The sequence below is a fragment of the Ranitomeya variabilis genome, chromosome 8 (assembly GCF_051348905.1).
Source record: "Ranitomeya variabilis isolate aRanVar5 chromosome 8, aRanVar5.hap1, whole genome shotgun sequence".
In the NCBI taxonomy this organism is placed as follows: domain Eukaryota; kingdom Metazoa; phylum Chordata; class Amphibia; order Anura; family Dendrobatidae; genus Ranitomeya; species Ranitomeya variabilis.
In genome coordinates this window covers 94,317,600-94,389,688 of record NC_135239.1, presented here as the reverse complement: position 1 = coordinate 94,389,688, position 72,089 = coordinate 94,317,600, and the positions used below count along the sequence as shown (strand labels likewise).

Genomic DNA, 72,089 nt, shown 5'->3' with positions numbered 1-72,089 from the left:
AACTCCGATGTAAGTGCTCAGCGTTGAGCACCGGATAAATGTAATCCAAAATGTTATGTAAAATGTTCCCCAAAAAAGCTTCAACTCAATCCACAAAAAAAGCAAACCCTCACTACTCAGGTCAATTATCTGTTAACGGCAATATAAGGGCTTCCACGTTACTGATAGCACAAAGGCTCTGGAAAAGCGAAATGGCTTCTCACCCCCAAAAGAAATTCAGCAAATTCTCCCAAATCCAAATGCCCCCCTCCCTTCTCAGTCCCAGTGTGCCTAAACCACATTTAGCACTCACATATTTGGCATTTATGCATTGATGAGAGCCCTCCTAATTTACAGGTGCGTGTCTCCAGAAGCATGAGCTGGGCATAATGTACTGGTCAATACAACGGCAGTTTGCAATTTTTACTCAGCAACATCTACTGCTGCTTGTTTTTGGAAAACGCCCATAGAGTCAAAATTGTCACTACATCTGTAGATAAATTCTCAAAGAGTTAATATTTCCAAATTGCGTTCCCTTTTGTGGACGAATTCTGCTTTTTTAACACTTAGGGACTCTTTTTGTATGGAATCCGGAAACTTCGAAAATCTGCGTTCCAGGACGAAAATAGCACTCCGTCCCTCCTGAGTCTCTCTGCATGGCTAAGTACTATTATACAGCAACATATGGGTTATTGCCATGTTCATTAGAAATTGTGGGACAAATATTGACGACGTTAATACCCATTTCGCAGTATGAAAATGTAAAACTTAAGGCTAAAACACAATCTTGGTGGTAAAAATGTAAATTATTTTATCTTCACTGCTTAATGGTATAAAAGTCTGTGGCACACCTGTGGTGTCAATATAATCATTGCACCCCTAGATGAATTCATTGAGAGGTTTACATTGTAAAATGGGGTCACTTATGGGGGGTTCTGCTGTGTTGGCACCTCAGCGGTACTGCCAAAGTAACATGACACCATCAAACAAGTGCAGCAAAGTCTGCACTTTTATATGGCGCTTCTTCTCTTCTGAGCTCTGCACTGTGCCTCAAAAGTAGTTTTTGATGACATATGGGCTATGTCTCAGGAGAAGTTGCACAAAATTTTGGGGTCCATTTTCTCCTTTTACCCTTGTGAAAATAAAAAAAAAATTGGAGCTAAAAAAGTTTTTTTTATTTTTGTGGCTTAACGTTATAAACATCTGTGAAGCACCTGGGGGTTCAACATGTTCAATACACATTTTGATAAGTTCCCAAAGAGGTCTAATTTCCATAATGGTGTCACATGTTGGGGTTTTCCACTGTTTAGGCACTTTAGGGGGTCTCCAAACTCGACATGGCATTTGCTAATTATTCCAGCAAATTTTTCATTTAAAAAGTCATATGCTTCTCTTTCCCTTCTAATCCCTACCATGCACCCAAACAGTTGTTTTTATCCACATTTTGGGTATCTGCACACTCAGCAGAAATTGCACAACAAGTTGCATGGAGCAATTTCTCTTGTTACCCTTATGGAAATGCAAAATTAGGAGCTTAAAAATGTATCTGGGAAAAATGTGATTTTTTTATTTTCACGGCTTAACGCTATAAACTTCTGTGAAGCACCTGTGGGTTCAAGGTGCTCAATACACATCTAGATAAGTTTCCTATGAGGTATAGTTTCCAAAATGAAGTCACTTGTTGAGGGTGTCCACTGTTTAGGTACATCAGGGGCTCTCCAAACATTACATGGCATTCGCTAATTATGCCAGCAAATTTTCCAATCAAAAAGCGAAATGGGGCTCCTTCTCTTCTGAGCCCTGCTGTGTGCCCAAACAGTAAATTTCCCTCACATATCAGGTATAGGTATGCTCAAGAGAAATTGCACAACAAATTGTATGGTCCAATTTCTCCTATTACCCTTGCGAAAATACAAACCTTGTAGCTTAAAAAGATTTTTGCTTGAAAAATGATTTTTTCTTATTGTCACCGCTTAACATTATAAACTTCTGTGAAGCAACTGGGGGTTCAATACACATCTAGATAGGTTCCCTAAGGGGTATAGTTTTCAAAATGGTGTCACTTGTTGGAGGTTTCCGCTGTGTTTAGGCACATCAGGGGCTCTCCATACAAGACATGGCATCCGCTAATATGCCAGCAAATTTTCCATTAAAAAAATGGAATGGCGCTTCTTCCCTTCCGAGCCCTGTCGTGTGCCCAAACAGTAGATTTTTACCACATATGGGGTATTGGCATGTTCAGGAGACATTGCACAAAAAATGGCATGGTCCATTTTCTCCTGTTACCCTTGCAAAACTAAAAAAAATGGTCTAAAGGACAATTTGTGTGAAAGAAAAGTAAAGGTCCCTAAAAATAATGGTTTTGCAAATTTTGTTGTAAAATGAGAAATCGCTGGTCAAATTTTAACCCTTATACCATCCTAACAAAAAAAAAAATATGCTTAAAAAATTGTTCTGATGTAAATTAAACATGTGGTAAATGTTATGTATTAACTATTTTGTGCGATATGACTCGCACAAAGGGCATAAAAACTAAAAGTTTGAAAATAGCAAAATGCTTTAAATTTTTGCCATGTCACATAAATTTTACCACTAACATGAATTACAATATGTCATGATTCAGTGGGATCAAGTGAAGCGTTCCAGAGTTATGACATCATAAAGTAACAGAGGTATGAATTGTAAAAATTGGCCTGGTCAGGAAGGTGAAAACAGGCTTTGGGTCAGAGTGGTTAAGCTGAAATTGGCAGATATTGAAGACAGATCACATAGTAATAGCATTCACCTAAGGGTCTGTTAAAACAAATAAGACGTATAATTTTCTTGTGGGCTTCTTCTCTAGCCTCTGCCATGATGTATCTCAATAAGACTTGGTAATCAATTGTGCTCACAGGTTACCAAAACCTAGGACTGTTCCATCCTCAACACCCAGGGATGTTATTGTGAAAATATACTTTTTTCATGTCAAGGAGAACATAATGGAAATAACTTGTATTCCTCCCTCTCCCAGATTGTTTCAACAACATGACACTGTTTACTGATCTGTCAGATCCTTTGCCAACAGCAAAAAGGGCTCAGGGAGCCATGTGTGAAGTATAAATGGGAATTCCTAGTAAAAATGCTAATAAATAACTAAAATTGGATCCAAACATGGTGGGTTAACTCAAGAAGAGGCAATCAAATATAGTAAAGACTAGAACTGGATCTGTCGTGTTAGGGCTGGCGGAATGCACCAAATAAATAAATTCCAAGAGGACCAATCAGAGCAGCTTGAGGACCTGGGCATGTGGCCTCTGACCACCAATGAGCGGTGCTCTCACCAGTATGCTCAGATGGAGAAAAGCAGGACTTAGTCCCAGGAATGTCTGCTCACCGCTGTCTAATGCTGGTTACTATAGCTGGACCAGAGATGGCAGCAACAACCAAATGCACAGTATTATCCTGAGCAAGATGCTGGGACCGATGTCTCTGCTGAGCAGGATCCTTTGCGGCTGAGGAAGAATGGGAGACCATAGAGGACATGGCTCGAGATTCTTCCTGTGCAGTGGTGGGAACTCGATGCCTACCATCTAGCACCCACAACAACCAGCCAAAAAGACCTCCTCAACGCAAGAATGGTCAATTGCTCCTAGACACAATACCTGATGCTGCTCATTTTTTGCTTTATTTTTTTCTCCTCTCAGGCATAAGAAGAAGCATAAAAACACATTGTTCATAGTATACCGCGGTTGCAGGGGTCGCAGCTGTGACTGGGCCCAGAGTGCTTAGGGGCCCGCCCAGTACAGCAAAGACTGGGTGGGCCCCTAAGCACTGAGCTACAAAATTGTCCACTGGCCCTTTAAATCAGGGGGTGGCTTTTCATGCAGCCCGCAGCCAGGTCCGCAATGCTCCGGCGGCAGCCTGCTGTATCGTGCCGGCTGCCGACCCGTTAACCCCCGAGTGCAGGGTAAGCAGTGTTCATTACAGAACGCTGCCTGTCCTGCACAGGAGTTATGTCATAGGGGTGAGCGGGGTTACCGGGTGGGCGGGGTTACCGCCCAATGCTTTCCTGTCCCGAAATAGGAGCTGCTGCCCGACACAGAGACTGCAGAGCGAACTCTGTGCTGGCAGCTTTGTGCCTCTCTGCAGGTGATCTGTGCCCCTCAGCTCTGTGCCACCCCCCACTGTTAGCCCCAATATGATCTCTGTGCCCCCCGCTGAGTGCCCCAATATGATCTCTGCCCCCCACGCTGTGTGCCCCAATATGATCTCTGCACCCCATGCTGTGTGCCCCAATAAGATCTCTGGCCCCCACTGAGTGCCCCAATATGATCTCTGCCTGCCACGCTGTGTGCCCCAGTATGATCTCTGCCCCCTACGCTTTATGCCCAATATGATCTCTGCCCCATGCTGTGTGCCCCAATATGATCTCCTTGTGCCAACTATAAGCCCCCTGTGATCTCTGTACCTCTCAGCTATGTGATCTCTGTGCCCCCCAGCTATGTGCCCCCTGTGATTTTTGTGCCCTTTGTGAGCACGGCCCTCGTTCGTGCTTGGGTGTGAGTCTGCAGCCCTGGTCAGTGTGGGCAAACAGGAGAGCATGTGCACACCAGGGCCTGTGCGGAAGTGTGAAAAGGCCACACATACGCCTGAGCCTCACTCTGAACAGCGCTATCCTCACCAATCCCCGGGCAGCATCCGCTCCAAGTCCTCAGCACCTCCGACGGTGGCTGGACAGTGGACCTTCCTCATCCTCCTCCATCTCAGGTGAGTACCAGGATGAAAGCTTTTTACGTATATGCAGCATTTGCAGTCTGAACTGTATACTGTGTATAGACTGCTGTATGTACAATATATAGGTGACACTGCTGTATATAATCACCATATCACCTATATAATGCATGTTCAGCAGTCTATATTCATTATATAGGTGACACTCTGACTAATGTGTACATATACGTGATACTGCTGTGTGTGTGTGTGTGTGTATATATATATATATATATATATATATATATACTGTGACTATACACTGCAATACAGTATCACCTATATAATGTATGTACAGTACAGCAGTCTATATACATTGTATAGGTGAAACTGCGACATGTACGTTATATAGGCTATACCACTGTGTGTAATATACTGTGCAACACACACACTGCGGTTGGCCTATATGAGCTATACACAGGGGGCACAGTATATTACACACAGTGGTATAACCTATATAACGTACATACCGCAGTCGCAGTTTCACCTATATAATGTATGTGTGTGTATGTGTCTATATATTACACACACAGTGCTCTGATTGATTGTGATAAAAGTGTCAGACTCTTTATTGGCCCATGTGGCAACATTTCGGATCAATAACTGAACAAGTCTCTGATATGAAACTGAAATGTTGCCACATGGGCTAATAAAGGCTCCACTGCTTAAAGGGATTGTCTCCCACTAGGACAACCTCTTCTTAAACTGAATGTTCGGCCCCAATAAATTAATAAAGCCTATACTCACCTCCTGTGCCGGTGCCGTTCCCACAGTGGCTGGGATGACCCCCCTCGGGGCTGTAATGTGCTGTTGTGATTCCCGGCACCAATCAGCGCTGGTGTCGCTGTCTCCATCTTCGGACAAACTGAACGTGAAGAGGAAGTCCAGGATGAGGGTGTGAGTTTGGATCACTATACCCTCCACGAGGCTGGAGGTTGTGGTCTGTATACAGACCATGAACTTCACTCTTGTGAACACAGCCTACAACTAATTCTGTAATGGTGCATGTATACTAACAGATCGTGTTCGTTCGTGCGTGTCGCCATTTCTAATTCACCTATATATTTTGGCATGGTGGGGGGGGGCCCCATTTGAAAGTTCGCACCGGGGCCCATAACTTTGTAGTTACGCCACTGATAGTATACATACTCTGCTTTAAGTTTAGGCTTATTTATACCATTTATACCTAGCCGACTCTGGCACGTTTTCTTTTGTTCCAGGTTTTTTTCCCACTTCAATTTAATTTACTTTTACAGCAGGAGCTCATCACTCCTTAGTCAACTCTAACTTCTTGGACACTCCCAGTAGAATGTTTGCACTTGTTACTGTTCTTATGTTCAGTTTTATTATACTCTGTAACAACGTGTCATCCTCATACTTAATCCATATGCAAGAGTCCATCTGGTTTCACATTTAACATTCATATATATGTCTATCCAAATCACAGCCACCCTGTAACAATCTATTTTTCTCACAGCCTTTATCTGGTTTATAATTATGGTATTTTAAATGATTTCTATCAATACTAAAGGTCTTAACTCGCCCTACAAAACATCATTGCTTTGCAGGCAATTCATATGAATTTATCATCACTTGCGTCCTGGCATTGACCACCAGAGAGACCATGCTGGAGCTGTAGGTGCTTCCACAGGTAGGTAACTCATATTTTTTCATAATTACTTTTCTCTAGCCACTTTTAAAAAGAATGGTTATCCCCTTAAAGGCATTTACTTCTTTTTGAATAATCTAAATGAATGTAACATTATACATACTTATACTATACACTTCATCAAATAAAGTAAGCACTTCAAGGCTTAAAGAAATCTTTTAATGAAGTTTATTTTATCCTAGAACCTCCTTAAATGAATAAAATTGCCTAATTGACCACAGTGTACAACTGTGCAGCAATTGAAAGTTTCCCCATTACACATGAATTTCGGGGTAATATTTATTCTAAGAATTAATGCATATGCACAGGATAGAATTACAGGCGCACACCTCTGAAGCTGTCTAGATTAGACCTGTTTGTAAGCTATAATGTCAGCATGCCACTATATAATAATTTAAACTTTTTTAAAGAAACTTTGAATTTCTAAAAAAATTAAGTATCAGAAAATTGGCAATTTAATTTTATTTTCTGCAAGATCTGTATACCTAAACACATATAGATGAAAAATATAAATAGGAAATAATGTAAATGACATTATTATATAAGCTTTTTGAAGATCACAATGAATCCAGTAATGTTTTATAGGGATCTTGTTGTGTTGGATGATGCTATTTACCTGCAGATATAGAGTTAAGTTTCAGGTAAACAGTGTTCCAAATTAACCTCCATAGGTGTGAGCTTGCAGTTTATACTTGCCAATATTAGGAAAAACATGTATTAGCATATATGTTTAATCACTAAACAAAACTTAAAAATAACTTAAAATATTTTATGGAATATGGTGTAATTCATTTATTAATTAATTGAAACCAGCAGTCACCTAATATCTATAATATAACGCAGGGAGCGTCACTCTGTCCAAAGCCTTTACAGACTGCGTAAGCGCAAGCACCTGTGCAGTCTGGACCACAAAGAGTGACGCATAAGGGGATAAGAATTGTGGCCCATGAGATCACGGTATGCGTAAGCACTGAACACATACCGCGATCTCCGACAGAGAAGCAGGGATGTGCCAGGAGGGTAAGTATGCAATATTCACATGTCCTCGTTCCACCTCCGCGCCCCACTCTGTCTTCTGGGTCCTGTAGCTGTGACTGTTTAGTCAGAGGGCGCGCACTAAGCATGTCATTGCGCCCTTTGACTGAACAGTCACAGCCAAAGGACCCGAAAGACAGAGCGGCGCGTGGCAGTGGAACGAGGACAGGTGAATATCGCAAGTGCCGGGGGCCTGAGCCAGTGGTGACTCTGGCACATGACCTCCATAGTGCGCCAGTGTCCCCGCCTGCTCAGTCCCCTGGCACTCGGCGCCCAGGAACGAGAGGTGAGTATGTCATTTTTTTATAATCACAGCAGCAGCATATGGGGCATATTATGCTATGGATCATCTTATATGCCATCAACCTTTATAGGGCAGCTTACAGGGCATATTATGCTATGGATCATCTTATGGGGCCATCAACCTTTATAGAGCAGCATACAGGGCATATTATGCTATGGAGCATCTTATGGGGGCCATCAACCTTTATCTAGCGGCATACGGGGCATATGGATGGAAGCAGCACATGACAGGATGGAGGCGCAGGATGAGGGCAGCACATGACAGGATTGGGTCGCAGGATGGGAGCAGCACATGTCAAGATGGGGGTGCAAGATGGGAGCAGCACATGACAGGATGGGCGCAGGATGGGAGCAACACATGATGGAATGGGTGCTCAGAATGGGAGCAGAACATGACAGGATGGGGCGTAGGATGAGAGCAGCACAGGACAGGATAGGGTGCAGGATGGGAGCAGCACATGTTAAGATGGGGTGCAGGATGGGAGCAGCACATGACAGGATGGAGGCGCAGGATGGATGCAGCACATGACAGAATGGGGGCGCAGGATGGGAGCAGCACATGACAGAATGGGGGCGCAGGATAGGAGCAGCACATGACAGCATGGGGGCGCAGGATGGGAGCACATGATAGGATTAGGTTACAAGAAGAGAATAGCGCATGAAAAGAAGGGGGCACAGGATGGCAGCAGTATATAACAGGATGGGAGCACAAGATAGTAGCAGCACATAACAAGATTAGGGCGCAGGATGGAAGCAGCACATACCAGGATGGAGACTGTGACAACCCAGGGTTGTGGTTGTCACAGTGGCAATGCTTTCCTCACGGGGAGAGTGATGTCATGCTTGGAAGCGAATAAAGATCTCTTTCATCAGGTAAACACAAGCATACAACATGTTCACACTCCAGGCCAGAAGGGGGAGTTCTGATCCAGCTTTTGGGTGCCTCCCCTAGATATATATTCTTTTTTGGAGGTAAAGTCAGTCAGAGAGTGGGGGATGGCTAGAGAGGAGCTTGTCAAGGAACATCAGCTCAGGCAGAGCTGGTAAGGAAGGAGTATAGCTGAGCAGATGTCGGGGTCTGCAGCTCTTGGCAGAAAGAGAGATAAAGGACTGAGGGGCCGTGCAGCTACGAGAAAGAGCTGCAGGTCCTGGACAGAAATAACACAGACAAACAGATTTGTAGTGAGTGTGCAGGAGAGTGAAGCACAGGCGAGCAACAACTGGGGAGGACAGCTGCGATTAGCCTATCTTCCTGTGAAGCGCAGATACCGGTAGCCGAAAGACCGAGGTTGTGAGGGACTTCAAGACTTACAGCAGAAACTGACAGGACAGCTGAACTACATGTAACGTGTCCCCAGTTAGTGTCCCACCTTTATGGAGGACAGAGAGAACTGTGAGGACCATGCCAGAAGCCATAGGCAGTAAGGGACTACAACCCCACCACGCTAGTAGGAAGGCTTCTAACTCCACTTGGTAAAGGGGACTCTGAACTCGCTTCCAAGCCGGTCGGACCCTGCCTGTGATCTGATGCCCTGGACTGTGGCTGCCTGAAGTCTTCAGTAAACCAGGTAAAGAGACTGCAAAATAAAAGGGGAGAAGCCAGCGCTGCTTGTGGTCAGAACGCAATACAAAAGTGCACAGGCACATATTAATTTCTAGCTGTATATCAAAATGAGACATTTAGCAAACAATTGATCAATTCTTTGAGCCACCCCGCCATGCCAAGGCATTCTCATAATGGGGCAGTCCTACTCTGTGATTTTTATATTTGCTGTGCTATTATGGCCTCCTAAATGTGTTGGAAGCAAGACCAGCTGCCATAACATCACCTTAGCGGACCCCTTTATGCAGCATCGGTCCCCCACTGACCAAATACCACAGGTGGCGCTTCGAACACAAACTTTATCTCAAACCCCTTTAATGACTTTCCCTTTTACATTGGCACCCAGGGCCACGGACCTGGTCGCCGCCACCGTGACACATCCCCTTAAGTACCGGACCCAGTACGGAGTACCCCACGGCCTTGGCGGGTGACTCATTCTCATATACCAATATAAATGCTCGCCACCCGGGCGTAGAACGGGTTCAATAGCCAGTATATATATAATGTATATAGAGCACAACATATGTGCCCCTGCACATTTATTCAATATTATCAGCTTGCTGGCCTTGTCCTTGTAGATTTTCGCATTGTGCATTGGGTGGTGTTTGTGTCCCCTGGACTGTGTACCCTTATCTTCCCATCATTCCCAGACAGGCTTTATTTAGAGCTAAGCCAGATCTTATTTATTTCCCTTATTTATTTGAAAACTTGTTGGGCACATAAAAGATGGATACTAATCACAGTTGGGGGTCCATTCATTTGCGGTCACCTTGTCGCTGGTGCATGGCTGATATGTCGTTTATACAGAAAATGCTACTTAAGTTGCTTTTCATGTTTTGAGTGTGCAACAGTGGTGGAATTCATGCACATTGAAAACAATGTTTTGATATAGTGTATGCATATATGTTATATTTTGGCTGTGGTATTGCATCTGCACGTTAATTTAATATTAAATGAGTGCTGGCCTTGTCCTTATATCATTTTATAGTAGTATATTAGTCCTAGTCTAGCAAAATATTAGCAATGACAAAGAGAGAGAGTGTTTGGGGGAAATAGAGGCTGGGACCTGTGTTAGGACACAGAATCTGCACAGTGACGTGGAAAATAATGGTCTTTGCATATTAAGTGGATGTTTTTTCTTAAATTGGGTGTGTGCATTTTATATCAGCTTAAGTAGGATACATAATCTTATGTGCAGGGTTAGACATTTCTCTATGTGCAGTCTACATTCTTTACATTTTCTATTTATTTTCACTAAGCGCATTTTGTCAATCTGGTGAATTATGTTGACAAGTTAATCTGTGGACAATCCCTAATATATCTGATATAGAAGGGTGTATTCATGCACAATTAGATGACATCACATTACACTTGCTTGTAGTAAGGAATATATTGTGAAAATAGCTTCACTGTAGTTTCTCAGGTTCTCCTCCCATGCCTTCAGTTTCAGAAACGTTTTGGGTTTGTCATGGATCTCTTTAGAGGGGTGATTTTATCAGTAAATTGTATAGTAAAGAAACAAATGAGTCTGTATATCACTCTCCTATGGGTCTACTAAGAGAGCAGAGACGAACATTAGTCACATGCACACTTCAGCATCAACATAACAGTGACTGTGAGGGTCTCAGCAACCGGACCCCATAGATAAGAACCTTACATATGTCACACTGACTTGTGAAAAGTTTTCAGAAACTGGAAATACGCATCAAGAAAAATTATTGGTGCTGAATTGACCATGAAAGATGAAAAGGCTAATATATGTTCATATAAAATTTTGCTCTTCCATAGAGTATGATGTCCCCAACATACCCCTCACATAGCATAATACCTTACACAAAGAATTCCTCAATACACTTTCCCTATCACGTACTGTATGATGATTGTACACTACCCCAAGCAAAGAAAGATGCATCATTGTATCCTGAATACAGTGACCTCTGCAGCTTGGTTGCAACCTAAAGTTCTAACTTAGAGTGAACATGCTGGGAGATGCAGATTGCGATGGGTAAGAAAAACATTGGTCAATGTCCACTTGAATAATTTTCCTCATCTCATACTGTAGTTGTGAACCTCTTTATTTTCCAACATCTTATTAACCCTGCCCCAACTCTTTTTTTTAAATGTGTTTGTGACCTAAATTTTTTAAACGATTTAATGTACTGTACTTAAATGAAATGGAAAAATGTCTAACTTTCAATTTGTGATCTGTGTTCAATATTCTATTTTGAATCAAACCTGGCTATAAGAGATTTCCAAAATATTGCATTCTTGTTTTCTTTACATTTTACAGTGTCCCAATTTTTTTTTTCAAATTTGAGCTGTGTTATTTTTATTGCAATTTTCATATGTACAGTTGTGCTCAAAAGTTTACATACCCCGGCAGAATGTTTGCTTTGTTGGCCTTTTTAAGAGAATATGAATGATCACACCAAAACTTTTTCTCCATTCATGGTTAGTGGTTGGGTGACATTTCCACACAATTAGCGATGGTTTTGGTAGCCATGTCATCTCCTGGTGTAGGTCCATTGTGTGTGTGTGTGTATATATATATATATATATATAACCAAAAACAAAGAGGGAAAAAAAGAACGGCACTAGATCCAACAGCAGAAAATATATAATGCCAAGTCCAATTTCCAATAAAAGGGTGGTGCTTTGCACGCTCATTGTGGTGTTCAGCATCATGTAGCAGTCTATTAGCAGCATATATAAAGAAAGAAGGAGAGATGTGGCACTCACCGAATTGTGTTGTAATAAAAGTCCTTTATTACTCCGTCACAAAGATAAAGCCATCACAAGGATTTCTTAAAGTAATGATGGCTACTCGTTATTCTTTACTTAGCTGCTTTTTTCTTGCCATAATACAAATTCTAACAGTCTATTCAGTAGGACTATCAGCTGTGTATCCACCAGACTTCTGCACAACACAACTGATGGTCCCAACCCCATTTATAAGGCAAGAAATCCCTCTTATTAAACCTGACAGGGCACACCTGTGAAGTGACTAACTCTTGAAGCTCATCAAGAGAATGCCAAGAGTATGCAAAGCAGTCATCCAAGCTAAAGGTGGCTACTTTGAAGAACCTAGAATATAAGACATAATTTCAGTTGTTTCACACTTTTTTGTTAAGTATATAATTCCACATGTGTTAATTCATAGTTCTGATGCCTTCAGTGTGAATTTACAATTTTCGTAGTCATGAAAATACAGAAAAATCTTTAAATGAGAAGGTGTGTCCAAACTTTTGGTCTGTACTGTATATGATGTCACAAAATTAAATATAGGTTATAACTCAAAAAGCATATTATATACACAAGAATACCCTATCAAAGGTATTAAATCAATGAGAGAGTGAGAGAGTATATTCAACAATAAAATATTTTTTTTATTAGAGTCCATTAAAAATAACAACATTGATAAACAAAGTAACATAACCAAAAAGAAAAGCATGATATTATATGGGGTAATAAGATAGGAATATAGCCAAAAAATCTAGTTTAATCTCTAACAGCAGCATAATGACAAAGTGCAAGTGCATAATAGGAAAAACATATGAAAAAGTCCATTGTGCACATAAGACCATACTGAAAGAATCAAAGAAAAATGACATTGCCAATGTAAACAAAGGAAATCCAATGTGGACTCCAAATCTCCAAAGTAGCAAAGTACATAATCATGTGAGGTGGAGATTATTGATGATATGCAGCATTTAAAAAATAAAGTGCCCGCTGTGCAAACAGAGAATTAAACATATAATAAAGTGGGCTATTACCTACATGATATGGAGAGTGGATGGACCCCAGCCCTATGCCGGTTTTGCCATGTCTTCATCAGGAGGCATGGTCTGGAGTCATTTCAGGGCCAGTATATGTATAGTAGGAGGACCAATCTGGTCCTCTGTTGATAAGCGAAGCAAAGTCAGTCATCGGCGCATCACGTAAGCGAACTTCCTCTTGCGCCCGTGAGACACAAGCAATCCACCGCTGCTAGGCAACAGAGATCGCTTGCGAACACACCGTGGCACATCGGGAAGTCCCATGTGAAGCCAGATCCAGGTATGCGCACAGGCAAGTGGGTGAGTTATACAGAGCAGGAGCCAATTACCTAATGGAGCCATAAAACAGGATGGATACGCTCCAAATCAGAATGAAATTGTGCTTGGGTTGAAGTCTCGATGTATATGCATAAAATACATATACATATTTAAAGGGAATTAAGTGTGAAGGAAAAATTCACAATAAGTGATATCAAGTGAATGAGTGAAAACAAATAAGTGTGAAAATAATGCACCTGAGTAATATAACCCAAGTGATGAAGGGAAGGGAAAGTAGTGGGCCTACTCAAAGAGGTTTTCTATAAGAGGACCATGTTGCAAACATGATATAATGAAAAACAATGAAAGGAAAAATAATATGATAAAAGAATAGAAGATTGTACAGTGAGTACAGTGAATAGGTACATATTAATTAATGCACTGATATGAAAAAACAAGATATTGAAAAATTGAATATGTAGAACAATATAACAATAATTTACAGATTACATCACAGCACTTAGATATAATCAAATGACAATAGAAATAATATTCCCCCCAAAATACATAAAATAAAAATGGCAGCCTTGAGAGAGTAAAGTCCAGATGAATATCATCAGGAAGGCAAATGGGCAGAAATTACACCAAATCCTGGACTTCGCAGATCCATATACTGATCCTAGCTCAGTAGTCCCAAGATAAAGGAATGGATAGAAATACAAATATCTATCAAAAATAAAAAAGAACATAATTAAAAAAAAATAAAAACGTATACTAACATAAAAACTTGTACACATAGGATAGAAGAAAATTTATAAGAAGGACCCAAAACCATGATTTTCATTTAACCCCTCAGGTATCAAGGTTTTGAGCCTGAAGATCTATTGGCTCTCAACCTGAGACAACATCTTGAACAGATTCCCACCCCTCACTCCCAAGGATACCTGGTCAATGGCCATGAAACGGAGCCTACTTGCATCAGAGACATGCACTTCCTTGAATATATATATATATATATATATATATATATATATATATATATATATATATACATATATATATATATATATATATATATATATATATATATATATATATATATATATATATATACTGTATTGCCCAAGTTGGTAGCAGGTATAAGGAGCAGGCTCACAGGTTGAGTCTGACACAAAGCCAGAACCTGCTACTAAGAGCCATGGGTGGACAAACACTCCACTAAGAGCTAACCTGTTAAATGCTGCTATCAAACTCTGTTAGCAGCATTAACAGCGCACTGCCATGAGGGCCCATCATTCTATCATGGGCTGCTATGACTGCTGGTGGTCTGCTGAAGATGTCAGTGCCTGCCATTATGGAGCTCCACCAAAATCCAGCTTGTGGCTGAGCTTTAAAGGATTTCATGATTCTCTGGCCGGTGACTCTCTACTAGGGACTTCATCGGAACCTTGACCTCACCTTATGCTACAGGCGCACACCTTAATCTTCTTTAACACATTTTTCAAGTAATGGGTGGTAGTTGTTTACCAATTCAGGCAGTGGGTAGTTTTTCATAATGTGCAGCGCTAGTTCTTATTAACTCTGGGAAAATAAAGAAAATGCATAAGTTTGAATAAAGCCCTTTCCCCTTCCCTTGCAAGCTAAATATAACAAAAAATTTAAAAATTCCAAAGAAGTTTAAAGTTCGATCTATCAAAATATAAAAATAATTGACCTGATTTTAAACAGAAAAAAAATCCATGTGCCGCAATACCGCAAAAAAAAATGTAAATAATATAAGAAATCCCAAAATAATATTATTGGTCTGGGGCAACACACGTGTGTTGTCTACAACCAGACCCATCAATTAGCTCCAAATGGCATAGGAAAGAATATGAGAAACCGGAGCATGATTATATAGAAAAGATACTTTATTATAACAAAATCATTAATTAAAACTAGCAATAACATTTAGAGGTGTACAGTAAATACCATGATATACACATGGGGGGGCACCCACCTCTCTCAATGCTCCTATAACAGTTTCAAAGGGAAAACCCTTCCATATCATAAAACCAGGGCAAGTGGCTAATGGGTAATCAGATATTGGTTACAGGAATAGAGTATGTAATAAATAAGATCAAGTCCGCTTACCAGGATACTAAAAGAGGAGGATAGAGAGGTAGGGTCCCGCCAGAGTACCGGCTCCCGACACGTGTTTCGCGGCTACAGGACGCCGCTTTTTCCTTGAAAAAGCGGCGTCCTGTAGCCGCGAAACATGTGTCGGGAGCCGGTACTCTGGCGGGACCCTACCTCTCTATCCTCCTCTTTTAGTATCCTGGTAAGCGGACTTGATCTTATTTATTACATACTCTATTCCTGTAACCAATATCTGATTACCCATTAGCCACTTGCCCTGGTTTTATGATATGGAAGGGTTTTCCCTCTGAAACTGTTATAGGAGCATTGAGAGAGGTGGGTGCCCCCCATGTGTATATCATGGTATTTACTGTACACCTCTAAATGTTATTGCTAGTTTTAATTAATGATTTTGTTATAATAAAGTATCTTTTCTATATAATCATGCTCCGGTTTCTCATATTCTTTCCTAAAAAAAAATGTAAGTAGCAAAATGTCATATCTATTCAAAAATGGTATAAGGAAAAATTATATAAATATAAATAAGCTCTCATACAGCTTTATTGAGCAAAAAATGAAAACGTTGCAGGTTTCAAAAGATAGTGGTATAATAAAAACATTTATTTTATTTTTTTTACACATTTCTGATTTTTTAAAATTACTAAAGTAATATAAAAAAAACTGTTTGGTATTGCTGTATTTGTACTAATGAGGATAATCATATTGTCAGGTAATTTTTCCCACACAATATATGCCGTAAAAAGAATTGAAAAAAAAGTCAGAATTACGTTTTTTTTCACAATTTCACCACACTTGGCTTTTACACTGTACGATGTGTGGTAAAGGTAAAATGAATGGTGTCATTCAAAAGAGCAATTCATCTCGCAAAAAAGAAGCCCTCATATGTCATTGTGGACAGAAAAGTAAAAATAAGTTATGGCTCCTGGAAGAAAGGAGAGGAAAAAACAATAATAGAAATGGATATTGACAATGTCAGGAAGAGGTTTAAGAACATAATTATTTTAAACAAAAGGAAAGCTATAAAATCACAGATGAAAACACTTTCAGTACCACAACAATAGTACAATAGTAAGAAACCTAAAAGTTTACAGTTCTTACTGTAGTTCTTTGACAGAGAATCCCGAACTACCAGAAAGTAACTTTACACGTTTTGCAATGTTCTACTTTAGACTGCTGACCAGGAAAGGTGTGGTGAACACATATTGTATTGTATTCTTATTCACCTGCAAGCTTTGAGGGAAGCTGGTCACATCCTTGCTGCTCTCTTCTAATGCACATCAGACAGGTATGGGATATGAGCTATATGTACAAGTGACTGGTAAACCACCTGAAATCCTGTGTAGAGTATAGATCGCTGTATGATTTATTAATGTTATATACTGTTCATGTTCTTTGTTTTATTTTACAAATGAACAAAGAAAGCAGTTTATACAGGATGGATAGATTATTAGATTATTGGACCTTTCTGAATTCTAATGTCAGGGTTCAGTTTGCTTTTGGTTCATTACTTAATTTATGATGTCACCATTAACATGGTATTTATTGAGTCAGTAGTGTATCGTACAGGGACGTAGAGCTCTTTGCAATTATTTAATGCAGACATATATCTATAAGGATAGTCAGATATACATTAACAATCCACCTGTCAAGCTCTTCTTTTATCATTTAATAGTAGTTTTAAAGCTTGAGCTGAAAGCAATCCCTGATCTTAGCTGATTCAGAATCATTGAGGGTGTTCACATATTACTCACATTCGATGTACTTCAGATTTCACAAAAACTTGAAAACAGCTGTAGTGACCTTGATCCCTTTTCCATCCACATGCTCACATTTATTCAGTTAAATGGGTTATCCAGGACTTTATCTACTATGGAACTAAAGACTTATTGGCAGGTAGTTGCCAACTAGCTGCTTGTTCTGCCAAGTGCCAATCTCTCCAGGCAAAGATCGGTCACTGACTGGTTCTGGCGGTTAGTTGCCTTTGAGGTTTTAACATGGCCAGGAGTAGATGCCATGCGCTAGGTTCTCATTTTCCACACCCCACCCCAATACATTACATGAAAATGAGGGTTCTGGCTAGGTGCATGTGCTGTCAATCCCTGGGTGATACACTTCTGCAGACTGTATGCTGATATTGAGTTGGGAAGCCAGGACCAAATGGTATGAAGATGAAGAAAGGAGAACAAAGTCCAAACATAAACTTTTATTTACTGCTCATGAACTTGATAAAGATCACATACATCAAATAGAAGGCAAAACACTTTATTAAAGCTTCATTTGAAGTATACAGAGATAGGCACTTCATGGTTACAGTTGGTGGTGCTTTACTTTCTTCACAGCACTCAACCGTTCAGCCCACTAAAATGGAATGCACCATCTTCCCTTGTGAGGGCCCCATGGGTCGAGGTGTAACTCTACTGCCCCTCACAGCTACTCCCAGTTTACAACCGACTAATGAGGACCCCACTTGCTGAGGTACGTTGGTACAACTTCTTAATAATACTTTGAAAGTCCACTGCTCTTCATAGGAGAATTCATGCCCCATTAAGGTGACCATAGCTTCCTTCCAATACAGACAACTGTCAACTTATGTTTGAGTACTTCCACTCTCATTCCACCTTTAGTGGGTCATCTGATTCCCATGGGCAAAGTTCTGTACCTTTTAGATAGCCTTCCTAACCTGACCCAAGGCTCTCATACTGCCTCTCTCCTGAGCTCTGTTCTTTCTCTTTAAGAAGCCCTCCATGGCTTGGACTTCAAACTCATGGTACCTTAAATAGCCTCCTTTCTATTGTCTCACCACTGCTGGATGAAGCATTTCCCTGTGAAATGTGCATCGGTTGTGGTAGGCCCCTGGATATTTGTCTATCAGGTAATTATGTGCAATATCAATGAAGTTTGCTTACTTGGTTTATTTTGTATATTCTGTATATGTCTTTGATAATTTATGTCTGATATCAAAGCATGATGCTTTGTTTGATCCACCTGCCTACCTGGCTGCGATATTGGCGAATCTATACTTTATATGCATATAAGTCTAAGCTTTCTCTTACAGTTGTTCTCAAAAGTTTACATACCCAGGCAGAATTTTTGTTCTCGTGTCCTTTTTCAGAGAATATGAATGATAACACCAACATTTTTTCTCCACTCATGCTTAGTGGTTGGGTGAAGCCATTTATTGTCAAACTACTGTGTTTTCTTTTTTAAATCATAATGACAACCAAAACATCCAAATGACCCTGATCAAAAGTTCACATACCCTGGTGATTTTGGCCTGAGAACATGCACCGAAGTTGACACAAATCGATTATAGATAAGTATATTCTGTGTGCATCCTTAAGTTTCCAGAAATAATAATGTTTAAAAGAAGTGATAACATTTTTATGCAATATCTACTCAATTTACTTAGTAGTAAAATGAATGATCTGTGTCAAAGAAGCAAAAGCCAGATGACACCTTGTCTGGCAGTGATAATCTGTTGCTGATGAAATACTGAGTGCAATGAAACCACAGTAAACAGAACAAGTGACACATCCCTGGAATTAGGCTTTCTGTCCCTAAACTATGCTGCTCTCAATTTAATTTAAAAAAAACAGCTAAGAGATTCCCTTCAAATCTCAAAACAATGATTAAGTATTAAATGGTAGTTTGATTATTTTCCCTTTTTTATATTGTCAGGCATTTTACTTTCATAGCATTCAATTATAACTTTAACCCCTTTCCGACACTGGGCGTGCATTTATGCAGATGTCGGACTCCCTCCCTTTGATGTGGGCTCTGGCAGTAATCCAACCTCTTTCCCTGCACATGTCAGCTGTTTTGATCAGCTGACATGTGCCCAGAACATACGCTGGTGGAATTTTGCACCATTCAAAATAAAACAATAAAAAAATCAAGCCTACACATATTTGGTATCGCTGTTATGATCCCAGTGGCTGGGGATCACAGGAAATACTAGCTAAGTAACTAAACATAGACACGAGCTCTAGGGAGATGGTAACTGGACTGACCGCAAAACCTGATCCTATCCAAACACACTAAAGGTAGCCGGTGAACGTGCCTAAAATCCTGGACGTCTCGACGCAGCCTGAGAAACTGACTACCCCTAAAGAGAAAGCAAGACCTCACTTGCCTCAAGAGAAATAACCCCAAAGATATAGGAAGCCCCCAACAAATAATAACGGTGAGGTAAGGAGAAAAGACACACGTAGGAATGAAAACAGATTCAGCAAATGAGGCCCGCTAATACTAGATAGCAGAAGACAGATAGCGAACTGTGCGGTCAGCAAAAAACCCTACCAAAATATCCACGCTGAGAATTCAAGAACCCCCACACCAACTAACGGTGTGGGGGGAGAAACTCAGCCCCCTGGAGCTACCAGCAAGCTGGGAAATCACATATTAGCAAGCTGGACAAGAAACAAATAGAACACTGATGATCAAAAAATGAACAAAACGGAAACTTAGCTTCTCTTGAAGAGACTGGGAGAAAGGTAGTCAGAAGGAATCAGAATAGCACTGAATAAATTGACAGTAGGCATAGACTGAGAGTCCAAGTGAGCTTAAATAGAAAACCAGCCCACAGATAACGAGACAGCTGATGCCAGTCACAAACCTGCAGAAAGACAGCACTCACACAGTACCACTTGTGACCACAAGAGGGAGCCCAGAAATAGAGTTCACAACATATCGCCATGTTCAGAATCGCTCAATCTATCAAAATAAATGGAGTAACCTTATCGCTAAACGTCGTAGCGAGAAAAAAGTCAAAATGCCAGAATTGGCGATCCAAAGAACATATGTGCACCAAAATTGTATCATTAAAAAGGTAAGCTTGGTACGCAAAAAGTAAGCCCTCACCCAACCAGAGATGACGAAAAATGGAGACTTTAGGGGTATCAGAAAATGGTGCAATTTTTTTTTCACAAAATTTGGAATTCCTTTTCACCACTTAGATAAAAAATAACCTAGACATGTTTGGTGTCGATGAACTCATAATGACCTGTAGAATCATAATGGCCGGTCAGTTTAAGCATTTAGTGAACCTAGTAATAAAGCCAAACAAAAACAACTGTGGGATTGCACTTTTTTTTTGCAGTTTCTCCGCACTTGGAATTTTTTTCCCGTTTTCTAGTACGTGACATGGTAAAATCAATAGTGTTGTTCAAAAGCACAACTTGTCCCACAAAAAACAAGCCCTAACATGAACATATTGATGAAAAAAAATAAAAAAGTTATGGCTCTGGGAAGAAGGGGAGTGAAAAATGAAAACGCAAAACCGAAAAAAGCTCCGGGGATAAGGGGTTAATATACAAAAGAGTCATGTGTCATGAATTGTTAGAAAAAGAGAGAATTTATTATATTATTCCATTACAGCATTTTCCATACAGTTTCACAAGTATATTTATACTGTTATGAAAATTATCAAATAAATCGTAACGAAAGGTTTGTGAAAATTTGTCAAATATAATATAGCGTAAAAATCTGTATCTGTAAATTTCTGCTATTACATTGCACTTTTTTTATAATTGGAATTTTTATTGAAGAATTTTCATATTTCACAGAATACAATTTAAAAAAATAAAAAGGCAAATGTGTGAACATATAACAAGGTTTCAATGAAAACAGATTAAGCCAGATACAGAATAGAGATATGCAGTGGATTATGGTGGTAATCAAAAATTATAATTTTTAACAGTCTGAAAAGCGGGGAAGACATACAGGACTTACAATGGATGGAAGTGAGAAAGAATAAAAACATGCATTAGGGAGTAAAGATGAGGAGAGGAATAAGTGTGTCCAAACTCAATTATTCATGGGAATCCAGAAAGTGTCCCATGGCGAACATATTGCATTACTTTTCTCAACCCTATTTTCATTCATAGCAGTGCAATATTCATGATTTCCAAAGTCTTTGATCCTAGTATATAGGTCTAGTAAAGACACGGGAGTTACATTGCACTTAAATCACATACATTGTTGTCCTTCTGAATTTCATGAAAAGGGGTTTTCACTGGTGAATAAATAACCCAGTCAATACAAAATAAAACATTGAAAGGTCATTAAATAGACATGAGCAGATCGATCTGTGGAGATGAGTTTCCTGAATTTCACTGTTCTATGCAAATTCAGAAATTTTTAGAATTGTTTAACAAAAAAACCTTGCAAGCTAATGTAATTTTGCGTGGCTGTACTAGCTTCCCCATAACTCTCTGCAGCTGTGATATCTATCAAATTATCACACTTTGTACATTGATTGTCAGTTAGACATCCGTGTTCCCAGTGGAGCAAGGTCGGCCACCAGCCTGTCACTTTCAAATGGCAGAGTAGGTTGCCATCTCCAGATTACGCTAGATATACATGTCATATTAAATGTCATCAGATGTCCCTCATTCTCTACTTCTCTCATTATCTGCTTCTCACCACTCTTTTTCTTCTCTTTCTTTCTTCTACTTTCACCCTATATTAAGATTCGTTCAGTGACATATTTTGAGAAAATTTGGTGAAGCCAGAGAATTTAAATTTTTGTTGATCCCCATATCTCTCCCATTAAGGATTCTTAATTCCTGGGATCTCCAGCTACTGAGGTGTCCCAAATACTTTTAATTTTTTCACAGCAGACATGCTTTGCCTTTACCCACTCTTTATCTGCAAGCTCCTCTATTCAGATTCATTCTCTCCATAAATGATGGTTCTATTTTTTTTATAGAGGACCTGTCACCAATCTTGCTTTAGAAAATACTAATATGAAATAACAATATTGGAAAAGCTTTTTTCATACCCAAGTCACTATGAAAGAAGCTTTACAATGGACCATGATTGCACGCTGTGGGAATATAATATGACCATTTTATAGGCAACACATAATAGATAGAGTTTAAGAAACTATTTTTCCTGAAAAAAGGTTGTCTGATAAGAAAGTGTTCTGTATAAATATCTATTTTTAAACCCTTGCCATTTTTGCAGTTTGCTTTATTTGAAAATGCCTTACTTTTCTCTCTAAACAGCTATTCTGTATATCTGTTTTCTAACTTTACTTCCTTTGATGTTTCTTTCAAGTCCAAGCATTTACTGGAGGTTCACAAATGGGACATCATCAGGAAGATGGCCCTGCAGTCACTCCTCCATAGCCAGGGAGCAGTGATGATAGAAGCAAGGGGAGTGAACGCAGCACTGTTGTCTGATGACGATCCATTTATGGGCGGTGACAGAAGCTGTGGGGCAATGCTGTGGTCACTTCTTCCTGCTTCTTTCACTGCAATTTAGAATATCATCATCAAGAGCTGTGTGAAAGAAGCTATGGTAAGTTACAAATACCTGCCTCTTTCACTGTGATTGATTTGGGATGTCATTAGGAGGCGTGATGAAAGTAGTTATGGTAAGTCACAAGTGCTTGCTTTCACTGTAATTTATTTGTGATGTCTTCAGGGGCTGGTGATGAAAGAAGCTGTTGTAAGTAGGGTTGAGCGAAACGGGTCGATCATTTTCAAAAGTCGCCGACTTTTGGCTAAGTCGGCGTCTCATGAAACCCGATCCGACCCCTGTGCTTGTCGGCCATGCGGTACGCGACTTTCGCGCCAAAGTCGCGTTTCAATGACGCGAAAAGCGCCATTTCTCAGCCAATGAAGGTGAACGCAGAGTGTGGGCAGCGTGATGACATAGATCCTGGTCCCCACCATCTTAGAGAAGGGCATTGCAGTGATTGGCTTGCTGTCTGCGGCGTCACAGGGGCTATAAAGGGGCGTTCCCGCCGACCGCCATCTTACTGCTGCTGATCTGAGCTTAGGGACAGGTTGCTGCCGCTTCATCAGAAGCAGGGAGAGCGTTAGGCAGGGTCCACTAACCACCAAACCGCTTGTGCTGCAGCGATTTCCACTGTCCAACACCACCTTCGGTGTGCAGGAACAGTGGAAGCTATTTTTTTTTTTTTTTCCCCTCAGCGCTGTAGCTCATTGGGCTGCCCTAGAAGGCTCCGTGATAGCTGTATTGCTGTGTGTACGCCACTGTGGAAACCAACTGCTTTTTTCAAAGCACATATCCTCTTGTTCCTTCCTTTCTGCACAGCTATCTTTTTTGTTTGTCCACACTTTTTATTTAATTTGTGCATCAGTCCACTCCTATTGCTGCCTGCCATACCTGGCTTACATTACTGCAGGGAGATAGTAATTGTAGGACAGTTTTTTTTTTTTTTTTGTTTTTTTTTTGTGGGAGATTAAGATTGGCATTTCTGCTACAGTGCCATCCCTGTGTGTGCCATCTCTCACTGAGTGGGCCATAGAAAGCCTATTTATTTTTTCCGTGATTTGTGTTCTAAAATCTACCTCAACACAGAAACACTACATCAATCAGTGGGAGAAAAATATTGGCCTCAGTCAGGGCTTGTGTGCCACTGCTGTGTGTGCGCTATCTCTCATTCAGTGGGCTATAGCAAGCCTATATTTTTTTTTTTTTTTTTTTTTAATATTATTTGGTTTCAAAAGTCTCCCTGAAAAAAAAAAAAAACCTAAAAAAACAGTGGGAGAGTAATATTGCCCTTTCAGCTTGTGTGCCAGTCTTGACTCCTGGGTGTGCCACCTCTCTCCCTCTCATTCAGTGGGCCATAGAAAGCCTATTTATTTTTTTTTTTAAATATTATTGGGTTTCTAAAGTCTCCCTGAAAAAACAAAAAATACATAAAAAAACAGTGGGAGAGTAATATTGCCCTTTCAGCTTGTGTGCCAGTCTTGACTCCTGGGTGTGCCACCTCTCTCCCTTTCATTCAGTGGGCCATAGAAAGCCTATTTTTTTTTTTTTTAATATTATTTGGTTTCTAATTCTCCCTGAAAAAAAAAAAAAAACCTAAAAAAACAGTGGGAGAGTAATATTGCCCTTTCAGCTTGTGTGCCAGTCTTGACTCCTGGGTGTGCCACCTCTCTCCCTCTCATTCAGTGGGCCATAGAAAGCCTATTTATTTTTTTTTTTAAATATTATTGGGTTTCTAAAGTCTCCCTGAAAAAAACAAAAAATACATAAAAAAACAGTGGGAGAGTAATATTGCCCTTTCAGCTTGTGTGCCAGTCTTGACTCCTGGGTGTGCCACCTCTCTCCCTTTCATTCAGTGGGCCATAGAAAGCCTATTTATTTTTTTTTTTAAATATTATTGGGTTTCTAAAGTCTCCCTGAAAAAACAAAAAAAACCTAAAAAAACAGTGGGAGAGTAATATTGCCCTTTCAGCTTGTGTGCCAGTCTTGACTCCTGGGTGTGCCACCTCTCTCCCTCTCATTCAGTGGGCCATAGAAAGCCTATTTATTTTTTTTTTTAAATATTATTGGGTTTCTAAAGTCTCCCTGAAAAAACAAAAAATACATAAAAAAACAGTGGGAGAGTAATATTGCCCTTTCAGCTTGTGTGCCAGTCTTGACTCCTGGGTGTGCCACCTCTCTCCCTTTCATTCAGTGGGCCATAGAAAGCCTATTTTTTTTTTTTTTAATATTATTTGGTTTCTAATTCTCCCTGAAAAAAAAAAAAAAACCTAAAAAAACAGTGGGAGAGTAATATTGCCCTTTCAGCTTGTGTGCCAGTCTTGACTCCTGGGTGTGCCACCTCTCTCCCTCTCATTCAGTGGGCCATAGAAAGCCTATTTATTTTTTTTTTAAAATATTATTGGGTTTCTAAAGTCTCCCTGAAAAAAAAAAAAAAAACTAAAAAAACAGTGGGAGAGTAATATTGCCCTTTCAGCTTGTGTGCCAGTCTTGACTCCTGGGTGTGCCACCTCTCTCCCTCTCATTCAGTGGGCCATAGAAAGCCTATTTATTTTTTTTTTAAAATATTATTGGGTTTCTAAAGTCTCCCTGAAAAAAACAAAAAATACATAAAAAAACAGTGGGAGAGTAATATTGCCCTTTCAGCTTGTGTGCCAGTCTTGACTCCTGGGTGTGCCACCTCTCTCCCTTTCATTCAGTGGGCCATAGAAAGCCTATTTATTTTTTTTTTTAAATATTATTGGGTTTCTAAAGTCTCCCTGAAAAAACAAAAAAAACCTAAAAAAACAGTGGGAGAGTAATATTGCCCTTTCAGCTTGTGTGCCAGTCTTGACTCCTGGGTGTGCCACCTCTCTCCCTCTCATTCAGTGGGCCATAGAAAGCCTATTTATTTTTTTTTTTAAATATTATTGGGTTTCTAAAGTCTCCCTGAAAAAAACAAAAAATACATAAAAAACAGTGGGAGAGTAATATTGCCCTTTCAGCTTGTGTGCCAGTCTTGACTCCTGGGTGTGCCACCTCTCTCCCTCTCATTCAGTGGGCCATAGAAAGCCTTTTTTTTTTTTGGTTTTTTTAATATTATTTGGTTTCTAAAGTCTCCCTGAAAAAAACAAAAAAAACATAAAAAACAGTGGGAGAGTAATATTGCCCTTTCAGCTTGTGCGCCAGTCTTGACTCCTGGTTGTGCCACCTCTCTCTCTCTAATTGTGGGCCATAGAAAGCCTTTTTTTTTTTTTAAAATATTATTGGGTTTCTAAAGTCTCCCTGAAAAAACAAAAAATACATAAAAAAACAGTGGGAGAGTAATATTGCCCTTTCAGCTTGTGTGCCAGTCTTGACTCCTGGGTGTGCCACCTCTCTCCCTCTCATTCAGTGGGCCATAGAAAGCCTTTTTTTTTTTTGGTTTTTTTAATATTATTTGGTTTCTAAAGTCTCCCTGAAAAAAACAAAAAAAACATAAAAAACAGTGGGAGAGTAATATTGCCCTTTCAGCTTGTGCGCCAGTCTTGACTCCTGGTTGTGCCACCTCTCTCTCTCTAATTGTGGGCCATAGAAAGCCTTTTTTTTTTTTTTTTTTAATATTATTTGGTTTCTAAAGTCTCCCTGAGAAAAAAAAATAAATAAATTAGGTGGGAGATTAATATTGACATTAGTGCTTGAGTGACAGTCCTGCGTGTGTGTCATCTCTGTGATTTTGTGCCACAGAAAACAGAGTGTGTAACATTGTGCCTGATTTTCCTTGTGGTCTCACCAACCTGTTAAGGGATATTGAAATCATACTGAAGTTATAGCTCACCGTGTAAGTTGTTTGATAGCAACAAATAAAGTTACTTTGGTTAAGATTTTAAAACAATGAGGAAGTCTGGTGCAAGAGGTCGTCGTGGGCGTTCATTGTCAGCTGGTAATGATGGTAGTGGTAGTGGAGCATCAGGTGGTCGTGGGGATAAAAATATTCCACCTAAGTCTGGAGCTGTGGAGCCAGTTTCGTCGTCAGGCTACACAAGGCCTCGAACGCTCTCTTTTCTGGGAGTAGGAAAACCGCTTTTAAAGGCGGAGCAGCAACAGCAAGTTTTGGCTTACATTGCAGACTCAGCCTCTAGCTCTTTTGCCTCCTCTTCCGAAACTGGTAAATGTAAAAGCAGCGCGTCGCTTGTGGATGTTCACGGTCAGGGACAAGTCGCTTCCTTGTCCTCCTCAGCAAAAACTACAACAAGAGAGAAGGATGCAGCAGGCGACACAACGGGTCACTCCATGGAGCTCTTTACACATACCGTCCCTGGCTTAGAAAGTGAAACATTTAACAGGCCATGCCCATTACAAGTATATTCTGACATGGAGTGCACTGATGCACAGCCACAGCCAGAGTACTATGCTGCTCCTTTGACTCAGACCACCACATTGCCCTCTCAGGGTACAGATCCACAATCAGACCCTGATGAGACTATGTTGCCCCGCCACGAACGCTATACCACCGACCGACACAGTGACACAGACGAAGTTGCACACGAGCTCGAAGAGGAGGTAATAGATGACCCAGTTATTGACCCCGATTGGCAGCCATTGGGGGAACAGGGTGCAGGCGGCAGTAGTTCAGAAGCGGAGGTGGAGGAGGGGCCGCAGCAGGCATCAACATCGCAACAGGTTCCATCTGCCGGGCCCGTATCTGGACCAAAACGCGTGTCAAAGCCAAAACCTGTTGGAGCACAGCGTTGCCATCCGGTTAAAGCTCAGTCTGCAATCCCTGAAAAGGGATCAGAGTCTAGGAAGAGTGCAGTCTGGCATTTTTTTAAACAACATCCAACTGATCAGCGCAAAGTCATCTGTCAAAAATGTTCAACTAGCTTAAGCAGAGGTCAGAATCTGAAAAGTCTAAATACTAGTTGCATGCATAGACACTTAACCACCATGCATTCTCAAGCCTGGACTAACTACCAAACGTCCCTCAAGGTTGTAGCACCCTCGGCCAATGAAGCTAGTCAGCAACGCAACATCCCTTCCGTCACTGTAAGGCCACCATTTTCCGCACCACCGGCAGTATCTGTGCAGGTTTCTTTGCCAGCCAAAAGCAGTCAGGGTCAGGGAATCACCAGTTTTGTAGGAGGAAATATTGCATGTAGGGCACCGGCGGAAACAATACCGTCTCCAACCGTCTCTCAGTCTGCCATGTCCACCGGCACACCCGAAAGTTCCACGATCTACAGCTCTCCAGTCCAGCTCACCCTACATGAGACTCTGGTTAGAAAAAGGAAGTACTTATCCTCGCATCCGCGTACACAGGGTTTTAACGCCCACATAGCTAGACTAATCTCGTTAGAGATGATGCCCTACCGGTTAGTTGAAAGCGAAGCTTTCAAAGCCCTGATGGAGTACGCTGAACCACGATACGAGCTACCCAGTCGACACTTTTTTTCCAGAAAAGCCATCCCAGCCCTGCACCAGCATGTTAAACAGCGCATCGTCCATGCACTCAGGCAATCTGTGAGTACAAAGGTGCACCTGACTACAGATGCATGGACCAGTAGGCATGGCCAGGGACGTTATGTGTCCATCACGGCACACTGGGTGAATGTGGTGGATGCAGGGTCCACAGGCGACATCAATTTAGGGACAGTTGTGCCTAGCCCACGGTCTAGGAAACAGTTGGCTGTAGGCGTTCGCACCCCCTCCTCCTCCTCCTCGTCCTCCTGCAGAAGCTACAGCTCTTCCACAGAACGCAGTCGGCCAACCACTCCATCGGCAGATGACACTGTTGCACACCAGTTGTCCCATTATGGGCCAGCTACTGCCAAGCGTCAGCAGGCTGTATTGGCTATGAAGTGTTTGGGCGACAACAGACACACCGCGGAAGTTCTGTCCGAGTTCTTGCAACAAGAAACGCAGTCGTGGCTGGGCACAGTAGATCTTGAGGCAGGCAAGGTAGTGAGTGATAACGGAAGGAATTTCATGGCTGCCATCTCCCTTTCCCAACTGAAACACATTCCTTGCCTGGCTCACACCTTAAACCTGGTGGTGCAGTGCTTATTGAAAACTTATCCTGGGTTCTCCGACCTGCTCCTCAAAGTGCGTGCACTTTGCTCACATATCCGACGTTCGCCTGTACACGCCAGCCGTATGCAAACCTATCAGCGGTCTTTGAACCTTCCCCAGCATCGCCTAATCATAGACGTTGCAACAAGGTGGAACTCAACACTGCACATGCTTCAGAGACTGTGCGAACAGAGGCGTGCTGTTATTTATTTGTGGGAGGATACACGGGCAGGCAGTAGGATGGCAGACATGGAGTTGTCAGGTGTGCAGTGGTCGAAGATACAAGACATGTGTCAAGTCCTTCAGTGTTTTGAGGAATGCACACGGCTGGTTAGTGCAGACAACGCCGTAATAAGCATGAGCATCCCCCTAATGCGTCTGCTGATGCAAAGTTTGACGCACATAAAGGAGCAGGCGTCTGCACCAGAGGAAGAGGGAAGCCTTGATGACAGTCAGCCATTGTCTGGTCAGGGCAGTGTACAGGACGAGGTAGCGGGCGAAGAGGAGGTGGAGGACGAGGAGGATGATGGGGATGAGTATATTTTTAATGCGGAAACTTTCACGGGGGCACAGGAAATTGGTTGCGTGTCACGGCCGGGTTCTGGTTTTTTGAGGGACACAAGTGACGTAGATTTGCCTGCAACTGCCCCTCAACCAATCACAACCGGAGATTTGACAACTGGAACTTTGGCCCACATGGCGGATTATGCCTTACGTATCCTAAAAAGGGACACACGCATTACGAAAATGATGAACGATGACGATTACTGGTTGGCCTGCCTCCTTGATCCACGCTATAAAGGCAAATTGCAAAATATTATGCCACATGAGAACTTGGAACTAATATTAGCAACCAAACAATCAACTCTTGTTGACCGTTTGCTTCAGGCATTCCCAGCACACAGCGCACGTGATCGTTCTCACACGAGCTCCAGGGGGCAGCAGACTAGGAGTGTTAGGGGTGCACACATCAGAAGTGGCGTTGGACAGAGGGGTTTTCTGACCAGGTTGTGGAGTGATTTTGCTATGACCGCAGACAGGACAGGTACTGCTGCATCAATTGAAAGTGACAGGAGACAACATTTGTCCAGTATGGTTACTAACTATTTTTCATCCCTTATCGATGTTCTCCCTCAACCGTCATTCCCATTTGATTACTGGGCCTCCAAATTAGACACCTGGCCAGAATTGGCAGAATATGCATTGCAGGAGCTTGCTTGCCCGGCAGCAAGTGTCCTATCAGAAAGAGTATTCAGTGCTGCAGGGTCAATATTAACCGAAAAAAGGACTCGTCTGGCTACCCAAAATGTTGACGATCTAACATTCATTAAAATGAACCACAACTGGATTTCAAAATCTTTTGCCCCACCTTGCCCGGCCGACACCTAGCTTTCCTATGAAAAGCTCTTGCCTGTGAATTACTTTTCTAATGTCTAATTTGCTGCTGCAGATTGTACAGCATACGACATGTTTACACCTCCCTAAATGGCCAAACTCCCCACACGGGGCCGTGGTATCGCGACTTGGCGCAAGCACCCGTGAGACTGCTGTTTGTCTGAAGAGGTGGGTGTGCTCGCTTTTGGTTGACGGCATTGCTACTGGGTCCCTCATAGTACAATGTAGTGTCTCTGGCGGTGGTGGTGCGCACCCAACGTCAGACACACCGTTGTAACATGAGTGGCCCTGGGGCGGTCCCGCCGGCCTCAAGAGAGTTCCCCCCTACCCCAGCTCAAACTGGGCTCTACTACGTGCAAAATTATGTCGCACAGCTCCACCAATCTTTAGTCTATTCGCTGACATCATTCAATGTCTGGCACTGACAATACAAATTTGTAGACATCTATGATGCAACTTAAAGTAGTCTGTGTCTGTGTCCTATATTGGCACCATTAAATAGTTACTGCCAAATTACTATGTCAGAAACACAGCAGATGAGCCCACCCCTGTACCTAAGTATGCCATCTTTTTTTTTGTTTTGGTTGTTTTGCGAGACATTAACATCTATTTATATTTTGGGAGTACTGGGACAGACACTCCTTGCACTACTCCTCCACTCAGCACCAAGCTGCCTGCCCGTGTATCCATGTAACCGCTGTAAAACTGCCATGAGCCTATTGTTTGTTATTTTAGGCCTTTGATAGCCTGTCTGCGGTCCCTACTCCTCCACTGACCACCAAGCTGCCTGCCCGTGTATCCATGTAACCGCTGTAAAACTGCCATGAGCCTATTGTTTGTTATTTTAGGCCTTTGAAGCCTTTCTGCGCTCCCTCCTTCCACTAGTCCTCCACTGACCAGACCACTGCTGCCCGTGTACCCCTGGAACCAATTTTAAAGTGCCTACAGCCAGCCCATTTTATTGTGTTAGGCCTTCGAAGCCTGTCTGCGGTCCATACTTCCACTAGTCCTCCACTGACCAGACCACTGCTGCCCGTGTACCCCTGGAACCAATTTTAAAGTGCCTACAGCCAGCCCATTTTATTGTGTTAGGCCTTCGAAGCCTGTCTGCGGTCCATACTTTAAATACTCCTCCACTCACCACCAAGCTGCCTGCCCGTGTATCCATGTAACCGCTGTAAAACTGCCATGAGCCTATTGTTTGTTATGTTAGGCCTTTGATAGCCTGTCTGCGGTCCCTACTTTAAATACTCCTCCACTCACCACCAAGCTGCCTGTGTATCCATGTAACCGCTGTAAAACTGCCATGAGCCTATTGTTTGTTATTTTAGGCCTTTGATAGCCTGTCTGCGGTCCCTACTTTAAATACTCCTCCACTCACCACCAAGCTGCCTGTGTATCCATGTAACCGCTGTAAAACTGCCATGAGCCTATTGTTTGTTATTTTAGGCCTTTGATAGCCTGTCTGCGGTCCCTACTTTAAATACTCCTCCACTCATCACCAGCTGCCTGCCCGTGTATCCATGTAACCGCTGTAAAACTGCCATGAGCCTATTGTTTGTTATGTTAGGCCTTTGATAGCCTGTCTGCGGTCCCTACTTTAAATACTCCTCCACTCACCACCACCAAGCTGCCTGCCCGTGTATCCATGTAACCGCTGTGAAACTGCCATGAGCCTATTGTTTTTTTATGTTAGGCCTTTGATAGCCTGTCTGCGGTCCCTACTTTAAATACTCCTCCACTCACCACCACCAAGCTGCCTGCCCGTGTATCCATGTAACCGCTGTAAAACTGCCATGAGCCTATTGTTTGTTATTTTAGGCCTTTGATAGCCTGTCTGCGGTCCCTACTTTAAATACTCCTCCACTCACCACCAAGCTGCCTGTGTATCCATGTAACCGCTGTAAAACTGCCATGAGCCTACTGTTTGTTATTTTAGGCCTTTGATAGCCTGTCTGCGGTCCCTACTTTAAATACTCCTCCACTCATCACCAGCTGCCTGCCCGTGTATCCATGTAACCGCTGTAAAACTGCCATGAGCCTATTGTTTGTTATTTTAGGCCTTTGATAGCCTGTCTGTGGTCCCTACTTTAAATACTCCTCCACTCACCACCAAGCTGCCTGTGTATCCATGTAACCGCTGTAAAACTGCCATGAGCCTATTGTTTGTTATTTTAGGCCTTTGATAGCCTGTCTGCGGTCCCTACTTTAAATACTCCTCCACTCACCACCAAGCTGCCTGTGTATCCATGTAACCGCTGTAAAACTGCCATGAGCCTATTGTTTGTTATTTTAGGCCTTTGATAGCCTGTCTGCGGTCCCTACTTTAAATACTCCTCCACTCACCACCAAGCTGCCTGTGTATCCATGTAACCGCTGTAAAACTGCCATGAGCCTATTGTTTGTTATTTTAGGCCTTTGATAGCCTGTCTGCGGTCCCTACTTTAAATACTCCTCCACTCATCACCAGCTGCCTGCCCGTGTATCCATGTAACCGCTGTAAAACTGCCATGAGCCTATTGTTTGTTATTTTAGGCCTTTGAAGCCTTTCTGCGCTCCCTCCTTCCACTAGTCCTCCACTGACCAGACCACTGCTGCCCGTGTACCCCTGGAACCAATTTTAAAGTGCCTACAGCCAGCCCATTTTATTGTGTTAGGCCTTCGAAGCCTGTCTGCGGTCCATACTTCCACTAGGCCTCCACTGACCAGACCACTGCTGCCCGTGTACCCCTGGAACCAATTTTAAAGTGCCTACAGCCAGCCCATTTTATTGTGTTAGGCCTTCGAAGCCTGTCTGCGGTCCATACTTCCACTAGGCCTCCACTGACCAGACCACTGCTGCCCGTGTACCCCTGGAACCAATTTTAAAGTGCCTACAGCCAGCCCATTTTATTGTGTTAGGCCTTCGAAGCCTGTCTGCGGTCCCTCCTTCCACTAGGCCTCCACTGACCAGACCACTGCTGCCCGTGTACCCCTGGAACCAATTTTAAAGTGCCTACAGCCAGCCCATTTTATTGTGTTAGGCCTTCGAAGCCTGTCTGCGGTCCATACTTTAAATACTCCTCCACTCACCACCAAGCTGCCTGCCCGTGTATCCATGTAACCGCTGTAAAACTGCCATGAGCCTATTGTTTGTTATGTTAGGCCTTTGATAGCCTGTCTGCGGTCCCTACTTTAAATACTCCTCCACTCACCACCACCAAGCTGCCTGCCCGTGTATCCATGTAACCGCTGTAAAACTGCCATGAGCCTATTGTTTGTTATGTTAGGCCTTTGATAGCCTGTCTGCGGTCCTTACTTTAAATACTCCTCCACTCACCACCTAGCTGCCTGTGTATCCATGTAACCGATGTAAAACTGCCATGACTGCCTACTGTTTGTTATTTTAGGCCTTTGATAGCCTGTCTGCGGCCCCTACTTGCAATACTCCTCCACTGACCACAATGCTGCCTGGAGTGCCTGCCTGTGTATCCATGTAACCGATGTAAAACTGCCATGACTGCCTACTGTTTGTTATTTTAGGCCTTTGATAGCCTGTCTGCGGCCCCTACTTGCAATACTCCTCCACTGAGCACAATGCTGCCTGGAGTGCCTGCCTGTGTATCCATGTAACCGATGTAAAACTGCCATGACTGCCTACTGTTTGTTATTTTAGGCCTTTGATAGCCTGTCTGCAGCCCCTACTTGCAATACTCCTCCACTGACCACACCAATGCTGCCCGTGTACCCCTGGAACCTATTTAAAAGTTCATAGAGCCTAGTTATATATTTTATTTACTATTAATAAGGCCATGATGGACTACGCTGTACCACGCTACAAGCTAACCAGTCGACACTTCTTTTGCGAGAAAAGCCATCCCAACCCTCCACCAGCATGTAGAAGACCGCATTGTCCATGCACTCTGGCAATCTGTGAGTACAAAGGTGCACCTGACAACAGACGCATGGACCTGTAGGCATGGCCACGGAAGATTACGTGTCCATTACGGCGCAATGGGTTAATGTGGTGGATGCATGGTCCACAGGGGACAGCCTACTAAGTCTGTCTGCAGTCCCTAATTCAAATTGTCCTCCACTGTCTAAATCGGAACTTCCACCTTCTGGCTTTCGGCCTATAGTATCAGAAATTAAACTGCATTTGGCCTTCAACTTTGGTTAGGGCCTACTAACGGCTTCTGCCCCTCCCTGGTGTTGTCCTCAACTAAATAAAGCTGAGCTTCAACCTTCCGGCTCTCATTATGTGGTTTAAAAAAAAAAAATGGTGGTTAGGGCCTACTAACGGCTTCTGCCCCTCCCTGGTGTTGTCCTCAACTAAATAAAGCTGAGCTTCAACCTTCCGGCTCTCATTAAGTGGTTTTAAAAAAAAAATGGTGGTTAGGGCCTACTAACGGCTTCTGCCCCTCCCTGGTGTTGTCCTCAACTAAATAAAGCTGAGCTTCAACCTTCCGGCTCTCATTAAGTGGTTTTAAAAAAAAAAAAAATGGTGGTTAGGGCCTACTAACGGCTTCTGCCCCTCCCTGGTGTTGTCCTCAACTAAATAAAGCTGAGCTTCAACCTTCCGGCTCTCATTAAGTGGTTTTAAAAAAAAAAAAAATGGTGGTTAGGGCCTACTAACGGCTTCTGCCCCTCCCTGGTGTTGTCCTCAACTAAATAAAGCTGAGCTTCAACCTTCCGGCTCTCATTATGTGGTTTAAAAAAAAAAAATGGTGGTTAGGGCCTACTAACGGCTTCTGCCCCTCCCTGGTGTTGTCCTCAACTAAATAAAGCTGAGCTTCAACCTTCCGGCTCTCATTAAGTGGTTTTAAAAAAAAAATGGTGGTTAGGGCCTACTAACGGCTTCTGCCCCTCCCTGGTGTTGTCCTCAACTAAATAAAGCTGAGCTTCAACCTTCCGGCTCTCATTAAGTGGTTTTAAAAAAAAAAAAAATGGTGGTTAGGGCCTACTAACGGCTTCTGCCCCTCCCTGGTGTTGTCCTCAACTAAATAAAGCTGAGCTTCAACCTTCCGGCTCTCATTAAGTGGTTTTAAAAAAAAAATGGTGGTTAGGGCCTACTAACGGCTTCTGCCCCTCCCTGGTGTTGTCCTCAACTAAATAAAGCTGAGCTTCAACCTTCCGGCTCTCATTAAGTGGTTTTTAAAAAAAAATGGTGGTTAGGGCCTACTAACGGCTTCTGCCCCTCCCTGGTGTTGTCCTCAACTAAATAAAGCTGAGCTTCAACCTTCCGGCTCTCATTAAGTGGTTTTAAAAAAAAAAAAAATGGTGGTTAGGGCCTACTAACGGCTTCTGCCCCTCCCTGGTGTTGTCCTCAACTAAATAAAGCTGAGCTTCAACCTTCCGGCTCTCATTATGTGGTTTAAAAAAAAAAAATGGTGGTTAGGGCCTACTAACGGCTTCTGCCCCTCCCTGGTGTTGTCCTCAACTAAATAAAGCTGAGCTTCAACCTTCCGGCTCTCATTAAGTGGTTTTAAAAAAAAAAAAAATGGTGGTTAGGGCCTACTAACGGCTTCTGCCCCTCCCTGGTGTTGCCCTCAACTAAATAAAGCTGAGCTTCAACCTTCTGCTCCAAATTACCATTTTAAAAAATGCAATAGGCTTTTCCGGCCTACTAAAGGTGTCTGCCCCTCCCTGGTGTTGTCCTCAACTGAACAAAGCTGAGCTTCCACATTCTGGCTTTCGCCCTATACTATCAGATATTAAACTGCATTTGGCCTACTAGTGTGGTTAGGCCCTTGAAACAGTGTCTGCTGCTCTTGGGTTTGCTACTCCACTGAACAAAGCAATGCCGCCTGTTTAGTCCTGTTACCAATTTTGAACTGCATGTAGCCTACTTTATTCTTTGGCCCTATATCTGTTTCCTCCTCATCCTGCCCATTGCCCAGCCACTGCTAAATGAGTCTGCTGGTACATTGACCTAGACCACTACATTCCCCTTGTACTCTACACAGCCAGAATCTGTCCCTGCTGAAAGTAAGGTTCCCCTTCCCGCATGTTATACCACCTTACACAGGGACAAAGAGGAAGGTGCAGATGAAAGTGCAGGTTCCTTCATCAGGTGGGGGGGCATACTCGTTGGCGACGTCACTGGCACAGGGCCCCTCAGAGTACGCAAAAGTGTCGCTGCTGGTGGGAGGCGCCCCCGCCATGCAAACACACCGCCGTACTTTGAGGGGCCCTGTGCCAGTGGCAATGCGAACGAGTGGGCCCCCCCTGCTTGCTCAGGATCACAGCACTTGCAACTTTTAAATACTTACCTTTCCCTGCAACACCGCCGTGACGTAGTCCGCATTTCCTGGGCCCACGAAAAACTTGAGCCAGCCCTACTCCCCCCACAACTTTCCCCCAATTCCCTATGCCCAACTATTATTATACAGTTAATTAAGATTGGCAAGCTTCAGAAACAAGAATGGATGTTTTTGGCATTAAAATGGGCACTGTAGGTGTTTTCCTGGCCTCCACTCACTGCCGACTATGCTTCCCCATTGACTTGCATTGGGTTTCGTGTTTCGGTCGATCCCCGACTTTTAGCGATAATCGGCCGACTGCACTCGACTCGACTCTGGACAAAATCGGGTTTCCCAAAACCCTACTCGATCTTAAAAAAATGAAAGTCGCTCAACCCTAGTTGTAAGTGATCATGGTTCCACCCCTTGATGACATCCTTTTTCTGGGTGTGTGATTAAAGCTGTGGGAAAGTAACTGCAGTGCCCTCCTCCTGATGATCTATCATTTGACAATCCCCAGTGACTGCCACAATAACTGAATACTTGACTGTGCATAACTATTCATGCACCCTAAAGTAAGTTATTTGCAATGCCTCTTTTTTGTGGCAAATAAAGCTTCAAGTCACTTTAAATAAGTCTCTATGAGTTTTCCCCATCTTGCCACTAGATTTGTGCCTACTCCTGAAGGTAAAACTGCTCCAGCTTCAAGTTAGATGATTTCCTTTGGAGAACAGCAAACTTCACGTTTGACCACAGATTCTCAATTGGATTAAGGTCTGGGCTTTGACTGGGCCACTCCAAAACATTTACACATTTCCCTCAAACCACTTGAGTCTTGCTTTAGCAGTATGCTTTGGGTCATTGTCTTGTTGAACGGTAAACCTCCATCCAAGTCTCAAATCACTGACAGACTGAAACAGGTTTTGCTAAAGAATATTTATGTATTTCACACTATCCATCTTCCCCTCAACTCGCACTATTTTCCCTGGCTCTGCTGCCGAAAACATCCTCATAGCATGATGTTGCCTCCACTATGTTTCACTATGGGAATGGTGTTCTTGGCTTGATGAGCTGTGTTGGTTTAGCGCCAGACACAGAATTTACCTTGGTGGCCAGAAGTTCAGTTTTGATCTCATCTGGCCATAGCACCTTAATCCATACATTTGGGGTGTCTCATACATGTCTTTTGGCAAATTCAAAATGTGCCTTACAATTTTCATCTGTAAATAAAGGATTTTTTTCTGCCCACTCTTCCATAAAGGCTATCTTTATGGATATAGCTTATTGTGGTTATATGGAGAGATACTCCAGTTTCTGTTTGAACACTCTGCAGCACCTTCAGGTTTAGCTTTAGACTCTGTACTAACTCTCTGATTAATGCCCTTCTTGCTCTGGCCTGAGAGTTTTGGTGGGTGGCCTCTTTCTTGGCAGGTTTGTTTTGGTACCATGTTTGTTCCATTATATAATAATGGATTTGATGGTGCTTCGGGGGATCATCAGAGATTGAGATTTTTTTTATGACCCAACCCTGACTAGTACTTCTCAATAATTTGTTCCCTGACTTGTTTGGAGATCTCCTTCATCATGGTGATGTGTGATTTGTGGTGGTGCTTCTTGATTAATGATGCTACAGCCTCTGTGGTCATTCAGAATAGTTGTATATATACTGACAGACCATGTGACACTTAGATTGCCCACAGGTGGACTTGCTTTTACTAAGCACGTGACTTATGAAGGTAATTACTTGCACGAGAAATTTTTAGAGGCTTCATTGCAAAAAGGGTGAATACATATATGCACATGTTAGGGCTGGCGGAACGCACCAAGTAAATATAGAGATGTTATTTGGTGCGTTCACAGCCCGGGGTCCACCGTGCAGGAAAAGAACCTACTGCTGGCAAACAGCAGCACTATATGGCGGTAGAAGCGATCTCTGTTGCTTCACAGAGTCGCTACAAAGAAAGAGCTGTGTCCTGTTAAACTCCACAGGAATACACAGTAACTGCTGAGCAGAAAGCAGCTTGTGGTCACGCAGTCAAGGAGGTAAACATACAATCTCCTCACCAGAGGAGCCGGTATTCTAGGTGGCTTATTTCAGCCGTGGCCCTGAAACCGTACACACAATCTCCTCACCGGAGGAGCCGGTATACTAGGTGGCTTATTTCAGCCGGGTCCCTGAATCCACACATGCGTGACCAAATTGGTGCAAAACACATAACTTGCATTGATACTAGCGCATGGCCGTGCGGCTATGCGAACCTTATATGGCTGCAGCAAGTACAAGACCTTCCTAGAAGGACCAATAAGAGGCTGCCACAGAGCCTGAGCACCTTCAGGACCTTCCTGGTGAACCAATGGGCTTTGCTGCAGTATCCAAGCATGTGACCCTCGATCTCCAATGAGAGATCTTACCCTGGGCATGCTCAGAAGGAGAAAAGCAGGACTTAGTCCCAAAAGCGTCTGCTTGCCACTACCCAGCACTGGCTTCAATGGCAGAAGCTGGAAAAGCAGCAGTAACCCTTTGTCAGACTGAGCGAGATGCTGGGACCGATGTCTCCACTGAGCAGGCTCCACTGCGGCAGGAGAATGGGAGACTGCAGCGGAGATGGCCCGAGATTCCCCCTGTGCAGAGGCAGGAACTCGACCCCTAACATTACCCCCCTCCTAGGGCCCCCCTCCCTTGACCTCGCTACACTCAAAGGCAGTAATGAGCTGCGGAGCCCGAATGTGCACTGCAGGCTCCCAGGACCTGTCCTCAGGACCATAACCCTTCCAGTCCACCAAATAATTTTTTTTGCCACGTACCGCCTTGCACCCCAAAATAGCATTCACCTCGTAATCATCCGTAGACAAACCCGATGTCCCGGCAAATGACTCGGAAAACCGAGACATGTTTACGGGTTTCAAGAGGGACACATAAAAGGTGTCGGTGATACCCAGGCGTGGTGGAAGGGCTAAACGGTAGACCACAGGGTTAACCTGTTCGAGAACCTTGAAAGGGCCCAAGTAGTGAGGTGCAAACTTAGTGGACTCATCTCGCAGCCTGATGTTACGGGCAGAGAGCCACACTAAATCGCCAGGAGCAAAGGTCGGAGCGGGGCGCCGATGTGCATCGGCGGAGGACCTCATTCTCTCCTTGGAGGCCCGAATGGCATCCTGAGTGCGGTCCCAAATATCCCATGTCTCCACAGCCCAGTCTGCCACCCTGGAGTCAGCGGAAGACACGGGCATAGGCACAGGTACCCACGGATGCTGACCATAGTTAAGAAGGAATGGGGTTTGTCCAGTGCAGTCGGCTATGGCATTGTTCAGTGCAAACTCCACCCACGGTAGCAGGGAAGCCCAGTCATCCTGCCTGGCTGAGACAAAATATCGCAGATATGTGACCAAGGTCTGGTTGGCCCTCTCTACCAACCCATTCGTCTCGGGATGATATGCGGAAGAGAGATTCAACTCAATGCTGAGAAGACGACAAAGCTCTCTCCAGAACCGAGACACAAACTGGGGACCCCGGTCACTGACAATTTTGTCCGGCATACCGTGTAGGCGGAAGATGTGTTTTATGAACAACGCTGCCAAGGCCCGTGCAGAAGGTAGTCGTGGAAGCGGCACCAAATGCACCTTTTTAGAAAAATGATCGGTGATAACTAGTGTTGAGCATTCCGATACCGCAAGTATCGGGTATCGACCGATACTTGCGGGTATCGGAATTCCGATTCCGAGATCCGATACTTTTGTGGTATCGGGTATCGGTATCGAAACAACATTAATGTGTAAAATAAAGAATTAAAATAAAAAATATTGCTATACTCACCTCTCTGACGCAGCTTGGACCTCACCGAGGGAACCGGCAGCGTTGTTTACTTAAAATGCGCGCTTTTACTTCCTTCCGTGACGTCACGGCTTGTGATTGGTCACGTGCCGCCCATGTGGCCGCGACGCGACCAATCACACCAAGCCGTGACGTAATTTTCAGGTCCTCAATGCCTAATTCTAGGCATTCATGATTTTAAAATTACGTTCCGGCTTGTGATTGGTCGCGTCGCGGTCACATGGGCGACGCGACCAATCACAAGCCGTGACGTCACGGGAGGCAGGAGACGCACGCATTTTTAAAATTACGTCACGGCTTGTGATTGGTTGCGTGCCGCCCATGTGACCGCGACGCGACCAATCACAGCAAGCCGTGACGTAATTTCAGGTCCTGATGCCTATTTCTGCATTCAGGACCTGAAATTACGTCACGGCTTGCTGTGATTGGTCGCGTCGCGGTCACATGGGCGGCACGCAACCAATCACAAGCCGTGACGTATTTTAAAAAATGCGTGCGTCTCCTGCCTCCCATGACGTCACGGCTTGTGATTGGTCGCGTCGCCCATGTGACCGCGACGCGACCAATCACAAGCTGGAACGTAATTTTAAAATCATGAATGCCTAGAATTAGGCATTGAGGACCTGAAAATTACGTCACGGCTTGCTGTGATTGGTCGCGTCGCGGCCACATGGGCGGCACGCGACCAATCATAAGCCGTGACGTCACGGAAGGCAGTAAACGCGCGCATTTTAAGCAAACAACGCTGCCGGTTCCCTCGGTGAGGTCCAGGCTGCGTCGGAGAGGTGAGTATAGCAATATTTTTTATTTTAATTCTTTATTTTACACATTAATATGGATCCCAGGGCCTGAAGGAGAGTTTCCTCTCCTTCAGACCCTGGGAACCATCAGGAATACCGTCCGATACTTGAGTCCGATTGACTTGTATTGGTATCGGGTATCGGTATCGGATTAGATCCGATACTTTGCCGGTATCGGCCGATACTTTCCGATACCGATACTTTCAAGTATCGGACGGTATCGCTCAACACTAGTGATAACCCAAATAATGGTACAGCCACGAGACTTGGGCAAACCCACCACAAAGTCCATCCTGACCATTTTCCAGGGCCTGTCTGCCACTGGCAAGGGATAGAGTAACCCAGCTGGCCGTTGTCGAGGAGACTTATTTTTGGCGCAGGAGACACATGCCCGAATATAATCTCCGATGTCACAGACCATATGTGGCCACCAGTACGTCCTCGCCAGCAGTTCAGATGTCCTCTTTGTCCCAAAGTGTCCACCCACTCTGGACAAATGAGCCCAAGAGAGAACCTCCGTTCGCAAATTAATGGGTACAAAAGTCTTGCCCGGAGGCACAGACTCTAGCAAAACCGGAGCTACGGTTCTCAAGCTCTCAGAAGGGACAATAAGCCGAGGCTCCCCTTCCTCTTCCTCAGATGACACAACAGAGCGAGAGAGGGCATCAGCACGAATGTTCTCCCCAGCGAGATAATGGAGGGTGAAGTGGAACCGGGAGAAGAACAAGGACCATCTGGCCTGATGAGAATTTATCCGCTGGGCTGTTAGTAAATTAACCAAATTTTTGTGGTCCGTGAAGACCTGGGAGGGAAAGCGAGCCCCCTCCAAAAGATGTCTCCACTCCGAGAAGGCTAACTTCATTGCTAGCAACTCCCTGTCCCCGATGGAATAATTCCTCTCCGCTGGTGTGAAGGTCTTGGAGAAGAAGAAGCAAGGATGCTTCCAACCTTGAGCATCCTTTTGGAAGAGGACTGCTCCTGCACCAATGGATGAGGCATCATCTCCATTATAAATGGCTTATCAACATCGGGACAATGTAGGATGGGAGCGCTAGCAAAATGAGACTTAATAGAAGAAAAAGCCTTGGAGACCTCTTCAGACCACAATTTGGGATTTGCTCCCTTCTTGGTGAGGGCTACCAAGGGAGCTACCAAAGTTGAGAAGTGGGGAATGAACTGACGATACTAATTTGTGAACCCCATAAAGCGCTGCACCGCTTTAAGAGAATGGGGTTCTTGCCAGTCCATCACAGCCTGTAGTTTGGAGTATCCATAGCCAATCCCTGGGCAGAGATGATATAGCCCAGGAAAGGTAAAGACTCCTGCTCAAACATACACTTCTCCAACTTTGCATAGAGGGAGTTTGCCCATAAGAGGTCTAAGACTCTGCCAACATCTCTCCGGTGGGAGTCAATATCTGGAGAGAAGATGAGAATATCATCCAGATAGACTACGACCGAGGTGGGAAGCATATCCCGGAAGATAACATTGACAAAGTCTTGGAAAATGGCTGGGGCATTACAGAGCCCGAAGGGCATCACCAGATACTCATAGTGCCCATCCCTGGTATTAAACGCCGTCTTCCATTCGTCCCCCTCACGGATGCGAATCAGGTTATAAGCACCCCGCAGATCTAATTTGGTAAATACCCTTGCTCCCCGTAGCCTATCAAAGAGCTCAGAAATCAGGGGCAACGGGTATTTATTCTTAATGGTGATGGCGTTAAGACCCCTGTAATCTATGCAAGGACGTAATTCTCCATTCTTCTTCTGCACGAAGAAGAACCCCGCCCCTGCAGGTGACACTGACTTCCAAATGAACCCTTTTGCCAAATTCTCCTGGATGTATTTGGACATAGCCTCCGTTTCTGGGAGAGAGAGGGGGTAGACCCGTCCCCGAGGAGGTTCTGCTCCAGGCAAGAGATCAATAAGACAGTCATAGGGACGGTGAGCTGGAAGGGTCTCTGCAGCCTTTTTGGAGAAGACGTCTGCATAGGACCAATAGCACTTGGGAAGGGAAGAGAGATCTGCGGGTATCTCAGTTGAGGAAACCTGAACGCACTCCCTCACACATCTGCCCTTACATGAATCACTCCAACCCAATATCCTCCCAGAGGTCCACTCAATATGTGGGGAGTGGAAACGGAGCCAGGGTATTCCCAGCAGAATCTTGTCCATTCCCTCGGGAAGAACAAGAAGGGAAATAATCTCCTGGTGGGAAGGGGACATAGATAACGTGAACGGGACAGTCTGGTGTGTGATTTGTGAGGGAAGTGTTGACCCATTCACTACTCTAACAGTCACCGGTTTGGCGAGCATCACCAGAGGTATTGCATGGCACAGAGCAAAAGCAGAGGACTTGAAATTCCCCTCTGCTCCAGAGTCCACACAAAGCTCAACTGTTAGAGAGGATGAGCCTAACATGATTGTCCCTTTGAAGGACAGCTTAGAGGAAAACGCCGCTGTGTCTAGTGAACCTCCTCCAATGGTTACTAGATGCGATCGTTTACCCGACCGCTGTGGACATTTATTTGCATAATGTCCTTGTTGTTGGCAATTTCTACAAACCATGGGTACTCGAGCGGTCCGAGACTTAGGTTCCGCTCGAGAAACCTCCATGGCCTCATGGGAGTCGGATGCCTGAACGGAAGATTCTAGAGTCTGGCGAAGGTGGGAGCCAGCCGAAACCTCTGCCTACACTGGGTCCGCTCTAACCTCCGCTCATTAAATCAGAGGTCGATGCAGGTAGATATAGAAATGAGCTCCTCCAGTGTGGCGGGAATCTCCCTGGTGGCCAAGGCGTCCTTCACATGGTCTGCCAGTCCTTTCCAGAACACCAGAATAAGAACTTTATCCAGCCATTCTAACTTTGAGGCTAGAGTCCGGAATTTGACGGCAAACTAGCTGACCATGGACGAACCCTGTGCTATTGCCAACAATTGGAGCGCGGTATCGTGGGTGACACGAGGTCCCAAAAAGACCTGTTTCAGAGCGTCCAGGAAGAGAGGAGCACTCTGCACCACACGATCATTACGCTTCCATAGCAGCGTTGCCCACTCCAACACCCTGCCCGACAAAAGGATAAAATAAATCCCACTTTCGCCCCTGTTCCATAGGAAAACATGCAGTCAGGAGCTCAAGATGTATGGAGCACTGACTCACGAATCCTGACATAGCTTACTGTCACCAGCAAACTTGTCTGGAAGCGGGAGACAGGATAAAGTCGGAGCAGGGGTGGCAGAGGACAAACTGGCTGCAGCTACACTGGCAGCCTGAGCAGTGACTGCGGTAACATCCACAGCTGAGGTTGTGCGCTCAAGAGCCGCCAACCTACCCTCCAGTTGCTGGATGTACCGCTGTAGACGCTGATCGTCCACTGTTTACCAGCCAGACCCTGGCGCTAGTATACTGTTAGGTCTGGTGGAATGCACCGAGTAAATATAGAGATGTTATTTGGTGCGTTCACAGCCCGGGGTCCACCGTGCAGGAAAAGAACCTGCTGCTGGCAAACGGTGGCACTATATGGCGGTAGAAGCGATCTCTGTTGCTTCACAGAGTCGCCACAAAGAAAGAGCTGTGTCCTGTTAAACTCCACAGGAATACACAGTAACTGCTGAGCGGAAAGCAGCTTGCGGTCACGCAGTCAAGGAGGCAAAAAAACAATCTCCTCACCGGAGGAGCCGGTATTCTAGGTGGCTTATTTCAGCCGTGGCCCTGAAACCATACACACAATCTCCTCACCGGAGGAGCCGGTATTCTAGGTAGCTTATTTCAGCCGGGTCCCTGAATCCACACAAGCGTGACCACATTGGTGCAAAACACATAACTTGCATTGATACTAGCGCATGGCCGTGCGGCCATGCGAACCTTATATAGCTGCAGCAAGTACAAGACCTTCCTAGAAGGACCAATAAGAGGCTGCCACAGAGCCTGAGCACCTTCAGGACCTTCCTAATGAACCAATGGGCTTTGCTGCAGTATCCAAGCATGTGACCCTCGATCTCCAATGAGAGGTCTTACCCTGGGCATGCTCAGAAGGAGAAAAGCAGGACTTAGTCCCAAAAGCATCTGCTCGCCGCTGCCCAGCACTGGCTTCAATGGCAGAAGCTGGAAAAGCAGCAGTAACCCTTTGCACAGAGTCAGACTGAGCGAGACGCTGGGACCGACGTGTCCTCTGAACAGGCTCCACTGCGGCAGGAGAAGAATGGGAGACCGCAGCGGAGATGGCCCAAGATTCCCCCTGTGAAGAGGCGGGAACTCGACCCCTAAGATGCACATGCCAATTTTTATTTATTTGATCCAATTAATTTAATCTGTGCCAATATTTTTATCACTTCACTTCACCAACTTATACTATTTAGTGCTGATGCATCACGCACAAATCAGATTACAAACATATTTAAATACTGGTTGCAATGTAACAAAATAGTTAAAAAGCCGAGAGTGAATATTTTCACAAGCCACTGTATGCATTGGGCAACCCCTTTGACAATATATAGATTTTTCGTTATATTTTATCCACTTAATATGATACACTTTTATAGGCCTAAGGGTCATATTTTTTTATCAAATTTACTATGATTTTGACAAATAGTTATGATCTTTTCTTTTAAGGCTTTGAGATGCTAAGTAATAAAGGAAGGTTTTCGACCTAACATTTTTTAGATTTAGCTGCAAAAGAGTAGAAGAAAAAGCGGGCACTCACCATCCAGGTAAAATCCAAACTTTATTCTGACAACATGTCAAATGCAGGACAGGCAGGGAAAAACGGGCTTCCACAAGACGACGGCCGTTTCTCGCAAATGCGCTTCCATGGGTCAAGACCCGTGGAAGAGCATTTGCGAGAAACGGCCGCCGTCTTGTGGAAGCCCATTTTTCCCTGCCTGTCCTGCATTTGACATGTTGTCAGAATAAAGTTTGGATTTTACCTGGATGGTGAGTGCCCGCTTTTTCTTCTACTCATTTGCAGCGGTGTTTTGGACTCATTTCAAGCGTGAGCACCGGCCATCCGTTTTTTGCTTCTTGGTATCAGAGTCACACGCAGATAGCTCAGGTGATAGAACCAGCAGGTAGTGCGGTTTCTTTTTTCTGTTTTTTGGATTTTTTAGATTTAGCTTAAGATATCACAAAAGTTTGTGGAGAGAATATGTACTAACTCTTGTGCTGTGAGCACATAGCAGACCCTATCAGAACTGACATACAGGTCCTTCTCAAAAAATTAGCATATAGTGTTAAATTTCATTATTTACCATAATGTAATGATTACAATTAAACTTTCATATATTATAGATTCATTATCCACCAACTGAAATTTGTCAGGTCTTTTATTGTTTTAATACTGATGATTTTGGCCTACAACTCCTGATAACCCAAAAAACCTGTCTCAATAAATTAGCATATCAAGAAAAGGTTCTCTAAATGACCTATTACCCTAATCTTCTGAATCAACTAATTAACTCTAAACACATGCAAAAGATACCTGAGGCTTTTAAAAACTCCCTGCCTGGTTCATTACTCAAAACCCCCATCATGGGTAAGACTAGCGACCTGACAGATGTCAAGAAGGCCATCATTGACACCCTCAAGCAAGAGGGTAAGACCCAGAAAGAAATTTCTCAACAAATAGGCTGTTCCCAGAGTGCTGTATCAAGGCACCTCAATGGTAAGTCTGTTGGAAGGAAACAATGTGGCAGAAAACGCTGTACAACGAGAAGAGGTGACCGGACCCTGAGGAAGATTGTGGAGAAGGACCGATTCCAGACCTTGGGGAACCTGAGGAAGCAGTGGACTGAGTCTGGTGTGGAAAGGCGTGTGCAGGAAATGGGCTACAGGTGCCGCATTCCCCAGGTAAAGCCACTTTTGAACCATAAACAGCGGCAGAAGCGCCTGACCTGGGCTACAGAGAAGCAGCACTGGACTGTTGCTAAGTGGTCCCAAGTACTTTTTTCTGATGAAAGCAAATTTTGCATGTCATTCGGAAATCAAGGTGCCAGAGTCTGGAGGAAGACTGGGGAGAAGGAAATGCCAAAATGCCTGAAGTCCAGTGTCAAGTACCCACAGTCAGTGATGGTGTGGGGTGCCATGTCAGCTGCTGGTGTTGGTCCACTGTGTTTCATCAAGGGCAGGGTCAATGCAGCTAGCTATCAGGAGATTTTGGAGCACTTCATGCTTCCATCGGCTGAAATGCTTTATGGAGATGAAGATTTCATTTTTCAGCACGACCTGGCACCTGCTCACAGTGCCAAAACCACTGGTAAATGGTTTACTGACCATGGTATTACTGTGCTCAATTGGCCAGCCAACTCTCCTGACCTGAACCCCATAGAGAATCTCTGGGATATTGTGAAGAGAAAGTTGAGAGACGCAAGACCCAACACTCTGGATGAGCTTAAGGCCGCTATTGAAGCATCCTGGGCCTCCATAACATCTCAGCAGTGTCACAGGCTGATTGCCTCCATGCCACGCCGCATTGAAGCATTCATTTCTGCCAAAGGATTCCCGACAAAGTATTGAGTGCATAACTGAACATTATTATTTGATGGTTTTTTTGTTTGTTATTAAAAAACACTTTTATTTGATTGGACGGGTGAAATATGCTAATTTATTGAGACAGGTTTTTTGGGTTATCAGGAGTTGTAGGCCAAAATCATCAGTATTAAAACAATAAAAGACCTGACAAATTTCAGTTGGTGGATAATGAATCTATAATATATGAAAGTTTAATTGTAATCATTACATTATGGTAAATAATGAAATTTAACACTATATGCTATTTTTTTGAGAAGGACCTGTAACTCCTTTAAGTATCTTGGTTGCTGGTAGTGAACGGTCACTACTACTAAAACTAATGATACTTAATAATCTGTTTCTATTATATTGGGATCACATGTAATTCTCTGCTATAATTTGCAATGTCCAATTATATAAAGATCTGAACACCAGTTCATTGAGAAAAACTTGCAAATATCAGACCTATTAAACAGATGGAAAGATTAGATAATAAAGGGTGAAGATGCTGTAGGACATTCTATAGGCTGCTTTCACAGCTGGTATCATTAGGAGGTATGAGGGAAGTGATGTGTAGTTGTGCCGTACTGTTAGATTGCTGAGGGAAATTTCAGATCATTTACCAGACTGTTTAAACACTTAACTAATGTGCATATGTCTTTTTTGCGCCATAGTTATGCATTTTAATTTCCAGAGATCTCATGAAAGGGAATTAGAGTATATTACCAAATGTATCGTGAGACAGTATTGATGAAGTAATGCTATGTTAAGATTAAGAACTAATTATTTATGATTAGGTAAATGAAGCTAATAATTGCAATGGTGGTGGAGGAATTGACATAAAAAAGTTTTAAAATTAATTTTTATTATACTCAATATGCTGCAATTCATACAAACAGAATAATTGCCTTAGATGTTCTTAAGGATTTAAACTACATTACAGCACTGGGATCTTTCGGATGTTCTGTTTTCTTCTGTACGCGTAACAGTAATCTCCATCCACCATAGCAGAAAGGGTTCAAAAGTCTTATCATACACTGAGGTCTACTCATTGTAAGTCAATGAAAAAGATTGTTCCACTAATTTTCCTTCTATACAAACACGTGAATCTCCTTTCTCTTGTCTGATGTTGACATTTTACAAGGTGTCTTCAATCCAGTTTGCAATGATCTTTGTTTCATAGGTGAGATGTTCAAGCTTTGATACTTGTGCCTAAAAACACAAATGACCTGAATGACATGGCTCAGGCAGCATGTATGTGTGTCAGGTTCCCTTTAAAGCTTGGAAACTGCTTTACTGGTCCCAAGATAACAAACAAATGCTCCAGAACTTACTTTATGTGTATGTATCTAGCAATTTCTGCATATTATTTAGCACTGAGGAATTTTTGTAAAGGGAGAAAGGGGAAATTAAAAAAATATATCTATAAAACAAAAGCCCCAGATGGTTAATTTTTGTATAACTTTTTTACTAATACAATATAACAAGTGTATGTGCCACAAAAATGCTGCAATCATTGCCTCAAGTTCCTTTCACTTGCCAAACTAGCATTCTAGATTGCAGTGTTTAGTTGATGGGGGGGTAATGTTTCAAAAAATAATTATTTGCAGACATTATAAACATATTTTATTTGTTACATAAATGTTTTAATTTTTCAATTTGACACCTGTATCCCTCCCCTACAAATATAATGTAGGCTATTGCAGAATTTTTAGGCTGTGCTCATACCTACTGGCAGGGGTGGACACAGACAGCTTGGGGCCCCTGTGCAGGAAATGTGTCTGGGCCCCCCTCCTTTTAAGGTGACAAGGCTATATATATATATATATATATATATATATATATATATATATATATATATATATATATATATATATATATATATATATATATATATATATATATATATATATATATATATATATATATCCACACACACATACATATATTATGTATATTGCCATCTCTTATTATACAGTGCCTGCCCTCTCTTGTTATATACAGCACCGTCCCTGACATATTGGATTTTATAGAGCCCTGTTTTTCATTACATACCATCCTGTCTTGTTAGCTGTATAATTGAATGATGGCTTATCGAGCATGAGAAGGCTTCTTTTATAAAGGAGGAGCTGATGGACTGGTCGTCTGGTCACCGGCTCCTCCACCTATCTAACAAGAGAGGGGACTATGTAATAAAAGATGGCACTGTGAATAACAAAAATAACAAGAATACACTGTGTAAGAGACATCACTGTACATAACAGCAGAGGAAGCTATATAATAAAGGAGGGCATCATATATAACAAGAGAGGATGATACATAATAAGGGACTGTGTTATACATAACAAAAGAGGAAACCATGTAACTAAGGATGGTGTTATACATAATAAGTGAGTGCACTATAATCTAAGGGACTGTGCTATACATAATAAGTGATTACACTATATACTAAGGGACTGTGCTCTACATAATAAGTGAGTACACTTTATACTAAGGGACTGTGTTACACATAATAATGGACAATAATGTCTTCTTCCACCTCCTCTTGTTCCTAAATCCATTATAAATTCCCTTTCCCCATCCCAATCCCTCACACCCCTCATTGCCCTCTCTCCCACCCCCGTGATTGCCCTGTTCACCACCTCCATCATTGCTTTCTCCCCACCACCCATCATTGCCTCCTCCCCACCACCCCATCATTGTCCTTTCCACAGCCACCATCATTGCCTTCTCCCCACCACCGCATCATTACCCATTCCACCACCTCCATCATGTCCTCCTCCCCATCATCCCCATCATTGCCCTTTCCACCACCACCATCATTGTCTTTTCCCCACCACCCGATCATTACCCATTCCACCACCTCCATCATTACCCATTCCACCACCTCCATCATTGCCTCCTCCCCATCACCCCTTCATTGTCCTTTCCACTGCCATCATCGTCTTCTCCCCCACCACCCCATCATTTCCCATTCCACAACCTCCATCATTTCTTCCTCCCCACCACCCCCATTATTGCCCTTTCCTCCACCCCATCATTGCTTTCTCCCCCCACCCCTATCATTGCCCTCTCCATCAACCCAATCATTGCCTTCTGCCCCATCACCCCATCATTGCCTTCTGCCCCATCATTGCCCTCTCCTCCACCTACACACACACACAGACAGACACAGCACCATTCACCTTTCTGGATACACACACACACCTTACCTCACCTCTGTGCATGGTATCCTAAAGCCACACCATCGCTGGCAGCATCTTGTCTCACACAGCCATGGTGCTGAATGATGTCATTCAGCTGCTGCTGTATCAGAAAGGAAGCATGGGCAAGAAGCAGGATCCCTGCAGCTCCGCTCCACTGCCATTTTCTCTTGCAGGCAGCGGAGCTGCAGGGATTGCTCCCTGCCTGCCGCACATGAGGGCAATTTGGCCAGGGGCCCCCCAGAGCCTCAAGGCCAGATAAACTGGCCAGATTTCCCTCATTATGAGCCACCCTGCAGGGTCCCCTGGAGCCTCTGGGCCCTGGTGCAGTCTCACCGGTTGAACAGGTTTTATGTCCGCCCATGCCTACTGGCATTTATCTTTATGTGTTCCTTTTTTTGCAAGGACAATTTATCTGCTTTAACAAAAAATTATAAAACAAATTATTACAGTAAATTGAGACATTTAGCTCTACAGGTCTGCTTTGGCGCTCTTTTATAAATTGTCAAATTGCAAATTGGAGATACATATACTGCACACCAATATTACGAGCATTGTATTGTTGCTTTAGCCTTTTTGGACATTAAATGGAGGTTGCCAGTCCCTAGTATTTCTAATTGACTCCAAATTTTCCTAGGGTTGTCTAAGTGGTCAAATACTTCTGTAAACTTAAATGTTGTATTTATGTCCATAATGTATGTTAAAGAAAATAGTGGCTCTGGCAACAGATGTGGTAGCAAGCAAGAAAAAAAATAGAGACGACATAAAAATGTGGAATCTGTTAACAGCAGCAACACCACCGGCACTGTTGGCAGCTGCTGTCCAGTAGTAGTAGTAGAGAAATAAAGGTATTATATAGCAACATTGTCAACGTTTTACATAGATATTAACATTGCCTCTACTGGATATGTCAACACCCAGCCGTACAACCTTGAATACAAATGGGAATGTGGAAAACCACATGAAAAACGACCAAAATGGGTATAAATGTAACCAAATCTTTATTAAATATAACCACAAATAAGTAACACACTTAATAGGGCTCAGGACAAAAGATAGAACAAGGTGCTAAAAAATGGTGGCTGTGCACCTATAGAATGGCCACCATGTAATAGAAACCGTGCGGATACAAGCCCAACAGCTACCTACTCCAATAAACATCAAATGAATATAATATATATTGTAAACCCCTTGATCATTTTAGACCATGCGATACCGAAGATATCATGCCTGGAAACCAGGACTAATCACCGCCTAAGCGGTCGGAAGTGTACCTGTGAGCAGGGGGAGATGAAGGAGGAAGCCAGGACCGGTCACCGCACGGGCACCCACGGGTGCCCGTGCGGTGACCGGTCCTGGCTTCCTCCTTCATCTCCCCCTGCTCACAGGTACACTTCCGACCGCTTAGGCGGTGATTAGTCCTGGTTTCCAGGCATGATATCTTCGGTATCGCATGGTCTAAAATGATCAAGGGGGTTACAATATATATTATATTCATTTGATGTTTATTGGAGTAGGTAGCTGTTGGGCTTGTATCCGCACGGTTTCTATTACATGGTGGCCATTCTATAGGTGCACAGCCACCATTTTTTAGCACCTTGTTCTATCTTTTGTCCTGAGCCCTATTAAGTGTGTTACTTATTTGTGGTTATATTTAATAAAGATTTGGTTACATTTATACCCATTTTGGTCGTTTTTCATGTGGTTTTCCACATTCCCATTTGTATTCAGTAGTAGTAGTAGTATGAAACATGGGTCACACTTGTCCTTCTTTGCATCTTTCAAGAGTTAAAGTGGAGGACATCATGGAATTTTTGTCACATTACTGTATGTTTAATAGAAGGGAGAAAATGAGATGGTAATGGAGTACATTCCCCATCATAAATACCAATCACAGCAGGATGATATAGCGTCTTACAGAAATCAGCTCAGTATTCTACTCAATCCACCTCCTCTCCCGCCATAACATTTAACGTTATACATCAAAGAATTTCCTTTCCATCAATGACACCTCTTTTTACCCTATAGTCTTCTTACCTACAGGACCCCATTGGCTAAGGCACATACAACACCACAGGATATTTTTTCAAGTTGATTTATTGAAAAACCTGAACAATCTGCTATTGTGCTTGCATAATATGTGGGTAGAGATGTAGGGCATTATTCTAAGGGCAAGCTGTTTTGCTGTCTCTGCGAGCCATGGTGGTAGAAGCAGTGGCAGTGGTACTAGCACTCTAGTGCCAAAGTAAATGTTGATGTAGGAATTAAGATTTTATTCTATTTCTACACAGAGGGAACTGTTAACCAAATGAAGAGTGATGATGATTCTGTGATGGACAATACCTGGAAACCAGACCGGGGTGACAAGGATGTGATGTCATTAGAGGAGGAGGGTATTGGCTTTGGCAATACATGAGGGAAAATCTGCTCTTCTGATGTGAGCTCTGTAGAGGGTGAAGAAAAAGGTGATGCCACAAATGTTGTTGATGTACTAGGACCTGAAAGGTTTGTTCACAGTGGTGGTTTTATGTCTTGAAATCTCATGTGTAGAAGTATCTTTGCTAGTTTTTGACAGATGATTTGTTTACAGACTACAGGCTCTGCATGAGGAATATAATATTTGTGCATGCCGTCTCTTATAGACTATGAACTACAAGTCCCCATCAACACATAAAATGACATCATATGCTTATTTAGGAAAAGCTGGATCGCAATCAAGGCAAGCATCAAATTGTCCTCCTCCCCCTTCTCACTGTACTCATTTTTCTCTCAGCGAAGCCACATCCTCAAGTAGTACTTGGTTGGTGTCATCATCACTATCATCAATGTCATCATCCACCACTACTGCTTGTCGTATTCCATGTACAACTTTCCTTCTGTGCTGTATCTGCAAAATTCCATCCTTGATTGTGTGTAGATTAAACAAGTGTACAAGTCATCTGTTGGTTTGCCAACTAAACTGCAATCTGATAAAGTTGCTGGTAGTACAACCACTGCCATACCACCGTGTGGAGTCAATTGCCTTTCAAGAAATGATGAGTTGTTTTCAGTCTCACTGGAAGATACCAAGCTGACAGGATATTTTCAAAAAAGATACTCCTTTTCAGTTCTCATGTGCAGGAGAACTTATGATTGATTTACTTTAAACTCCAAAATGCCCACCAAAAACACTCAGAGCAGAAACTATGGGCACGGAAAATATATTAGTTTCATGGGCCACTGAATGAAAGTTTTAAGGGGCAATAATCCACGCAATGATTGCAGGCAGCAGAACTACAATCAGGGCAGTATTATAAGTAATTCTGTAAGAAGCCCAGATCAAATGTACAAAAGGAGGCCCATTATTATTCACCATTGTCTGACACACACTGAGGGACAAAATATCAAAATTCACCGCACTCGCTATAGATTAGTTATGCAAAGTTTGGTGTCAATTTATTATATACAAACAGGGAGCGTAACAGAATATTACAGCATATGCGATCTTTATACTTATACTTATTATATGTATAAAGATCGCATATGCTGTAATATTCTGTTACGCTCCCAGTTTGTATATAATACATTGACACCAAACTTTGCATAACTAATCTATAGAGAGTGCTGTGAATTTTGATATTTTGATATTATTTAGGGCCATTGGTCCATTACACCTGCACCTCGCCTCATTTTGGGCTGAGTGCACACTAAAACCCTTTCTTACAGACTGAGGGACAACTGTCTCCTTCCTTCAATTAGTCAAAGGTCCTGCTGTTACCCACTACTGTTTTATGCACTGAAAGGAGGTGGGGCGTCTGTGCAATCAATAACAGTGAAAATGTCCTCGGACCGTGACCCTTCCACTCCAAGCAAGAATTCTCACATTAATGCTCTTAATGCTAACAACACAGCTGGCCTGGCTCCTCTTTTGCTCCTCTCTCCTAATCTAGCAACATAACCTTCATAGTCTTGTGTAATGTGAGAAAGAGTTGAGAAAGTGAGATTTTCATAACTTGTTACTCAGAATTAAAGCCAGGCTAGCCTATAAGTGGACAGCCAGTAGCTAGATATGAGGTAGCAGCAGCTCCAGCGACTTCAGACACAGTGAATAATCACACAGAAGAGGTCAGAGAGTTTTTTTTTTTAAATGAACATATAAAGTTTATTAATTACACACATAAGATCCATATTAATTCAGAGTAAAGCTACCATTGCAAGACAATGGGGAAATAAAAATAAACAAGAGTACAACTGTGGTATATCATTCAAACTCAAATGGGAGTACAGCTGTGGTACATTATTCAATCTCAATAGTTATTATGCATAAAAGCACTGAACAAAAAATATTTTACCTCATATGCATTTAAACAAGTAGCAATATTAGGACTAATATGTGCTGGAAAAAAAAAACATACAAAGATCAGATTTACTTAAACATACCAATAGACCTATAAAGGTGTCATGCTTAAATAAGAGGTGCTTAAGAGGCAATGATCCTGGTTTTAGAAAGTGCTATGGTGCATAGTGAGATGGCACATAGAATGTAATAATCCTGATATAAAGTGTTCTAATGCATAATGTGCAAATTAAGCAGTAAATCAAATAAAGTTCCTGTGCCCAGCTGCAACTCACATGGTGTTTAGTAGAGTAGGTCCCAGCCTGCAGCTGAGATCTGACATTGGCAGCTAATGAGGGGTAGATGTTGCTTACTGTAGCTCTTTGAAAAAGTGAAATTTGTGAGTGACATCTGTGGAATTAATAATTAAATTCTGCTAATAGTTATCCTGGAAAAAAAAAACATTTTCCAGCATGCAAGAGGGCATGGAAGATGAGCATCAATTTGCTGCTGTTTAGCCCCGTATTGACTGTTGGGGAGTCTTGGGGACAATTATAGTCCATGTCAGCTACTGAAAGATTTAGGGGATGAAGAGTAGACGTGAGCGGAGCAACATGTGAAATCAGAGAAGAACATAGACTTGGTGCAGGCTGGGAACGAGGCAGACAGGCAAAGCCAATATGATCATTAATACAACATGGGCCAGGACAACATATTGTCGCAGTGGGGTGATGGCAATGAAACAGCTAGGAGCTTGGTTTTGCTGGCATGCATGGCAAGTTTTATAATGCACTGCTTGTGGAAGGACAAGCATATTGTGAACATGTAGCAAAGTGATGACTATTGGATGACCACACTTTTACACCCTCGATGCAAAAGCAAAGTGGGGGAATTTTTACCCAGCTTTTGAAAGGGAGTCTAAATTGACTCCCTTTCAAGATAAGCTAAGTTACCTGCTCTGCTAAGCATTCATTGAGCAATCGCCTGCTGCCCTCATGGCTAACCAGCAAAACCCTCTTCGATCCATGCAGAAAGAACATCAACATTCCCCCTTTTTTCCAGAGTTACAGCTAAAACATGTAGCTGAGGGACAAGCAACACTTGCACTATGTTTAACCTGATGGACAGGTTTTTTTTGCCATTGGGACAACCTAGGGCTATTCAGAAAACATGCACTGCCTGAACAGCAAGGTTTAGTCACACTTAAACTGTGTCCTTTCTCATTTAAATATCTTGACCTTCTATGTTATGGATTTCTGGGTCAACAAATTGGACCAGTGGAAAAAACTGGCCCAGTTTGACAACAGAATACTGTCATGTCCAGATTCCAGTGTCAATTCAGCGAGGGTATAAAGTGCGGCCAGTGGATTTGTCACAGCAAAGAGAATCAGGCTATCTGCCACCAGTTTGGAAAACCAAACATCTGTTAACATGAACCAGGCATGGATTAGTGCAGGCTGCAATGCTCTGACCGCTGATGACAATGATTAAATCAGCTTTACCATCTGTCTGACTGTCCGCTGACCATCATTTACACCATTCTGCTGCCACCAGTGCCGATGGACCATACTCTGCTGGGCATCTATTCCCTTCACATCATGTCATTTGTATTGTAGTACTGCTGCTGCCAGGGCTTCCATTGCTGGTCCTGACATGCCAAGCATCTCCTTGCCTTCCCCATCTTAATTTTCTACCATGTTGATCCTGTTGCAGCCACTGCATAGCCAGCCAAACACCATCTAACTACCCAATATTATTCATAGAGCTAGATTTTACAGCTGCTACTTTGTTTTCCATTGTTAGTCCTAAAGTGACAAGCATGGCATAGTCAGCACAGAGCGAAGACCTGGGAAGGGACACAAGAAAAAGAGTCTCGGAAAAGTGCACCCAAATTACCTGAGAGCTGGCTGGACCTCCGACCCAGAGGACACAGCACCCAGCTGGTGACTGTAACCTAAGAACTGTGAGTAAAGAGTGAAAACTGCACCCTGCTGTGTCCTCAGAATTATTACTGTGTCACCTGCCCTGCATTACACCAGTTCGTCATTGACCTTAACACTTTAACTGCCCTGGGGCATAACTCTACCCGTGGAGAGCTGTAACATCTCAAGTGCATCATCAACCACCCCAGTGGACCTGAATCGCAGCATCAGCCATATTCTTACTGCTGAGCACCACTGGTGGCATCACGAACTATCCTCCCTTGCATCATCATATCTGATTATTTAATTGGATGCCTAGGGCAACGGACCGGGTCACTGCTACTGTGACAACCCCTGAAGAACCGTCAGACCCGGTCCTTAGTACCCCATGGTCCTGGTGTGCATCGCAACTTGGCATCATGAACAGGATTTTTCAGCCTGGTACCACCAGGCCCTGTGTGCCATAAACTTTATTGAACTGTTTAGTAACCACCATTATCACGCCACACGGCATGTGAGAAGCAGAAAGAGCATGAAGAGTAGCCCTATCCTGCACTGTGAGGTCAGACAATGGGAAACAGGAGGCCCTACCTGGGAACCCAAGTGTGATTGATTGATCCAGTCTGGAGAGTGGCTAACTGAAGGGGCCAGCAGAGGCTCAGGACCTGGCTATAGTTCACGAGGGCGAAAGAAGCACAAGTGGATGCGTGGAAAAGTGGGCAGGGGGAGAGGCGGCACAGAACCCAGTGAGCACCATGGCAAGTAGTGGATGGAGAGCTCCAGAGCATGAGGTGGAAGCGTGGACATCCCCAGCTGACAGGAGGGCTCAGAACAGCTGTCCGCAGTGGACCCAGATGCTACACCAGTCCCTGCAGGTTCAGCAAAAGTGGCAGTGCGGACACAGGCCACTCAGACCTCGGCTGCAGACTCTAGACAGTTTGTGTCACCCGGTGTGATGCCTGGCAAAGAACTTTGCCAATCAGAAGGTTGAAGGCACCAAATACAGACTTGGAAAAGGAGGTAGAATATGACTACTAGGCAAGCTTGAGTGTTTGTGCAGTTTAAAGACAATGTGGTCATGGATGGTGAATGGCCAGAACTCTTATTGTAAATAGCACTTAATGTCCTCCTTGTTGGGATCTCACTGAAACCTGCTACACTTAATTGAAAAAGGTTTATAAAGAGTAATACTCTGTTTTATGTTTTGTTATTTAATGCAACATTCAAGTATAAAATGCCTCCCATAAAGGGAAGAGTTTTATCTGTTAATTGTTTGACCTGTTTAAATGTAGAAAATTGGTTGCCTGTTTTAACATCTATTATGCTCTGTTCCAGCCTGTGGACATGCTCTGTTTAACAGGGGGTTATGTGGCACCCCTGAGGGTCCAGTCGCCACAGAGGTACTGCATCTCAGCCAGAGGTGTGGTACTCCGCTCTCGGGTAAGGAGGAGGCACTACCTGGGACTCGCACAACACGACACTGCTCCAGGCTAGGGGGGAGGGGCCCCAGCCCTGGTAGGGAGTGGTGTGACAGTTGGAGGGAAAGCAGTGAGTTGGTGGGGAGGAGTTGATCGAAGCAGACATGAAGAAAGGAGCTCCGGTGAGAAAAGAGTTCCTAGGGGCCAGGGAAGTGAGAAATCCACCCGTAGCATCCGAATCCACGACGACCGTAGTCAGGTGGAAGGACCAGGTCACAGTGGGGGACTGGCCCCAGTGTCATGGTTCTCAACACACAGAGAACATAGTTGAGCATACAAAAAGGACTAGCTCTTGGAAGATGGGAACTCGAGCTGACCGTGAGCTAAACCTATCACAACAACTGAAAGTGGCCGGGTAGCGTGCCTACGTTTTATCCCTAGACGCCCAGCGCCAGCCGGAGAACTGACTGACCCTAGCAGAGGAAAATACAGACCTGGCTCACCTCTAGAGAAATTTTCCCCAAAAGGCGGACAGTAGCCCCCACAAATATTGGCGGTGATATTAGAGGAAATTGACATACGAAGTATGAAAATAGGTTTAGCAAAATTGAGGTCCGCTTACTAGATAGAAGGAAGACAGAAAAGGGGACTTCACGGCCAGCTGAAAACCCTATTCAAAATTCCATCCTGAAATTACTTTAGAACTCTAATATCAACTCATGACACCAGAGTGGCAATTTCAGTTCACAAGAGCTTCCAGTCTCAGAAATATTCAAACACAGAGAACTGGAACAAAAATGCAAACAAACTTAGGACAAAAATCCAACTTAGCTGAAAGTAGTCTAGGAGCAGGAACATGCAACAGAAATGCTTCTGGTAACATTGTTGGCCGGCATAGAAATGACTGAGGAGCAAGGCTAAATAGAAACTCCCACATCCTGATGGAAACAGGTGAACAGAGGAGAAGACAAACCCACGTTCAGTACCACCAGTGACCACCGGGGGAGCCCAGAAACCAAATTCACAACACCCCAGACTACTGGAGGGACTGTAGGACTCAGCTAACAAATGGGAGGCTGTGGTATCTGTATGTGTCACACCCAAATCTACACACATTCACTGAAAAGGCAGCCATATAGTATCAAGGGGACCAGGAGAGGTTCGCCTGACAGGACTCGAGGCTGCTGACTTCAGAAACTTTGTGTGAGGCACAGGGCAGGAGGGTGAAGCCAGCGCAGAGAGATGGCCTGGGAAGTGACACAAGAAAGGGAGTCTCGGAAAAGTGCACCCAAATTACCTGAGAGTTGGCTGGACCTGGAGGACACAGCACCTGGCTGGTGACTGTAACCTAAGAACTGTGAGTAAACAATGAAAACTGCACCCTGCTGTGTCCTCAGAATCATTACTGCATCACCTGCCCTGCAGTTCACCAGTTCATCATTGACTCTAACACTTTATCTGCCCTGGAGCCTATCTCTACCCATAGAGAGCTGTAACATCTCAGCTGCGTCACAATTTTTTTATTGCCGAACAGCGTGAGTGGCATCATGAGCTATCCCCCCTTGCATCGTCATATACCATTATTTCTTTGGACGCCCAGGGCCACGGACTGGGTCAATGCTGCTGTGACAGCCCCTAAAGAACCGTCAGACATGGCCCGAGTACACCACGTCCCTTGCGCACGCTCCACACATCCTTAGTGAAAAGTATCTAATAACACCCATTTGAAGTTAACCTCACTAAAGTTAACTCATAGGTACCAAATATTTTGATTGCTCTCTGCAAACGAGAGGCACTGTTAACTGTGTGTCCAGCTCAACCTAAAAATTTAATGGAAGGTCCTTTTTATCTCTATAACATGGTGTACCTGCCATTGTCGTTGCACAACCATGCCAGCCAAATGTGTCCTGGTCGCCCCACTGTATAATGCTAAACAGTACTACTGATGGTTGGAAATAATAATATTATATTAATGTTAGCTTAAATTATGTTTTTGCACCCACAAGACACAGCTTTCAAAATAGAGCAAATTTTTTAAAAGGCTTGCCAGATTTCTTAATGTTTAAAACAGTACTGAAATATTATCTCCAGAAAGAAGAGGATAATTTTTAGAATGCTTGATAAAAAGCTTTTATATTAGCTCATTAATTTTGATATTAGTAAACCAGTCATGTACCACAAAAAAGGGATTTTTTTTGAAATTTCTATTTAATAATCCATTACTTCTTCACATTCAGAACAATATAGTACACCTGCTATGTCTATCTAATGCAAGGGATCAATGTTGGACATGATAATTGAAAAGCTTTTGCTTCTTTAAGAAAGAGCAAAGCTCTTTAAATTCTCCTAAAAGGGATAATTGCTGCACACAACTATGTGAAAGTGACATGTCTTCTTTACTTTCCACTAACTGCCTATAAACAACAAGGCATGCTTCTGCCCCTCGACAATGGTACTTTTTTAGACAGTTTATAGAATTTAGGTAGCTTAAAAACTCTGCAATGTTTTAAGTACGCTGTTGGTTACCTTTTGTTACTACCTTCTTCCTTTTTTACTCAGTTAAGGTTTTGTAGCCCATGCCAACTTTGTGCAGGTCTATGATCTTGTCCCTGACATCCTTAGAAAGCTCTTTGGTCTTGCCCATGTTGAAGAGGTTAGAGTCTGATTAATTGTGTCTGTGGACAGGAGTCTTTTATAAAGATGCAGGTAACGAGCTGATTAGGAGCATCTAACTTGTCTGTAGGAACCAAAACTCTTAATGGTTGGTAGGGGATCAAACACTTATTTCTCACTGCAAAATGCAAATTAGTTTACATAATTTATACAATCTGATTTTCTGGATTTTATTTTTTGATATTCTTTCTATCAATGTTAAAATATACCTTCTCTTAAAATTATAGATTGTTCATGTCTTTGTCATTGGGCAAACTTACAAAATCAGCAAGGAATCAAATACGTATTTCCTCCACTGTAGATTGGTTGAAGTCTGTATATTAAAAAGCTGTGTTTGCTTTACAGAGCTCAAAGCATTTTCAATTATTATTATTATTATTATTATTATTATTATTATTGTTATTATTATTATTTATTTACACAGCACCATTAATTCCATGGTGATGTACATGAGAAAGGGGTTACGTACAGGGTTCTAGATATCGGTAACAGTAAACAAATTTACATTGACAGACTGGTACAGAGGGGAGAGGACCCTGTCCTCTTACATTCTATGGGATAATGGGGACTCCACGTAGAACTGCTAGTGTTTTACACATAATTTCCATGCAATTAGAGCATTTTTTGCTCATTTATGCCAGTCATGTAAATATATTGTGTGAAACTCAGATCTTGAGGAAAACTTTCAAACTATCAACTCATCTCTTTAGAACAGGTATGCAAGATTGCCCATAGTCACAGGTAAATGTCTGGATTTTTGTTTTCACTTATTTAGCACAATTGGCCCCTTCTCCTAAATGTCTGAATATGACATTCTAGGCACATGGTTGAAAAGCCAGATGTCAAATTTGACTACTAAACAGTTGCACAAAAAATACAGTTTCTGCTAATATAAAAGTTAAATATCTGGATTTTTGTTCATTTTCTTTTGTACTTTTTAGCACAATTATGGCTTCCATCCCATAAAGTTACACAATATTATAGTATGATCGATTAAATTGTTACTGCTGTTACCAGCTCTCTATTCTCTTTCACCTTCTCTCTCTATCTCTTCTGTATTAATCGCTGACAAGTACATAAATCTTTAGTTTGAGTTTTATAATACACAATGTATGTAATTGTGAGAGTATGCAAATTGTTTTATGACTTTCTTTCCTTATTGCCATCGCTAAGTTATGAACTTAGATGAGCTTAGATATCCCATTACTATCTAGATACACCCTAAAATATCTGCTGCATTCTCTGTCTCAGCTTTTATAGAGGCCACAGTGACCCCTCCTGAATGACTGAGAAATGTCAGGTATTCTTGGAAAGCCTTCCTAGCTTTATCCAAAGTCATGAAAGCCTTCTCTAACTGAAGCAATCTTCTGCAATGTGTAAAATGGTAATGGGGACTTTTCTGACGATTAAGTCCAATCAAATTGCAAATTGTTCAAATTTGGTAAGTCTACTTGCATCATATTGGTTTGCTCACTTTTAATAATGATGGTTATCTAGAAGAGATTAAATTATGCTGAGTCTACAGTAATTAGTAATAGCGGCATTTTGTATTGAATTAGGAGTAACCACTCCTCAGATGTTTGTAAATGTTGCTAATAAACATATCTTGCAAGTGGGATTGATTGAATAACCCCTTAATGACCGCCAATATGCCTTTTAATGGCGGCAGTTAAGGGTACTTATGCCTCGGCGCCGTTTTTTAACAGTGCTGAGAAAAAATTGCATAGCGCTCCCCAGAGTCGAAATTTCTCCAGAGTTTTGGATACCGGGGGTAGCTGAGACCCCAGAGAACATGATTTGGGTCGGTGTTTACCAACCCCAGTGTTGCAATTGCCGTTATTAATGGAATAACGGCAAATACAAAAAAAGTCCAATTTAATTTCTCTATCCTCTGATGTGATTTCACATCGGAGGAGAGAGAAATGGGAACACCCAATTCCCCCTGGAACCTCTGGTTTCCCTGCAATCCCCTGTGATGTCCCCTAGGAGAAAACGGCGGGCACATGCACAGTGCGCCAACCGACACCCGGCAACAATAGGAAATTTTTCCTATTGGGTCATTTTGATCACTGTGATAGACCTTATCACAGTGATCAAAATGAAAAAAAAATAGTAAATCAAACCCCTTTATCACTCCCTTAGGTAAAAATAATAAAAGGGTTAGGGTTGGGCTAAAGATAGGGTTGGGTTAAAGTTAGGGTTGGGCTAGGGTTAGGTTTGTCGTTATGGTTGGGATTACGGCTGGGGTTGGGATTAGGGTTAGAGATGTATTAGGGTTAGGTTTGTGGTTAGGGTTATGGTTAGGGTTGGGATTAGGGTTTGGGGTGTTTTGGGGTTAGGGTTGTGGTTAAGGTTATGGTTAGGGTTGGGATTAGGGTTAGGGGTGTGTTGGGTTACAGTTGGAGTTAGAATTGGGGGGTTCCACTGTTTAAAGAAAAAAATGGTCAGCTTACCGTTCTGCGATGAAATCCCTAAAGCTGCCAACACCCAGCACAAATCGGGGTGAGCACCCTCGCCAAATGAGAACAAGAGGAGAAATGATCCAGCTTGATGCGCAGGTGGCTCAAACTTTGTAAAGCTTTATTGGACAACGAGTTGATCGTCCTCACTGGTGTGCCAGGTGTTTGCTATGCTTATTTTTTGAAGAACTTGATACATTTTTAAGTTGTCCAATAAAGCTTTACAAAGTTTGAGCCACCTCCGCCTCAAGCTGGATCATTTCTCCTCTTGTTTCGCTGTTTAGGTATATCAGGAGGTCTCCAAGCACGACATGGTGCCACCATTGAATCCAGTCAATTTTGCATTCGAAAAGTCAAATGGTGCTCCCTTCTGAGCCCTGCCATGTGCCCAAACAGTGGCTTTCCCCCACATACAGGGTATCAACGTATTCAGGAGAAATTGAACAACAAATTTTGTCATCCATTTTCTCCTGGTACTATTCTAAAAATAAAAAAATGGTCCCAAATTAAATTTTTAGTGAAAAAAGTAATTTGTTAATTTTTTCATTCCACATTTCTTTAGATCTTGTGAAGCACCTGAAGGGTTAATAAACTTCTTGAATGTGATTTTCCGCACCTTCACAGTGCAGTTTTTAGAAGGCTGTCACTATTGGTTATTTTCTGTTATATTGACCCTGAAACTCACTTTAAATTTGAGGTGGTCCATGAAAAAAATGGTTTTGTAAATTTTGTTGAAAAAATGAGAAATCGCTGGTCAATTTTTAACCCTTATAACATCCTAACAAAAAAAATATGTTTCCAAAATTGTACTGATGTAAAGTAGACATGTGGGAATTGTTATTTATTATCTATTTTGTGTGACACCACTCTCTGATTTAAGTGTATTAAAAGTTTGAAAGTTGCAAAATTTTCAACATTTTTGCCAAATTTCCATTTTTCTTCAAAAGTAAATGCAAGATATATAGAAGAAAGTTTACCACTGACATGAAGTACAATATGTCACGAAAAAACAATTTCAGAATCAGTGGGATACGTTGAAGCGTTCCAGAGCTGCAACCTCATAAAGTGACAGTGGTCAGAATTGTAAAAATTGTCTTTGTCATTAAGGGGATAATGTTCACTGCAACTGTAACTGGTAGGAATATTCTGAAACATATTCTAAATTATTCATAGAAAAGCAGGATAAATCCTGAAACATTGAAATTTTATTTATTCATACCCTTGATAATGTCTTTTGAAAACACCTTAAGGTGTCACTGAAAATTCTGATGATTTACTGTGATGACACAAATTACTGTCTTTTGATCTGACATATTTTTATTATATCTTCTTTAGGTGAAGAAGAAATTTTATAACTAGAAAAAATAATCCCATTGTGATACAGAATAATATCTACATTATTACCATCACTTTCTGCATGATAGAAATCTACGAATTACAATGGTGTTACATACAAAAGTATCATTGATTTCTGTAACAGTATTACTTTGGACTTTGATTTACATATTTGTTGTCAGTAGCCTATTTGCTGCGTATCGATTTTACCAAGAAGGATATTTAACTTATCAAGACATTACAAGAAACAAAAGTTATTATTTAAGTAATCGAGAAACGTTGGAAAAAAATGAACATGGATTTCTGTGGATTGAAAAAGCGCAATCCAAAACACCATCTAATCCTCCATCATCCTCCACTTTGGGGTACATAGATATTAAGTCTTATCCATATATCATAAATGAACCAAATAAATGCAAGGTTAAAAGTCCCTTCTTAATATTTTTAATAGCAACAATTGCAAGTGAAAATGAAAACCGTAAAGTCATAAGGAGAACATTTGGAAATGAGGTTTTAAAAAAGGGAACATCTATCATGTGTTTGTTTTTGTTGGGTAAAAGCAGCCAGCAGGACCCCATTGCCCTCTTAGAGGAAAGCGAGAAGTATCATGATATAATCCAAAAGGACTTTCAGGATACATATACAAACTTGACTTTCAAGACATTGATGGGAATAGAATGGGTCTCCAACTATTGCCCTATGGCTAAATATGTCATGAAGACCGACAGTGATATGTTCGTTAATACAGAACGTTTATTAGATCTACTGGGACCTGACCAACCTCAAAAACAAAACTATTTTACAGGTCAATTAATGTTAAATCATCGCCCACACAGAAACCAAAATAGTAAATGGTACATGCCTCATTCCCTCTATCCTGGTGAACTTTATCCCAGCTTTTGCTCAGGGACAGGCTATGTATTCTCTGGAGATGTAGCACCGAAGATTTTAAGATCATCGTTGAAAGTTGAATATGTTTATCTAGAAGATGTGTTTGTAGGAATCTGCCTTGATAGGGAAGGTATAAAAATAACACATCCTCCAACAAGTTATTTGTTCAATAATTTTCGTGTTCCATTCAGTCCATGCGTCTACAACAGCATTATTACCTCTCATTATATGACTCCAACGGACCTTTTACATTTTTGGATAATTGTTCAGCAAAATAAATGGACATGTTAACAGTCACTTCTAGTGAATGTATAATACCGTTCATGTACAGAATGTATACACAATGTATAATAATATGTAGATGTAAATATGCTTTGCTGATTTATTTATTTTATGAACCATGTCAGTGCTGCATACAAAATTGGTTTACAACACTTTTGTAACTGTGACTAGTGGAAAACTAGTAATTGGTTCAAAGAGCCGAAGCTGATAACTCAAAATAATAAAAAAACCTTCTTTCCAGTCTTGTATAGTACTCATAATCAAAGATATTCTGTTGGAGTGCATATTAAACGTGTGCCTTGACATCCACCATCTTGGAGATCAAAGAGACCTTTATATAGCTCACCCTTCTTGATGTCCATTCAGCAATTATATCCAGTACGAAGAATGAATGTCTATGTCTTTCTTTTGAATCTTATGGATGCCATTGGCTTCATTTATCTCCATAACTGCATAGGTTTGTATGCATAAAACCACAAATATACACATCCTGCTCCCCTGTATTTGAATGCACTAAGGGTACGTGTCCACGTTCAAGATGGCCGGCGCTTTGGACGGAGCGGAAAACCTGCTCCGCCCAAAGCTCCGCCCCCTTATGTAGACATGATGATGCCGGATGTGTTCATTGCACACATCTGGCACCATCGCACACCACACATAGGGCCCTGTGTTTTACCTTGCGGCGGCGCAGCGTCGCCGCAAGGTAAACGGACATGCTGCGTTCTAAAAAGACGCACCGCATGTCCGGAATCACAGGGCAGCCAGATGCGTGTTATCACGCATAGTGGAGACGGGATTTCATAAAATCCCCTCCACTATGCTGTAACATCTGGACGCTGGGTGTTTGATGCTGCGGCTCTACGTAGCGTCAAACACGCAGCGTTTCCTGAACGTGGAAACATACTCTAAGAGATTCCAAAAGTGATTTTTACACAAGGGATTCAACTGACTTTGATTGAATCTTGCACATTAACCCCTTCATAAGCTTGAATATACTCAGTACATCTTAGACAGCTGGTAGTTACCGACCTTGGAAGTACTGAATACGTCCATGCATTTTGCTCACTGCAGCTGTGCATACCCAATCAATGCCAGGTGTCAACTGGTTCTGATAGCTGACACCAGACACCCAGTGCTCCCAGCACTTCAACTCCCTAAATCCTGTATTCACTTGCGATCGAAGCGTTTAAGAGGCATGCTGAGGGAAGGAGACCCCTCTGCACTCTGATTGGTGCCCCTGTGATGTCATTGCGGGGGCTCAATCATTGTCATGCTGTCCCAATGTCATTATAATGATATCCAGGTCACCAGGCTATGGTAAGCCCCTCAGACCATGCACAGAACACGGTCTAAGGGGCCTATGTCAGTGCACCACTGACAATTATAATCCATTGTAGTTCTTGTGCATTATAATGGATTATAACTGCGACCAGGCTGCTGAAACTGAAAATATCATAATGGGACAAAGTAAAAAAGTTTCAAAAGTTTTAAAAATGTTATAAATATGTATTATTTAAAATCAGAATATAATAACACAAAATATAAATATATTGTATAGATAAATTTCTATTTTTCTTTAAACAAAAAAGTATACGTTTGGTATTGCCACATTTTGGATGACCTGCCCCATAAAACTTTCCCACTAGTTAACTCCTTCAGTGATCACCATAACAAAATTAAAAACGGGGCAAAAAACTACGCTTTATCATCATACCACTGAACAAAAAGTGGAATAAAAAGTAACTAAAAAGATGAAAGTAAAAAACATGATATCACTGAAAAAGTCACCTTGTCCCTCCAAAAATAAGCCACCTTACAACTCCATCACCAGAAAAATAAAAAAGTTATTGCTCTGAGAATACAGCAATGCAAAAATACTTATTTTTTCTATAAAATGGTTTTTATTGTGTAAAAGCAGCAAAGCATAAAAACAATATAAATGGGGTATCTCTGTAATCGTACTGACACGAAGAATAAAGCTGCCTTATCAATTTTACCACAGGTGGAACAGTATTAAAAATAAAACAAAAAACTATTCCTGAATTGCTGGGTTTTGCTCATTCTGCCTCCCAAAAATCAGAATAGAAAGTGATCAAAAAACATTATGTGACCGAAAATGCTAGCAATAAAAATGTCAACTCGCTCCACAAAAAACAAGCTGTCACATGACTCTGTTGGCAGAAACAAGGAAAAATTTTAGCTCTCAAAATGTGCCTATGCAGAAACTAGTTTTTGCAATAAAAAGTGTTTTTTGAATGTGTGACAGCATCCAAGCATAAAAAAAACAGTATAAATCTGGCATCTCTGTAATAGCACTGATTCGAAGAATAAAGTTGTCTTATCACTTATGCCGCACAAGGAGTGGCGTAAAAAGTAAATATAATCAATTTCTCACCTGATGTCAATTTCTTCATTCTGCTTCTCAAAGATTGTAGTAAGGCTCAGCCAACATTTATCCTGCACTCTGTGCTGAGCACTTACTTTGGGGTTTCCATGAATATGTCACGCTCGCACCCAGACTGGTTGGCACGGGCTTGCAGGGATGTGGCCCCACTGGACCACAGACTAGACTACCCTGGAAGGGCATAACTAAGTAGCTTCTTTGGTCTTCGCTGGAGCCTCTGATGGTGAGGTCAGACTTGTGCGGCAGGAAGCTACCAGGTACCACTCCAGGGTGGTGTCTGGCTGTGGCTGCTGATCCCACTGGGGAATGGAACATTGACAGGCAAGTGGGCATGGCTGGCACTCTGGCAGACAGGCAGGCATGGCTGGGACACAGGCAGGCAGAGCGGGGACAACAGAGACACTGGCAGGCGGGCACGGCTGGCTCTCTGGCAGGCAGGTACTGGTACTACAGAGACACTGGCAGGTGGGCACGGCTGGCTCTCTGGTTGGCAGGCAGGTATGGGTGGCTCTCTGGCAGGACAGGTGGACTAGGCTGGTCCACTGGAAGAACCGGTAGGGACCGGTCTGCAGGCAGGTATATTAAACAGGTAAGAACCTGTTCAGACAGGAGGACTTGAGAATAGGTAGAGAAAGACCACAAGAGCGGATGCAGAGTGAAAGCACAGCGAAAGCACAGGAGCTAAAGCCAAGAACAGAGACGCAGGTGGTGGAGCCAAGAGCAGGAGGCAGAGCCAAGTGCGGAAATGCAGGAGGCGGAGCCAAGTGAAGAAACCCAGGAGGCGGAGCCATGTGCAGAAACACAGGAGGCAGAGCCAAGAGCAAGTGACGTAGAACCGCAAGGAGCGGAGCCAGGTAGAACCACAAGGAGCGGAGCCACAAAGCGAGAGCTGAGCAGAGCCACAGAGCAAAGCCACAGAGTGCAGAGCAAAGTTACAGAGAGATGAGAGCAAAGCCAGAGAGTGAAGAGCTGAGAGCAGAGCAAAGTCAGAGTGCAGAGCAGACATAGAGTGCAGAGCTGAGAGCAAAGCCACAGAGTGCAGAGCTGAAGGCAGAGCAAAGTCAGAGTGCAGAGCAAGACACAGAGTGCAGAGCTCAGAGCAAAACCACAGAGAGCAGAGCAAGGTCACAGAATGCAGAGCAAGGAGCAAACAAAGGTCACAGAGAGCAGAGCCAAAAGCAGAGCAATGCAAAACACAGAGTACGCACAGCAGGGAAAGGAAACCAAGCCAGCGATATAAACAATCACAGGAACAGGACTAGGCTAAGACAAAGTAAGGAACAGGACAAGGCACAGAGACATGGACACAAGCCAGGGTATGACGCCCCTCTGGGTGGCGGACATAGGCCAGGGTACAAGGCCTCACTGGATGGCAATCCCAGGACACAGAACAGGTTACCACGCCCCCCTGGGTGGCGGACATAAGAGTAACAGAGACAGGGCCTGGCACCTCAGCAGCTATGAACTGACTGAGGGAGTAAGTTGCACAGGCCCCCACCAATGGGTGGAGAAGTCTTAAACACAGGAAGCCTCATGGCAATTGGCCGGGGACACCTTAGCAAGGTGCACACAGTCTCAATAAGACACAGGATTTGCCGGCACCGCCCCCCTGTGCACACAGACAGAGCATGCACAGAGCAAGCAGCAGACATGAGGAACACAGCATGGAGCTGGCAGCAGAGAGAAGTCACAACAAGGCCCAGAGAAGTAAGTGAGTTTGAGTGTAATGCAGGTGGGGGATGGGAGGCCATGCAGTGATGCCAGCAGGGTTCTTACAGTATATTTCTAAAATACGTGATTCATATGGAAGCCCCAGTGGAAGATTCCCTATAATGAGGGAGATGGAGGCACTGTGGACGCTGTCTGGCCTGTGATCAGGCAGTGACTGTCCTTTTAGGCATGCATAAAAATGCAGTACACGACAGTTTTGTGCACATCTGAAAATAAAGAAACCGCTAAACAGAGGTCAGACACAGAATCCAGAGTAACTCTACTGCCTTATTATAGTGAGTGGCACCCTTGAGGGTTTCATCTGAATCATGTCACTTGGCAACTTAGATGGAAACCCCAAAGTAAGAGCTCAGTGGAGAGCGCCGGATAAATGTGATCCCAAACGTTATGTAAAATGTTCCCAACAAAAGCTTCAACTCAGTGCAAGAAAATAGAAAGTGCCCACTCGGGTCTGTCTCCTGTCAATGGACATATTGGGGGCTTCCACGTTCCTGGTAGTACAAAGGTTCTGGAAAAGTGCTATGGATCCTCACACCCCAAAAGAAATCCTGCAAATTATACGCTCTCAAGTCCAAATGTCCTTCTCCCTTCAAAGGCCCAGTGTGTATAAACCACATTTAGCGTCCACGTGTTTGGCAATTCTGCAAGGATGAGAGCTGGCCTAATTTATGGGTGTGTGTCTCTTGAAGCATGAGCTGGGCATAACCAGTCACTACAACTTACTGGACACTACAATGCCAGTTTGCAATTTAGTCAGTAAAATACACTGCTTCTTGGTTCTGGAAAACAGTCATGGAGTCAAAATCATCAGTACACCTGAAGAAGAATGGCCAAAGAGGTATAATTTCCAAGGTGGGGTCACTTGAAGGAGGATTATGTTGTTCTCATACCAAGGGGCTCTGTATATGGAGTTTGCAAACTAGTCTACGAAAATCTGCACTCCAGGAAGCAAATAGCACTTCGTCGCTCCCGAGTTTCTCTGTATGGCTAAGCAGTACTGTACAACCACATATGGGGTATTTCTACATTCAGCAGAAATTGTGGGACACATTTTGGTGCTAATTTTACCATTTTTGCCACTTCTCTTTTTGAAAATGTAAAATCTGGGGCTAAAATTAAATTTTGCTGGTTAAAATGAAATTATTTTTTCTTCACTCCCCAATAGTATAAAATTCTGTGAAACATCTGTAGTGTCAATATGATCACTGCAATCCTAGATAAATTTATCAAGAGGTATAGTTTTCACTGTGTATCAAAATTATTTCCCATTTACATGTAGGATATTGCTGAACTCAGGATAAATATTTTCAACAAACAGGTCAATTTTTTAATATCAGTTTTTAGAAAAAGTAAAAACTTTAGGCTAAAAAAATTTAGTGATAAAAATGTACCATAATTATTCTTTCTTCACCTCTCAACAGTATAAAATTCTGAGAAGCACATGTGGTGTCAATAAGTTAACAGCACCCCTAAATCAATAGCTTGACTACTGCGGTGGCAGAGGGGGCAGTTGCCATGGGCCACGTGCTCTGCTGCACCCACCAAGAGTTACGCTTCTGTAAACCCCTTTCAGACATAGGGCCGAATTGTATGTCGATGTTGGACATTCTCCCTTTGATGTGGGCTCTGGCAGTTATCCCACATCTTTCCTGGCACATGTCAGCTGTTTGGAACAGCTGACATGTTCCCAGAACAGCCATGGGTGGAATTTCGATCCACGCGCTGCTATTAATCCTTTAAATGCCGCTGTCAAAAGCTGACAGCAGCATTTAACATGCACTTCCAGCAATTGTGCAGGAAGTCCGCCCATCTTTGACCAGGGTCACCGATGGGTTGGCATGACAACCAGAGGTCTCCTGCAAACCTCTATAGTTGTCACTGCCAGATTTCTATGAATGCCACCCGGTGGTCGGTGCTCATAG

General features: G+C 42.9%; 1 protein-coding gene across 4 annotated transcripts; it reads left to right on the top strand.

Moving 5' to 3' along the window:
* Nucleotides 1-16,678: 16,678 nt before the first annotated feature.
* Nucleotides 16,679-66,303, top strand: LOC143788498 (beta-1,3-galactosyltransferase 2-like). Of its 4 annotated transcripts, none has more exons than XM_077278195.1 (3): nucleotides 16,764-16,796; nucleotides 62,317-62,506; nucleotides 64,860-66,303. In XM_077278195.1, the coding sequence occupies exon 3, from the start codon at nucleotides 64,965-64,967 to the stop codon at nucleotides 66,039-66,041; it is 1,077 nt and encodes a 358-aa protein (XP_077134310.1). In that variant the 5' UTR covers nucleotides 16,764-16,796; nucleotides 62,317-62,506; nucleotides 64,860-64,964; the 3' UTR covers nucleotides 66,042-66,303. The 4 variants fall into 4 exon arrangements, 3 of the variants coding, with proteins under 3 accessions (XP_077134310.1, XP_077134311.1, XP_077134309.1); XM_077278196.1 differs by lacking the exon at nucleotides 16,764-16,796 and adding an exon at nucleotides 59,428-59,749; XR_013218648.1 differs by lacking the exons at nucleotides 62,317-62,506; nucleotides 64,860-66,303 and adding an exon at nucleotides 53,029-53,690 and having other exon boundaries at nucleotides 16,679-16,796.
* Nucleotides 66,304-72,089: the final 5,786 nt, after the last annotated feature.

What these genes read in the sequence shown, in the direction of transcription:
- LOC143788498 (XM_077278195.1), top strand. Translation starts at nt 64,965, where the DNA reads ATGGTGTTACATACAAAAGTATCATTGATTTCTGTAACAGTATTACTT.